We start from the raw sequence: 72,089 nt of genomic DNA, 5'->3' as shown, positions 1-72,089 counted from the left end.
TTCCTCACCAAGTGACACCTTAATTCACGAGTCTCTAACCTCTCTTACAAACTGCCATGTGACTTTAACAACCTTAATGACATCAAGATGTTAACACACCAAACAAATTAAAATTATAGGCTGACTGATAAACTGGCTGGGCATGATTATCGACAGATATTAACTTATCGCAGATATATCGATATCAGCGTATATGTCAGCCCATAAGTAACAAACAAATTGCTGTATAGAAATGGTAAATATATGTTTGTGGTAATTTAGAAACATAGTTTGTCCACCAGGGAGCACTCACAAGTTTATTAGCCATGGCTCTGGGGATGGCAATGTTGGTTGGTTGGTTGGTCAGTTCGCGACTTTGGTCCAAGAAACATCTCATTAGATGGATTTGCCATGACATTTTGTACAGACATTCATGGTCTCCAGAGGATGTATCCTAACAACTCTGGGGATCCCCTGACTTTCCATGTAGCAGCACCAGCAGGTTGACATTTGTGGTTTTGTGTGAAATATCTCAGCAAGCTTTGGACTGATTGCCATTAAATTTTGTACAGACATGTATGTCCCCTTCAGGATAAACTGTTCTAGTGCTATTATTTTTTCCAAAATTTTGGTTTATGAACAAATACCTACAAAATGAATGACATTTGCACCAGTCTCTGTGTTTAGTCCTAATTAGCAAATGTTAGCATGCTAACATGCTAAACTAAGATACTTAAGATGGTAAACATTATACTGAACCTGCTAAACATCAACATGTTAGCAAAGTTATTGTGAGCATGTTAGCAATCTGATGTTAGCATTTAGCTCAAAGCACTGCTGTGGCTAAGAACAGCCTCACAGAACCACTAGCAAGGCTGAAGACTCACAGTCTGGTTTAAATGTAAAATGTCCTGCTCAGTAATGTTACAAAAACTGGTCACAAGTCTTTAATAACCAAAGTTTAGGAATCCTTATCAAAATGTTTATTTCTGTTATGTGTTTATGCTAAAGAAAATAATATCGGCCGCTCTATCATTTTCATAAACAAATATATATATCAGTATCTGCCTCAGAAATCCAAAATTGGTCAGCGTCGACTTTAAATGCCTGGATGCCCACCACCACCACCACCATTAGCTGAACTGATGAGGCTTTTTGGGTGAGTGATAAAATGTCTCAAACTCTACAGCTACACCTCAGTGGATAGTTTCTTTTCAGATTGATATTATGTATCTGGATGAATGAGATTAAGCTACTTACTGTAACAAATAATGCTGACATTCTCCAGTGTTTCTACTGTCAACTTCTATAGATAGACTTTAATTGGATGAGACAGGCATGTCTCAAACTGTAGGCTCTCTTACTTATACAGATATCTAGTGATCTCTATTGCTGAGACAGTGTAGAGTAGGCACACATACAAATATACACTTAACCTTAGTAAAGCTTTTGCCAAAGTTTACTCATGCCTGCAGAAATCATTTTGCCCATCCTTATGAGGAGAAGATCTGGCGTATACCTGATGACACTTTTGCAAATGAACACCCAGAGTCGTTAAAACACAGCGTCACTTCCAGTTCAGAGTTACTGAGCTGACTATGTGCAGGCTTCTGGAACAATAACTGACAGATAGTGACGTTATGCTGCAGTATGCAGCCAGTCCACGTTTTGCAGTGCTCTAATGTTGATGCTTTTTACTGCGTGAACCTGTGTGAAGTGAATAAGCAGACAGGCAGACAATGAGCCCGTAACCTGGTGATGAGAGACCATATAAGGCAGCAGTCTGAAGGAATGCACAGCAGTGAAATCCTGCCAGTTAGCAAGGAGAGGTCACCCAAACACTCACACACATGTGACATGCCATACACACTTTTCCTATAAAGTTGATACCATTAGTTAGATGAATAGGTTTTGTTTTAAAGACCCAGTCCTGCAAACCACACTGTACAGTGCAACAGCATAACCTTACACCAACTAAAAGAGTCCTTGAGAGCCAAATGCCTCCTTAATAAATCAAGCTTACGTAAGTACCTAGGAGTGCTATTAGACAGCCTCATAAAGCATGTCTTACTCTACGATGCAAGAATATCACTGTAGTGTTCCAAAGATATCTGACATTTAAGACACCTAAATTGCCAAACAGCTGCAGAACAAAGATGCAGCAGCAGTGACATTCAGTGTATCATCTGAAGCTGAAATCCCCTCCAACACCGCAGCCATGCTGTCACTGTACTTTAGGAGTCACCAGACTTGGCATTTATTACACCATTAATGTCTGTTTTCAAGTTTCTTGGCAAGGTTTGGTATTACACTAGACAATATTTCTATCAGCCTAAATGACAAAATGGAGCTGAAATGGAAAAGAACACCCTATCCAAGCTAATTGAGACGTCATAGATTTCCCTCATTTGTTCAAATGAAATGCAGCAGGTAGAGAGAATGGTAGGGCATCATCTCAACCAACAGGCAGTGACAATTTAGACGTAAACAGCAGCAAATCTGTGCTTTGTCCAAAGAGAAGTGGACTCTGGGTGACAGGATATTTAACAACCTGGCTCCTAAATAGGCATGCTACGATTATTGTTCTGATATCACAGCACAGGCTTTCCCAATATTGGAATTCAAGCAGTTTTGCCATAATTAATTATTGCAGTTTTAATTTTGCCCCATGCAGCTTTGAAGAGCTACTGGTAATACTGCAGTAGAGATAAAACATATTAACATCAGTCACCACGCATATTGTAAAACTGTCACTGAAATCAAGCTTCTGTATCACTTATGTTGGTGTTATCATTCATTTTACAGAAAGTAAACTGAAACAGAGTACACTGGTGAATATTTACAAAGTTCACTGATGAGCAAAAATGAAATGAAGGGCAAATTCAAGATAAAAAAAGAAAAAAGACAAGGGTCAGTATGAAGCTACAGGGCACCTAGTACAGGCAGTTTAATCACAGGAGACCATAGCAATCATCCAATGACACATTTTCTGCTGGGACGTAACACTGCAGGGTTAATGTTGAAGACTAACTGCCCCTGTCTGCTGAGACTTGTGTGAAAACACTGAAACACATGGAAGTATTTTCCTGAAAAAACAACAGTCAAACCCTGAGAGCCACACAAGATTTACAGCCTGGTCATATGGGTCAATTACAACAAAGGGTCCACGCAGAGCAGCTTCAAAATGATTCTTTTAAATCAATAAATCTATGTCACATAAGTTAAAGCAGAAATATGCAGGTGCCTGCAAGCAGCAGCCACTGCTTTGATGGCTCTCGCATCTCTGTGTGAGACAGTTCTCCTTTCATAGAAATCATATGAGTTGGGCAGGAAGCCACCTTCCCAGGACTTAAATAGGAAGTCAATTTTGCAACCATGCTGTACAGTGACCAAGACATGCATTAAAGGTTGATTTTATTATGTAACTGACTGGATGGCTTGCTGATATTGTTGGAAAATGTGCTCCTGGCCTAACGATAGACAGGTGGATGGATAAAGTTTGGAAACAGTAACTGAAAAAGGTTTTCAAGTCAAAATCTGGCACATTTTCATATAAATAAATATGTTTTACTACTTACTATCACTCAACATAATTGGAAGCTTTTACATTGACTGTTGCAAATGCAAGCCTTCGTGTCTTTCTTTGCATAAAGAAAGTGTTTTGGAATACTGTAGGCTTCTGTTTGGAATAAACAGAGGAGAAACTGGGTAGTTTGCGTGAGCAGTAGTGACAGCTCACAGGGAAAGGCCGCTGCCTACAGAAACACAAATTACAAGCAGCAAAACTCCATCCAAAAAGCAACCCTATCACCAGACAAGAAAGCTGATATTGGACGATTCTGGAAAAACCCAAATTAAATTTAATGACAATATTTTTTAAATTAATTATGTCTACAATATACAGTATGCAACTACAATATGGTTTAGGTTAGCGAAAGATCATGGCTATATCATATGCATAAATACAGCATTGTCTGTGATAAATAGATAGATAAATGAATAAAATAAATTGGGGGGAGGTTAACAACGGAATGCGATAGTTTGTGGTGTGGAATTCTGACGTGGTGCTAAAAAAGTTTGTATTTACCGCTGTATTAGATTATCGGCTAGATAATCTGCAAGAGAACAGCTTTTGTGAATTTTTACCTGAAATTTTGCTGTGCTGTATATATGTATGTATGTATGTATGCGCTCGATAATCCAGTGAGTGGTGAATTAGCAGTGTGAACGGACTGAAGGCTGCTGCTAGCTAACCCATCTTGACACCGTAGTTTCGTCTGGACTGCTTCCGACCTGGAAACGAGAGAGTTCCTCTGGCACCGCTGGATAACCACCAAGCTCCGTGAGGATGCCCACGTGCTGCTCTCCTGCTCATGACTGGTAGCCTTCTCCGTCGGACCACATAACTACAAACAGCCCTGCTTTAGTTGTTTTGCTCCAGTTTGAGTGAAGATTAGGCAACTAAAAACTTGGTTACGGTTAGGAAGATTGTGGTTAAACAAAACAAGAGTCTACCTTGCTAGTGGCTCTGCTGTGCTGTACTTAGGCACAGTGCTTCAAACTAAATGCTAACGTCAGCAAGCTAACATGCTCACAATGACATTGCAAAAAATGCTGAACATTTGCTAATTAGTGCTCAGCACAAAGTACAACTAAGGCTAAACAGAATGCCCTTAGTTTCACAGGTATTTAGTATAATAAATCAAAGTGTTTGACAAAATAAAACTTTGACCTGCTGGTGGCACTAGTTGAAAAGTCATAGGATCACCAAAGTCATTAGGATTTATCCTCTGGCCAGTATGAATTTCTGTACTAAATTTCACAGCAGTCCATCCAACAGCTGTCAAGACATTTCACTAAAAGCCAAAAATGTCAACCTTCTGGTGACACAATAGGAGAGAAGTCAGGAGTTCACCAAATCAGTAGAATTTATCCTCTGGGAACCATTAATAGCTATACTATATCTCATGGCAATCCATTCAATAGTTGTTATTTCAGTCTGGACCAAACTTGTGGACTGACGAACCAACCAACAAACCAGCATTCAGTGTTGCCAACTCCAATTTCCAATGAAACTAGCTAGCACTAGCTCCAGAAGTCACTAAAAGTCGCCAGCATTTGCAAATTGGTTATGTCATTGCGCATTTGTTTGCAGAGAGAGATCACCTAAAGCCATATAAAAGTAGATAGAGAAATCTCACTACATTGTATTTTTGAAGTAAAACAATTTACAAAGGGAGGGAGAAGATCAAATGAACTGTGTACATATTTACAATATTTACATATCAGAGAAGAATCAGAGACTATACTGTGTAGAGAATCAACTATTTATTATCTATCTAAAACTATGTATTTATTTATCTATTTATTTATGCAAAACTATTTATGAATCAGTATCTATTTACAAGAATGTAAAGGTGTCGTGGGTGTTATATATAGAATTCGTCATCATCAAGATCCATAACCTCAATGCTTGTTATATTGTTATATTCATTGTTATATAGCATTTTACAACTTTGCTGAATTAGATTCAATAGAAAAATCCTCAGCAACCACTCCTGCGGTGGGCGGCTTCCTCCTGCCTGCCCCACACCTACTGACTGCCTGAGCACGGCGCAAGAAGAGAGGGAGAGAACCCGCGCTGTTGGCAAGAGCTGTGGACTGCTTTTTACTCTGAGCAGCATGCATGGGCATGTATTACAATATAATATATTTTAATATATTTCTCGCCTTTTCCCTGATGGTCTGAATAAGTCGCTAGTCCCTTTTTAGAAATAAAGTTGCCAAGAGGGTCAGAAAAGTCGCTAAATCTAGCAAGAAAGTCGCCAAGTTGGCAACACTTCACAATTCCTAGGCATACTCAGCTGCGAAAAGGCATCACAGACCTGACACCCTGCTTGATTGATGGGAAGTGCAGTGCAAAAACATCACAGTAATGACCTAATTGCAGACACATTGGACAAAAAAAAACTGCAAAATTATTTAATATGGCAAAGGAAAGTGTCTGGAACATCATGATCAGAACACATTGCACAGACGAAGAGCAATAAGAGGTGTTCTGCGGGGAAAGCGTGACCTTACTTTTAATTAGGCACATGATCCTAGAGGAAAAGTGCAATGAGATAACTTCTGTTACGAATTGGCACTATAGAAATAAAATTGAATTGAACTGAATGATCCTCAGAGCATATATTGTTTGGCGTTTCTGTCAATGTCATTGTGATGTTTGAGGTCCTAGAAATTCAAAAGACAAAGCAATTCACTGATGCAAGGTCCTGTCTAATGAAAATTATATAACACAAGTTTTGGTTTGGCCGGTGTAATGTTAATGTGGGCTAGGGGACAATTTGGACAGATAGCTTTCCTAACAGTGATCACATGGGCCTCCAGTCGCAGCAGAATCACTGGATGTTAAAAACAGCCAAGTGTGTGGTTATCACTCCTTAAAAACCATAAATACATTGTGGAACAGCAGGGAAAGGTACAATATAAGCCGTTGGTTAATTGCTACAGGCCCTCTGGACAGCCCTCTCACATGTTTACCTCCTCTTTCTTCCTCCATCCACGGCACTGCGGAACGTCACGTGATTCGAAGGAATTTACACTGGAATGAAGGCTGGATGTTCCATGTCTGGCTAAAATGAGGCTTTTCCAACACTAGAGAGCAGATTAAATTCTGAGCTGTAGTGGAAAGAATCAAACAGCAAATAAAGATCTGAGAAGCTCATTAGAAATGAATGGAAATTGACATAATACTGTAGGTGGATGAATTGATTTTCTTATTGCATCTATTAGCAGGTATTTGGTACAGTACACCTACTGGTGGACAGACTAGAGCTGAGCTGTGGAAAAGGGAGAAATCAGCGTGGTCAATACTTTTCAGACACCTGTCATCGCTGTCCCTAAATCTTGGAAAATAACCGAACAAATGTATTAAGTTGCATAACTGCGAGACGTCAACCACAAGAATGGCCAGTAACATTACCCAGGTCCTGGGGTCACTGGTTGAAATACAGAGCTTGAATGTCTAACTATTATTTTCTGTGGTTACAAAAGCCTAATGAATCTGGCAAAGATGTGATTTGTGGAATATTCCATTGAATCCAACCCCTCCATTGATTGGGAATGTATGACATGTGTATTAGTCATGCAGTGTGTTTTATTTTTCCTGGCAGCAAGGCTTACCCCAGCATTATCACTCTTCTCACAAACTGCTGTATCCAGTTTGTCTAAAATCCCCCTCCGGCCGTGCACGTCCAACAGATAAGCCCAAAATGTAAACAAGTCATAAATGCATCTGCAAACACATTTTTGGCTCTGCAGTAAAAGTTTACAAGGAACAAAGTAAGAGCCCAGCGTTGCGCAATGGGATTGTAATTGAGGCAATGCATGCAGGTTGAAGGGGAGGTGAATGATGGGTTCCGCCACCCGGTAATTCATATTCATCCACCTGTCTTTTCCCAACAGATAAACTGTACCTTTGTATTGTTCTGTCAACAACATGGGCATGGAAAAGACAACAAGGGCTTTATGAATATTCTATTTCATATTCATTACATATATTTCTATAAAAAAAATCCAATTTTTGTTCTCTAGAATTTAAGCAACTGCCTTCACCTTTGAAAACACAAGTCGGGGTAGAGGGATGAACTTTCTCTGATGGGTCTACAATCTCCCACAGGCTAAAATCAACAAAGACCTACAAATGGAATAGATTAGCTTCATCAACCCCAAAACACAGTGTCTCCATCAATCGCTGTCTTCTTCACCAAAGATTTCCAGGAATATACAAAAAAGTTGATTAAGAAGTACAGATTTATACCAGAGCCTGACATGTTTTCAACTAAAGATTCCTTCATAGTTATTTGTGAGACAAAAGTTGCTTTAAAAAAGCAAAATATTTTGTAATATTGTTTTTTAATGGTTCATGTCTGTAAGTTATTGCAGGAGCCTGTTGAAGCAACATCAATACTTTTTCCTATTTTTTTCCAAGGTTTCACTGGATTAGGAATGCCGACACTTAATCTGTTAATCTAAAGAATTTGAGACCAATTAATACTCTTTGAGAATTTTGTTCAAACCATCCAAAAGCGATGAGAAGCTCCTTTCCAATGTTCAGACGGGACGATCTGGATTGCCCAAGAAACCTTCGTTCATCCACATTCTACACATTCTTGACTTTGCCACTGTCCTGTCCACTAGTGACCCGCACCAAGCAATGGAGGTAGTGTGTTTTCAGAGACGGGAAGAGGGAAACTGAAATCTGGATAAAGTTATAAACAAAGGCTGAGACAGATATGCACTACTGGAAAGAATCTCTTCATACTTCCACTCTGTATTTTTAAGGACGACTACTTCTGCTTTATGGGTCCCCCCTTACTGTGACTACCCAACCATATTGCCAGATAACAAACATTGGACAATTCTGCAAAACCAGGTTACTTTCAGTGACTACTTTTTCTTTACACCCAATGCGAATGTTTTAGAAATTCTCACTTTCTATCTGCACATGGCAACTATGGTATGGTTAAGGTTAGGGAAGTATCGTGGTTAGGGCGAATAAAATATGGTGAAGGTTAAGGTCAGGGAAAGATTATGGTATGGGTAATAAAAACACATTATTAATTAACGTTGATTGAAGGTCTGTGACAAGGGGGGAATTCTGGTCTCCTGCATGAAAGTCAGACATGCTACACACCCATCTGCCCCTTCCTCCACACCCTTACTTTATGCCTTGCTATATATGGAGCACACTGCTTCCTGGCATTGGACATTAAGCGTAAATCATTCAATATGGATGTAATAGAGAGCCAAAGTGAAACCAGAACTTCCAGGTTCTGTTCCAGAAGTATGGAAACCTCAACCATTTGTAACAATGTTAATTACTAAAAATACAGCTTTGGAACAGACCCTTTCTCAGTGGTATGTTGTGTGGCTCACTGCATGTCTAAATAAAGACGGTAGTTTTTTACTTTTTTTACTTACCTTAACGAACACTATTTTCCATAAGCCCTAAACCTTCACAGGCTAAACGTCACAGTTTGACTAAAGAGCTGAGTCAGTGGACGAGTCGAGGGGTTGAGGTTAGCTCAGACATATCTGTAATAAAAGTAGGACAGAGAGGGCTGAACGCTGAAGTTTTTAAACAGCAGAGATTACAGCAAAATAATTGGAAAAATTACTTTTGAAGAGGGCTTTGGTGAATTTATGGATATGGATGAAACGAAATTACCATGACTTAAGTACCTGCATTGTTTAACTTTGTTAAAATCATGAGGGTTTCAACTTCTAATAGCAAGTGCTGTAGTGGATACTGATTTGCCTTAGAATAGGTCAGTAAACTCCAGGAACACACTTTATGTTTTCAGACAGACAGATGAAAGAAATACTGAATGAGCGATTGCATTTAGGTACAGAAGCTAGTGGAACAGGCTAGTCTGGACGTGATGACTTCGGCTCTCTTTTCCTATGGAATACTGAGCCCCTCTTTCGAGGGCAGTCACTAAAAAAGTATGTACCTCTTGGCCTTTCCGATGTAGTGGACAATGCATTGTCCTAACTTGTTCTGAGTATATTTCACCCTTAAAGTTGTCCCATTAATTCTATAAACCCACTTAAAATGCTGTAGTTTCAGCCTTTTAGCCAAATGTTACTTTCGGGTGTAAGAGCAACAGGTACTGACAAACTAAAATTAAAAACTTGAAGTAACAATCTACTTAAATAGCCTACTTTTTATATGTAATTATGTAACATCTATTTTGCTACTCTTTACCACCGAGTTATAAATATTGATCCCATCTACACAGCCATTTCTTGACATCCTTTTCTATTCTAAACATATTCTAAATGGCATGCGTATGTCTTTGTCAGGAAAATCAGCCACACATAGTGATGCCTTCTATGTTTACGGAGATAATAACTGTGGGGGTTTTTTTTGTCATAAATGAAAGAAAAACAGAGTAGTTAGCTCTGGCGGCAGTCGTCATCAAATCAGACAAAGAAAGAACTCAAATTTCATCAACAAAACTGCAGAGGAAGAAGAAACAGATGAATGGCTCAGAGGCTGCTCACTGTGACAGCACATGATTAGCGGTAAAAATATTTTGTGCTGTCTGAGGCTTTGTTTTTCTAGAGAGACAGCGGTGCCATCTAACATAATGGCATCCTTGGGTGCTGTGGACTGCTGAGATTTTTATGCCTTATTGTGCAAAGTTCTAAAGTTTAAACTAATTTAGAATTTTACAGGTAATGCCACATTATAACAATTGATAGGAGCCATGGCTCTGCACACTGAGCAGTCTTGAAACACTGGTGTCCACTGGTGGACAGTGCATGAATGTGGTACTCCTGGCTCCTGAAAATGACCAGCTCTGGACGTAGTGTTCAGCACTGCTAACGTGAATATAAAGACTAACCTGGCAGCAAAACTGCTAGCAGGGCCAACAGAGACCTCAATGTTAACAATTTGAGTACGGAAGTTTGTTCTTGACCTTTTGCAACACTATGTAACAAAAATAATCTCAAAGGTCCACTAGCTTTCAGCCTGAGCTGTAATGCTAACGATGTTGTCTGTCGTGGACCTGCAGATGTCTGAAACACTGTCAACGCAACGCAGATTACTTCGAAGATAAACTGAGAGGACAGTGCCAACAGAAACAACAAGAGAGAAGTTTACTACTGAGTTAGTATTTATGTAACTGAATTTGTTTGTATATCACTGGCAATGTAATATTGTATATGTTATTTTGTCCACTTGTGTAGCTATTTGACAATGTTGCTAGCGTAGCTTAGCTGCTAACCAGTTATCGGGGCTAATAAGTTCTTTTATCGTACTCCTCACTTGGGACAAAATGTAGCTATTGTTGGATTGTTGTGTTAACAGTACAACAGCTCATGTGTTGTACATTTGTCAGACACGCATATTCCACCACAAAGCATGCTAAGCGATGTGGTGGCATCAATGTTCACAATGACTAAAAGGTATTGTAAAAAAGGTTGAAATCAGCTTTATCTTGATTTTTAAAATTGCATTATCTCAGTAAATATTGAATGAATTTGAAAAATATTTTCTTCAATAAATACAAGTAACATTCTAGAGTGTAAAAACGTGAACTTTTAACTAACTTTTTCACTTAACTACCAAAGCTTAGCCTACGCAATGGCTCCGAAATTGGTCATCAGGCTAAAGGTGGCTTCCAATATCGAGGTTCCAGTTATTGTGAGAAAGGTCAATCTTGAGGTTAATATTTTCTTAGCTGATTCTCTGTTATGCCATGTAAAATTGTCAAACAGGTACTAGATTTCCTATAAAGACCTGGATTTCATATAAAGTCTGTTTCAAATGATTGATTTGCAACAGACAAATGACTGAACTGATTAAGATTCGTGAAAACATTCTGTTAACAGATGAAAGGGTGAATGGGAAGCTGCAAATCAGAAGCCAGTTTCATCCTCACAACATGGATGAGAAACTCAGTGTCTGTGACTTTCCAGATTTAGCTAATATTTAAAGTCTAATTACAACTAAACAGCTGTGCATGGTGACATATCACCGATCAGACTGCAGTGTTGTGTTGATAGCTGCAAATCTAACGCAAATAAGCTAGCAACATACCTAACCGAAGCTACTGCAAATATGGTAATTAAGGTTATTTTTTACCAGAAAGTTTCAGCTACGCTATAAAAGTACTAATTGTGTATTCAGTTCAGAGTGTAATAGTTCATACATATAACTGGTGTGTTACATTAAGATGTATCAGTGTTGACCAGAGCTTTTGCCATAACTCTGCATTCAATAGAGCATGAGTGTAGTTCAGACTGCTTATGATGTGGTGGGGGCCTAAAAAGGATGACAACCATCTCTGAGCCAAAGCTAGAGTGAACATTAGTGTTGGCCTTCCAAGATGAGAAATAATGATGAGGGGCAATGCAGATTTCTCCTGTGTACACTGTGTACTCTGAGTGACTTTATTATGTTGGGCTGGTGCCTGCATGGAGAGCAGAACTGTAAAACATTGAATGCTCAGAAGCATAACAATGTTTTGACCACGTTAACTTATAGGAGCCAGTACACATCCTCAGAACATCTATTAGAATGCTGGTTGATCCTAACTACAGCAGAAAATGGTCACATTTAAGGATTATAGGGTGTCCTGGTGGCTTAGGGGTCTAAGATGCTGACCTTTTAATCACAACGTCCCTAGTTTGAATCCAGCTGGGGACCTTTGTTGCAAGACATCACCTCTCTCTCCCCTCATCTCACATCTCTCACTGTGTTCTATGTCATAAAGGCAAAAAGGGCCCTCCAATTAATTTAAAGATTTTAATTATGATACAGAAGATCAGCAACCACCAGGATTGGCCTTGAAATCCATGAAATCAGTCTTAAAGGATAAGTTCACATCTGTCTTAAGGGAACTCCACCAATTTTACACATCAAAGTATAGTTACAGGTGTTGGGGAGTAAAAAGCTGGGTGTGGAGTTAGAAAGAAGTGAGCTTACCAGACCCCTGTAGCCTGCTCCGCATCTCTGCTTGAGGCTAGCGGCTCAAGGCTACATTAGCCGCTACTAGCGTAACACATCCAAGTTTCCAACTGAACTGTCGGTGGTCAAGGTGCATTGTGGGTAATGTAGGCGCCAGGTTTATACAAGGAAGAAGAATGCATGGAGTAAAAGGTTATCTCTGGTTCTGCTGCACTAATCTTGATCCTTTTTTACCGGTCCATTGTCAGTCTGACAATGTTTTTAGAATTTTTTATTTTTCAAATATGAACCAACATGATAAGGCCCCGTCTTGAGGATGGTCCCCATGTCAAAAAATACTTTTAATTAAACCTTAAATTACTGTCTTTATTCAAATTGCTAAATGGCAAATCTGGCTCCTGGTAGTATACCAGCTTAGAAAAACTGTGAACAGAAAGTCCTATTACTAGGGGTCAAAAGGGGCCCAGGAGCTCTTTTTTTCCCTGAAGCCCCTTAGCAGTTTATTTCAGGCCATGCTTACAGTGTAGACATGTTAGGAAGAATTCTTACAGCAGCCAATAACTATTTTAATGTACAAATGGCATGTGAGTATTATATTACGATAGAGTTGACTTCTTTTTTCATGTTTGCTTCTTGTTGACAGTTAAAAACACAGCCTTTGCTTTGTGATGATGTAGTATATATAGTCATATATTACCAATAATGAATGTGTGCTAGACTCAGATATTTTAGTGACAAAAAACAACTTCAGACAATTTTTAGACTTATTCTGACTTAGGTTTTTTTATTTACATTGTATACTTTTACAAAAACGACTCTTTTTAATAACAACAGGACTGCAAAGCCAGAACACTAGCAAAGATTCAGAACAACCATAAACTCTAAAATACGGAGTGGTCTTGTCAGTTTTTAAACAGCCAACTGTGGAACATGATCCAGTTAAAACACTCAACACCACAAACGTCAGTTCTCCCTATACAATGTGCAGGTTGCATTACTATCTGGGATGTTTTTGTACACTTTCTCCAAACTACAGTTTAAATACAGTATCAAAGACACAAAATACAACATCTGTCTCAAAGCAGGTTGTAATCAAGTAGCCTACAGTATAAAGAATATGCAACATAGTATGAGTGTATATACTGTATATTTATATATATATATATATATATACACACACACACACACACACACACTGCAGATAGCCACAAAGTGAAGACTACCAAGGCCCCCCATACTCCCAAACTATGCTGTTCTATTCACATTTAACAAGAATATCCAAAGATGCCATGAAACAGCAACCATAATACAAAAGTCACCAAAAATATATATGCCATTATGAAGCTACCATGTCTTTTTCTTATATTTTCCTACTTTTAAATAAACCATAAGGACTGGAAAACATATACATCAAGATCAAGTGTACATTGAAAAGGCATGTCCTTTATGTAATCAAGATATTTTAAAACATTGCACATAAAAGGGATAACATACAGAAAAGAAGAGGGCATGCTTAACAACAGATCAAAACTACGCTGGATGAAGAGTCATCGACAAATAAGGCCTTGACAGAAAGCAACTCCAACTGAAGACATGCTCTCCACTTCACAGAACGATATGAACATGCAACTTTAGAAACAAACAGAAAGGAGCTGAATAGAACCGGTCGTTTGATTTCAAAGCTTTGTTCCTTGTTTCACAGATCAAATGGGGTCCTTGCCTATTTGATTCACCTTCAGAATCACATTTATAATGATATATAAAATTATATATATATATATATATATATATATATATATATATATATATATATATATATATATAATTCACCATTCCAAAGACAAAATTAAAAACTTTTAAAACAACACCTGTCCATTATTGCACACCATTGGTTCACAAAAATATTGGGCACTTTTGCATTTCAACAAACAGCAGCATTTCATTATAAAAAAGTTGTTTGAATACAGACACCGAACACGATAGATGAAAAGCATGACATACAAATGGAGAATAGAAAACATTTTTAAATTTTTGATATTGTGCAACTAGAGTTAATAGGTCCATTTACTAAGGCTAGCCTCTTAAATGCACAACATCATACAGTGTTTTAAGGGGCGAAACAGTAGGACCCCTTTGCTAAATAGCATGGACCACTTAGAATGATTATCTCTTTCTTTTATTATGTGCAATTACTGATTGCCATGGCAAATCCCCAATGAGATAGAGAACATTTGGTCCTGGAGGAAAAAGCATGATTTGTATCCAGATAGAAAGGGCAAATGGCACAACTTTGAAAAAGTGACTGATAGGATGGTGCAGGCTGACGCAAACTCTTATTAAGACGGCTCTCAGTGAATTTCTATGATCAGGACAGAGTAATATTGATGCCCTCATTACAGCAATATTCATCTTTACATTTACAATCAACCCTGTATGTATGAGGTTTTACATCCTGCTGTGATAATCCTTAATATCGTTTTTTTGTACTACCTTTAGGGGGCAACAGAAAATAAAAGAAAATTTCACTGAACAAGTTACCCAGTCACAGACAGTAGCATTCAACTCATGGAATATTACCATGGGCATCATTATCTTCTCAAAATACAGGCACAACAATGTCCAAGTACACAACTGCAACCATGTTGGCACACAGACAGATAACAGGAGTTGAAGGATTGACCCAAAATCAACATTGAAAAATGAAATTAAAAACGTCAACAGTCAAACTGTGTTATCAGTTTAAGGTGAAGGATAAGCTCTTGCCTAACACAATATATTTAAGTTATCATTTATAATGATTCAAATCACAGTATTTGCATTCAAACATTAGCATGTTCCTATTGCTTCTAAAGCAATATTATCACCCAACAAACAAAGTCTTGTAATGTGTTCGGACTGAAAACTGGCCATCACAGATCACCATCATAACCTGTTTGCTTCACTTCCTGCTTCCCTGGCTGCAGATGTACAGCAATCTTTTTAAATTTTAGTCAGGGAATTTTTCATAATGTAGTTTTTACCTTTGTGACAACAACAGAATGCTGGTGGTTAATCCACATGTTTTGGGATAAAATAATATTCTTGGTTTATCACCCACAAAATCACACGAGGATAAAACTTTAAAAAAGACAATCATGTTGTACCGAAGTGAAACATCACTTCAACAGTCATGCAATATCCTAGAACATCAGCAGTGTACCTGTTGGTAAATCAGGATGACCAAAACTTGAAAGCCATGTCAGATATCAATATTTATAACACAAAATGACTTTAAAACTGAAAAAGAACACTGCCATTTGACAAGCAGGCCTAAGTTCAACTGGGATGAAATGCTACATTATCATATCTTAGATCCCATTTGGGAATATAACACTCACAGTTGTGAGAAAACCTTGCAACTCCAAATTTGAAATTTTTTGTTTGACATACATTTCAGTCTTATTTTGTGATTTGTTTGGTTGGATTTTGAAAGAAAAAGATACTTCAGTGCTGATCCAAGCTTTCCTAAACTCCTAGAGTTTAGTTTTTTGGAGATGTGAGGTTTGATTTAACAAGAGTGTTAATTTAAAATGAATAATAGCTTTTAATAGGTCAGAAAAATTATATACTGCACAAACGTCTTAAGGGAATACTCTGTCAATATAATTTCAAGTTTTAAACATTTAAAAATGAAATGTACTGTGTTCATATAGATAAAAAGATATGCACATACACACACCTGACATATCATAGTTCACAACATCCGACATACACAGCATTCAAATAGTAAACTACAGTACAAGCTATTGCAGTATAGATAATATTGACATTTACCAGTTTGCCTATAAAGACGGCACTGAAGGAATAACACAGTCTCTGCCGACACAAACTAGCATTATCACTACAAATGAAATACAATGTTTTTATCTTTAGCTCAGTTTGCAAAGACTTGATCTGTCACTGTTGGCAAAGTCAAGACCTCTTCTTCCTCTACATGTTGCTTTGTTACAATGGGAACTCTCAGGCACTTTCCAAAAGTAGGGCAAGGCTTGTACTTAACAGACCTCAAATTGGCTAAGACAGAAATGACTTTAGTGCTGCATTCACGTCATATGGGAAAAAACAACCTTCCCACAAATTACTCTTAAAAATACTGTTCACTTGCTTCACTTGATAAATACTAAATTTGAAACTCAGGTTTGGTGGTGGACAAAGAAAATGATCATTTACTTTGCTGGATTTGGTTTGGTGTAAAACATGAACTCAAATAAGTACATCTGTGTTGCGTGTGGAAGAACATCATCAAGGCAACTGAAGTCTTCAGAAAACTTCAATCGCGGTGTCTTGATGGCTTCACATGATGAGGTCTCAACATGTGCCCATGTCCACATTGTCCATTTCAGCCATCAAGGTGTTTCAACAGATATTCCCATATGACATGACTGCAAAATAAGACATGATGGGCAAGTAGAAGGCTTGAATCACTCTATGGTAATGGAAGCCAGCTCCTTGGCCTGGGCATGCTGCTGCTGCTGCTCTTCTTCAAACACCTCTGGGGAACTGCCTCCTACACTGTTGTCCATCTTGGTCTCCTCTGTCATCGTTGCCGTCTCATCGGCGTCCATCTTGAGGGAGGCTGGGGCTTCCAGGGGATCCAGGGGCTCGGGTGAAAGGAAGCCGGAGGAACTCTCGCAATTCTGGGTAGAGGAGGAGACCTGGGAGATGACGGGCATCTGGACTGAGGAGGAGGACGAGGCCGCAGTGGTGGTGGAGGTGGAGGTGCTGCCTGGGTAGACGGGGTGATGTTGGGACTCCTCTAGCTCATACTGGACTCCCAGCGCCTCCTCCTCCTCCTGTACCTGGCTCAGGTAGTCGGGCACGAGGAAATCACTGCAAAGATGAAGAGAATGAGAGGAGTTCAATGTCCTCTCATTTGCTACCTTGACACATTTTTGATTTAAAACTGTGAAAATTGACAATTTAAAACTTGTTATATAAGCCAAATTTCACTATTTTTTACAAATATACATGCCTTAGAACAATGTGCTTAGTGATGTCTTGAGCAAAAAAATAGACAGATTTATATGTTGTTTGAGAAATAAGCTTTCATACACATGGAGCACTGATGACTAGAACCTAATCAGTAGACAATACAAAAAATACTGTCAAATTGTAATGTTCCATGTCTTCCAGGAATAATTGCCTCCACCAAAGAGGTGAGTTTGCCTGTCTTTAGCAGGATACCTCAAAAATATATGAACATTTGGTAGACTTTAGACCAAGGAACAAGTCGAGTTAGAACTGGGTTTGGACATTTATCATTTTTACCCAGAGGAGGATTGAAAAATTTATTTCAACACAAATGTTAACTAATGATTGCCTAGTTGAATGGTCGTCAGACTTGATGTTGCAGTCAGAGGTTAAAGTTGAAACGATTACCTGATTTATCGATTAGTTTTTCAACAGAATATGAATCAGCAAATTAATGCAATTATTTTTAACTGATTGTTTGTTAAAGCAAAAATGCCACTCATCATCTAGCTTCTTAAATGTGATAATTTGCTGCTTTTCTTTGTCTTAAGTACTGCATATCTTTAGGTTTTGGACTATTGGTCAGACAAAACAAGAAATTGAATTGGGCTTTAAGAATTAGTCTCTCATTTTACAGTATTTTCTGACATTTTATAGACCAAATGATTGGAAAGAAAATAATCGGCAGATTAATTTATAATGAAAATAATCATTAATTACTGTTCTTGTTGCACTTCTAGTAATTTGGCAGTTTAGTGAAAAAGTATTGTTTTCGCCTTTCCTCCATGGAGTCTCATCTACTCCTCTATCAGTAAATTATTTCCTACATTTCCCAGAATGCCTTTCAAACAGCCACAAGAAATAGGTTGTAATTTGTTCACTCAAAATGTAGGTATGTGGGCACAGAAACTGCTTGAATGTTTGGTTCCTCAGATGTGAGTTACACATGACAATGATTTAAACTGAAAAACACTAAATATATTGCGGCTGCATTGTATTCGGGTCTATGGAGGCTACTGCTGTAACCAATATTGGTAACTATATATTGTCTTTGGTGGACTGTTCCCCGTATCACTGGTTCATTTTAGTGCAAAAACATGCAGTGCTATACAGCTTTTGCCCATCTAAAAGCTCTTGCTCCACTGCTGCTAGGATTTTAGATCGCAGATTTACTTTGGCTATGAAAATCATAATGGCACATCTGTGGAAGGCCAGAGAGCACATGGCTTATGTTTTGTTTTTTTCTGTGATCTCAAAAATAATCACATGGTAATGATTTCAGCACATCTAATTTTGTGAGACAAAATAGACAAAGAAATACTCCATGATCTTAAAATGTATGTTTCCATGTGATTACAGAATATGTTTTGTCAACTTAAAACCATTTCCACAGAATTTTGTGAATACAGGAGAACAAAGCTAATTTTAAGTTCACAAACTAATTCATCTTGAATCACACTATACCCAGAAAAATAATTGCATGCATGTTCTTTCCAACCTTCCATACATATTATTTACATTTGACGCATACCTGTGGGCACAGATTAATTAGTGAAACAACAGAATTAACTCAGCAATCTAAGGTGCATTGGCAGCAACTTTTTGGATGGCTTAAGTGTAATTAGTGTGTAAGGATGGATAATTATTTCATATGTTGCCAAAATATTTAGTGGACCAGAGGATGGTGGACCAAGATGAGTGTTGCCTCAACTCTTGATGAAATTAGATCTATACACTAACATATTCCCATTCTAGCTTGGTCCCACTTGGTCTTCGTGTGATAATACCCTACACAATTACATTTGAATTCCTATGACAGAGGCCCTTTAAAATGTGTGACCAGAGTTCCCAGTCCTGCAGCTTAACATGTGCAGACTATCAAACAGTGGGAATTAGAGCCCAGTATCCAGAATAAATAGTTAAGGTCAAGTGTAATTGTCCAAAGTGACACAGATAACAGCTGAATCTGACAAACTGGTCTGCAAATCAGCAACTTAGAAAGAAAAATACAGTGTAGTTAACATATCTTTTTATGTGAAGATTGAGAATGGGAGTTAAGAGTCTGACTGGATTGCCAGAGAATTTTCCACACTGTTATGATCTCAGGCATAGACCTTCTACTATAAAACTTTGGAGGAGTCAATGGCCCGTTTGAGTCCTGCCGACCTGTGAGGGCTTGAGTTGATTAAGAAGTGGAAAAGTCTGGGAAATAAAAACACTCCTCGACTTTATAAAGACACTGTGTTCTGACTTTCACGAGGCTTTGTGGGCTGAGCTGCTGATAAAAACAAACAACCCACTCTATCTGGTTAAGGAAAATCCATTCATACTGAAACAAATAGAGACGACACAATGATTAAAGTTGTGTTTGGCAGCTATTGTATGACCAAAAGTTTGAGCACACTTTTTCAAAGTTTTCAAGGTGTAATTGTTTATCTCATGACCAAAGAGTAGGACTATAAAATGAGGGATTTAAACAACACTGAAGTTATCTAAGGTGTTTTAGAACACTGTACAGTTGGGTTCTAATAATGGCAGTTGGTCATGGAATTTTGTCAGTAAACAGAGCCGAGACGGACTTGAGGTATTTGCCATCTCCTCTTAATGATGAATGTTAAAGGAATAGTTCAACCTTTTGGGAAATATGCTTATTTCGCTTTCTTTCCTGAGAGTTAGATGAGAAGATTGATACCACTCTCATGTCTGTATGGTAAATATGAAGCTACAGTAAGCAGCCGATTATCTTAGGACAGCATAAAGACTGGAAACAGGGGGACACAGCTAGCCTGGCTCTGTCCAAAAGTTAACAAAATCCACCTACCAGCACCTCTAAAGCTCACAAATTAACATGTTATATGTTGTTTGTTTAATCCATACAGAAACGGCAGTGTAAAAACCACAATTCACTGTTTGCGTATTTTGTTACCTTTGGACAGAGCCAGGCTAGCTGTTTCCGCCCTGTTTCCAGTATTTATGCTAAGCTGCACTAACCGGCTGCTGGCTCCAGCTACACATTTATAGAACACATATGTGAGTAGAATCAATCATCTCATCTAATTCATGGGAAGAAAATGAATAAGCATATTTCCCAAAATGTCAAACTATTTTAAATAACTGAAAATTAAAACTCCCCAATAAATACAGTCAAATACTTCAGGTACACTTGATCTGAGCATTCAAATAAATTGCAATCATCTCAAAAACAATTCTACACAACCAAAGTCATAAAAGGAAAAACGATCAAATGAACCTCAGGTATTAGAATCTAAACTGAAGTTATTTTCTGATCCAGGTGAGATCTGAGTAAATGATGGGGGTCAGTGCCCCCGGACTCCTCACCTGCTCTGGAAGTAGTTTGCTAGTTCGGATGCCTCATGGTTCAGACTCCTCAGGTGTACAATTAAATTGCCAGAGTTGGTGAACATGGCGCCGCACGTTTTGCACTCGTAAATCCGCGGCTTGCGGATTATGTGTCGGGAGACCCTCATGTGGTGCTTATATTCACCGAAGGACGTGAATGTGGCGCTACAAATCTGGCACCGGAAACAGCGTTTACCTTCGTGCTTCAGCCGATGCATCTTTAGGGAGTAGGCCCGTGTGAACTTTTTCCCACAGCGGTCACACTGGAAAGGCTTAATGCCTGGAGGGAAAAAAACAAACAAAAAAGTTCAGCTGATCTGTATATTAGCATCACACGAGTGTTAGTCTCTGTGTGTGGGTGAGGTGAGGTAAGGACCCCCTCCTTACCTTAATGACTACATCTTACCACATAGTCAGCCTTAACTGTTTTCCAAATCACTGTTTCCCAGAATGCCAGGAACAAAAAGCCTCATCCATTCATCACTAAGCTATATACAAGTTGGAGGAAAAGTACAGCAACCCACTATCATTCAACCTTTATTTAGATTTCCATTAGCAACTCTGCGGCTGAAAATAACAACTCTCTATATAGACTTTGATAGATTCAAGTTTACTTTTAAATCCAGTCCCAAAATGTAAACATACAGATATTTGATAAACTCAAAGTCTAATGAATCTCTTCTTTTATCTCAAATTACATTTTCCACTTACTAAAACAAGGAACAAAACATATAGATGGTCATTTAGCTAAATAGCGAATATGTAATCCATCTGGTAAAATTTGAGTTTTAGTTCTTTGAATATCAAGCTTCGAATTTGAGATCCTAGAATTTGTTTCTCCCACAAACTACCTACCAAAATAGATTAAATGAGGGATTCAAAAAGGATTCACCTGAGCTTTTTCAAACATTTGTAAAGACAAAATACACATTTTGTAGGCTTTCCATAGTGTTGCATCTTCTAATCCCAGTCATGTTGTGTGAATCACACACTGACTCATGGTTTATCCATCTAAATCTGCTAAGGTTAAAGAACCTACTCTGAACTCTGCCATCATTTTTACACAGCAGAGTAAAGCCCTTTTCACACTGGGGACGAAACGAAAATGCGGAATATCCGTTGACGATTTTTCGCGTTCAAACCTTTCACGCCAAGTCCGACACAAAAATTCACATTCCGTGGATTCCACAGAGAAATTAAAGCTTCGCACCAGCACACAATCATCGATTCATCATTGTCATGGACTCTTCAAGCAGCAGTAGCGACTTGGAGTTTATAATGTATCTTTGGCTCAAAAAGTCATGAATTGTAGTGGTATGTAAAAAAACATTTTCACTATAATAAACCCACACTTAACTCTACACACTGGAGACGGGCTTGTTATTCCAAGTGTCCAATACTATGTAGAAAACTTACAATGTATACAATCGCATTTCCTATGGGTGGCGCCAATGTTATTGTAACGAGTATAAATGCTGAGCTTCATTCATTCATTCATGACTGAACAGAGTCTAAATGTGTTGATCATATGTATGTATTTATAATATGTGATTCACGGCATTTAATACAAGACTGAATGGTCAGTTTATAACAGTCAGCTTATAATACCTCCGGGGCTTGGTGGATATCTCAAGGAAAGCCAGTGAGCTCATATGCTTCCACTGCTTTTTTGGCTTGATCTTATTCGTTGGCTCGTTTTTAATCGACATCCGAAATTAGCTGAAATCGAAACAGCTGCGGAAAAAACACCAACCGCACAGCGAAATCCGAAAGTTTCGGACTCTGTGTGGATACACTCAGAGATAGATGGGCTCGAACTTTGAAATTGATGTGCGATTTATTCGCACCAGTTATTCGCGTTTGGTCTGAAAAGGCCTTAAAGACGTTAAAAATGTTCCGTTCTCTTTTGTAAAACAAACTGCTCAGTAACTTTGACTTTTATCATGAATGAGATGTACTACTTGGATGGTACTCCACCTATAGCAATTTCACTGCCAGTTAAAGAAAACATCCACATTAAAACACTACCCATACACACGTTTCCCACATTTGTTGTGTTGTAGGCTTAGTTCATTATCTATCTACCTATCCATCTTGCCTATCTCTCTGACCTTTCTTGTCTAGTTACTGAGTTTGTCCAAGAAAAATGGTGGTTCCACAATCCATACCAGAGTTACTGCAATATTTTATTCCCCAACCGTAAGTCTACGCTCCTACACTATCTTGAAGGGTTAGCTAAGAGTTATGTAGACTGCGTGGCTTATGTTTTGCTCTGATGTGCACTTTAAAACTGCCTAGCCTTGTACAAACAGGTTTGTCTCATACTAAATCATATCAAATCCAGTCAATTAAATTTTAAACTACTCGCGAATCCGCATGAGTAGGGCTGAAGACTACAAGTTTGAAAATGAAAGATGACTACATTAGCCGCCACATAGCATTTCACATACCGGAGTGTATGAGCATATGCTGCTTCAGGTTTTGAATGCGCGTGAATCTGACTCCGCAGGTTGGACATTGGAAGGGCCTGTCGGGGCCATTGGTGCCGGGTCTGGCTGACGGGCTGATATAGAGGTGGTATGGATACTGAATACCTTCTAACCTGAAACACAAAGAGAGGAAACATCAAAGTGATATTCAAGCTTGTATGTGCCCTTACTTCTATTGAAAAATGAAGCTGTCCCTGTATGAATACTTAAAAACATCTACTGTCAATAAAGTTACTCTGCCAGAGTAATCTGCTTGGCTCCTTGCATATAAAAAAAATGGCTTGTAAGTTTTGAGGGGAAAAAAGCACCCAGTATGAATTAGGTAAAGTGACTGAGATATTAAAAAATATTGTTGGAAGATGTTTTGAGAACGTTTGTTCAACACTGAGATGTTGAGTGATGGTAGTGATGGCGTTACATTGTTTAGTGTTTGACATTTAGAGATTTCCAGTTAGATGCCCCGTTAGCTTTCACATAAAATGTATCACACGTGTTTGTGGCTCAAGGCTTTAAAAATTTACAACCAGCATTCTTCATATTATAGTGCATCATGTCTTCAACATGACGTCTAAATTTATTATCTAAACAGGTGTGGCTCAGACACCCAGTTATGAGGTTTATGTCTATTTATTCTTTACTGCTTATGACTTGCCTCGCTGCAAGTTGTAACAAATCATGATACCTTTCATCATCTTCTGCATGTCCTCCAGTGTTAGAGGTGCTCTGCATTGACGGCAAGCCCTCAGACACTCCCTCATCCATCGACCCTGAAAAGAGGAAGAAAAAGTATGGTGATACTCATATGGAGGCTGTCTACTCAATTTCTGACTACAGAATGAAGTCTAGAGCATGTCATCTTGGATGGGGTTAGACTAATATACTGTAGGTCTTTGAGGGCTAATCCCATATTTAAGGATTGATGCTGCTGGATTCCAATTCACTGTGCTATTCAGCTGTTTAGGAAAAAATGACTAGTGTTTCCATTTTCTTTTTATTTATGGCAGGGCAGAAAAGCCTTTCAAACAGCATTTGGGCCACCGGACAATAAAACTTTCCACTGAGACCAATACAAATGAAAAATCTTGTAGGTGGGTAGGCAGCTCTGATCGCTGAGTGACGCAGGTTTGATTGCATGTTTTACAAAACGACACTGTTAACTGGGTCAGGACACAGCCTTTAACATAACAGTGATAGAAACAGTAACACACTCATATGTGATTTAACGTTATTTTAAAGCTAATATATCCATTGACTAACGGTGAAGTATTTAAACTTTAAGACAACAAATCACACATGCAGGATTAACTGACTGTTTGCTAAGTCCTGGCACCCCTCTATTACTGTTGCTACGCTTTACGGCCTCGTACGACACATATGCAGTTTACAATAGAGGTAGAAGCTATACCATCGTAATTCTTAGTAAAGTTTGGCAAACAATTGACGCAAGCATGTAAATCATGAACAGGTATTTTTCTAACGAAACCTGTAACCCCATAAAATTAGGTAGTTGGCTAATAACATGCCGCTTGTCTTTGGAGGGTTGCTATAGGTTACTACTATAGGTAGTAAGCTAGTTAGCCGGACATGCTAACGTTTAAAGTTTACAAACAGTGTTTAATCCATTCCTTACACTATTGCTCTTGTATTTTTGGTTAAAAAAAAAAAAAAGACATGACCCTACAAACTCTATATATAGGAGTATTTAACTACAGTCGCATGCACACTGCTTCAGCATATGGAGAAATACAAAGTGTGACAGACTTGCTATGCCTTGTTACTGTTGCTAAGCTATGATTGGACAATCGATGTTCGGGAGAGAGGTTTAGCAAGCAGTCAGTTCTAAAGGCTGTGGATAAGTTAGATAAAGAGAATAGCCCCACCTATAGAGGAGGACTGCGGACTGATGAGGAGCTCCTCCTGGACCTGTTCACTCCCTGGCACTGTCTGCTGGTCACTCAGCGAGCTCTGGGAGGCACTGACTGGCTGCGAGGATGCCTCTTGGACCTCCTCGTCACTGAGACGCTCCACCTTCACTCTCACATCTTCCTCCTCTGCCGGCATTGGTGATGACACCGCCTTGGAGCTTTCACACGTTAGGAAGTCACTCAGCCGCCGGCCGACTACCACCTCTGAGGTCCCTGGGGTGCCTTGCTCTAAACAACGAGGGCTTTCTGGGAGCTTTGATTTGTCTGAATGGAACCTTCGGTCGATACCGAACGGGAAAGTCCATGGGAAGGCCAGGGAGGACTCCACAGGCTGGGCTGTGCTGTCTGAGAATGAAGGGGATGGGTTGGGGATCTGAGGGGAGGTGGTGACCATCTGTGTAGTGCATTTGAGCGGACTCTCAGGCGATGCCATTGTTACAAAGCTTTTGCGTTTCCGTCGCGATTCGCGGCATATAGGAACGTTTCTCTCCATCACGCTGCAGTCAGACGAAACAGGTGACACGCTGCCGTCCAATGGTGTCAGGGCACAGTTTGATGAGGCGCTCTCTGGTGCTGATTCATGAGGTTTATCCGCTGTCATGTTGTTGTTGTTGTTGTTGTTGCCACCCGGGCTCCACAAAATGCTGGACTTCATGAACTCTGAACATGTGCTAGCCACAGCAAACATCTGCATGTAACTTGCAGCTGCCAGAACGTCGATGATATTCTCTGTGCTAATGGAGAGGGTAGATGTGTAGGCATATTCCAACAGAGGAGCGAAGCCACTAACAGTCACGTGATGAAGGTCCAACACAAACTTGTCCTCCTCCTCTGGCCGGCCTACCAGTTTGGAGCGGAAGAATTCACTGCAGCAGGCCAGGACCACTTTGTGGGCCAGGAAGAGCTTGTCTTGGACCCGGATGGTAACATCACATAAGTGACCCTCATTGCGTAAAGCGTTGAGCTTCTCCAGCATCTCCTGGCTGTGGGAGGTCGAGCTGTGGGTGAAGGTTTTGACCCCCATGTTGGAGTCAGTTTCTGACTGTGTACAGGAAATGCGCCCTGCACAGAGATGGGAAAAAAACAACAACAACAAAACACTTCACTTCAGTTAGCAAAAGCTAAACCATATCAACTGTGTCTCAGAGTCAAATATCCATTTCTGGAAAGAAAAGAAAGAAAATGGATCAATGTTAATAAAAATGTTTTTGCTAAGCATTGTTATTCTTTTTGGTCAAGTACTTTATATCATTATTGTTTATGTCAATGTGTCTAATGATTACCTAACTAAACAAAATCTAGCCGTAGCAGTTAAAGAATCAGGTGATAAATAACAGATGTCACAGTGGACTCTCACTGAACCAATCCTTTACAAATCAAGCACAAAGACAACATGATATGTAAAATTTCACTCTGCAATACACCAGTCCCATGGTAAAGACAGGATGAAAAAAGGCAAGCACATTGTGGAAGGCAATGGGTGTAAGTAGAGAAATACTAAGGTGCTCTCTGAGGGGGGGGGTAAGGAGGGTAAGGAGCACGGAGGACAAAATGCCAAGTTATGTAACAACAATCAAAGCAGATGCGCAGCGATGCGAGCCAGACCCATGTGGAGGCCAGTGCACTACAGGATGCTCAGCAGCTGTCTGCGAGACATGTGGATTCTCTGAGGCATGAGATTTTCCATCAAACAAAAGCTCAAGTGAAGGGGCTCTCGCAGGGAGAGCGCACTCCCCTTTACACACACACACACACACACACACACAGACCAAAGGAAAATACTCTTGGGCTATGTTGGCCCAGTAAAGGCAAAGTGAATTATAGACCTGGGCTGTGGAGTTGCAACAGGAGAGTGTCTTGCCTGCACCAGCAAACAGGGCGACGAGAAAACAGCTTTAATTCCAACATTGGGTTATCTCAAGGCTAAAATGTCTCCTGTAGGAGAATTATCTAGCTACATGATCTCTATTAAGTTCTTCCTGACAAAAAACAAATGTTCATGAAGAGTGCATGAACTTGAGAGAGCAATGATGCATACAAATCAAATACGGCCTTATTTAAAAAAAAAAAAAAAAAACAAATACTTACACTCTCTGGCATATTTTACGTCTTTAAGAGAGAATATATAATATTATTCTACAAAAATTACAAACTTTGTTGTGATAAAGTAAAAATAAATACTTTGCTTTATCTTTTCCTCCAAATTAGTGTCTAATAACGTGATTAATCCTTGGTCTAATGCTTAAGTTAAAGAGAAATTTAAATCTTAAAGACCACGTGGCTCAAATATACATAACTTGTGCATATAAGTTACATTTCTCTCCTATTTACCTCCCTAAAACTACAACAGTACATTTGATAGCCAGAAAAATCATACAATAACTATTTTTATGATAAATTCATCAAGAAAAATAATAACGTTTTCCTGGTTATAGCTTCTCAGATGTGAGGATTTATTGATTGTTTGTTTCACTTCATTATACATTGAACACCTTTGCTTTCTTTAGTTTTCTTCATTGGGTCAAAAATAAGCTATCTGAAGACATTGCTGGGCCATTTATTAGTTATAAACATTGTATATACTTATAGATCAAGTGATGAATCTATAATTACGTAACTAAGAGTCAGCAACAACCATTACAAACTGCTCAAATTCATAAAAAATATATATTTATGATGGCGATAGGACAGAGGAGGCGTAGCCTTCCACCCTATGCCTTTAACCTGGTACTTTTACTGTGTTTACACCACGTACTAGCAAGTAACCACAAGCGCTGGGTTGAAAGTGCACACAAAAAGCAGAAAGGCCGTGCCGTATGTATGTAAGGCATGGGGGCTAAGTATCTAGTGTACAAGGTGCTGAACAAACATGTTTGCAACAACAATCACAGTTTAGCAAACACTAGCTAACAGTGTCAAGCTGATACGTCATGTCAGCCAGGAGATGAAAAGTACATCCGATTTCAACTGTCAAAATAAAAGAACAAAGTGAACATTGCAATGCTTTTTAGCTTGTTTTTTATTTGAAACGAATAGGTTCGTGCTCAAATTAGAATGATCGCTTTCATTGACATACATGTTAAGATGTTATAATTTTACGTACAATTTGTGTGATATGCAAAATTAAAATAAGAACATTTAACCCATCATTTGCTCACCACCGGCCCGTATTGTTCTGTTCAAAAATAGTTCTGTTCATGTACTATATTATATTAAATATTTTTACATTGCAATGTATTGATACATACATTCAGCCATTACAATTCACAAAACATACATATTTTAATGAGCAAGTAGAAAAGTAAGTCATTCAATTTACCCAATTATTTTGAAGCCGAATTAGCCAAATTTCCGGTTTGATTGTTGATAACCCTGGATACGTCGACGCAGCTGCTGCACATTAGCTTACTACCGTTCGCTATCAAGCTAGCGCTAGCCGACACAGCACAGTACTATTACTTGAGACCTTTGCCCTTATCAATGCTTAGACAGCAAAGTAGCCGTATAAAAGTGTACACAGCGGGGTTACCGTTATCAGACAGACTGTACGACGGGAATTTACCTTCTGGAATGAGGCCCGTGATAACGGCTGGGCCTCGGGATGCAAACAGCTCAGCTGGCAAAAAGCAGCGATAGTCGGAGACAGCGGTGCGCCCTGCCGCTTCACTCCGATCACTCACATTCCCTGCGCGTCTCAGGCAGTTGTCAGCCTGCCAGCCGCCAAAACTCAGAGTTTAATTAACACTCTCATGTATTCACATCACAAGAAGCTTAAGCTAAAAGTTTTCGAGGTGCTGTTTTCATTCCTTTGTGCTCCCCGCTGTCCTTTCTGCGCTGTATTTGTATCCCCACAATGCAACGCGAATCTCTCACGTACAGTACTGTGAGAAACAGGAAGTCTCACAATTAGCAAACATCCATGTTAGCAACATGTACAACGCAACTCAACACTGCACAGGAATTCCCACTGTTAATTTAATCATAACATGCACAAATCTGTGATGTGCTGTAAATACATTTCCTTTCTTCATTTTATCATATACTTGTTTTTTTTAATGTATTCAGTATTTTGGAAAATATTATTTACACCTACCTCAATTCTTTGGTACACTAGAACATGCAATGTTATAATAACTATAATAACATATAATAACTTTATTTTCTAACTTCCTGTATATTCTGTTGTTTTGTAACTTGTGTCATATTTTCTGTTGCTGTAGAAATACTAATTTAAATTGTTATGTTTCAATAATTTTTTCTCATTTCTTCTTATTACTCATTTACATATTTCATTAATTGTTTCTTACCTTTAAGGCAAAACTATACAATGGCTGCTAGATAGGCTACAGTCACTAATATAATGTGGATATCTTGATGGTTTTAACTTTTACTTTATAATTGTTTGAAATTCGCATCTTGACCTACGTCAGTCAACCACTGTCTTTAATGAGGTGACTTTGATTTTGGAGTATCTATGATACTTTTTTTTTTAACCTTGCCTCTTCCTGAAACAAAAAAATTGTCTATTGTCTATGTCTATATGATTTTGTTTTCTATTTTTTTAGTTCCTATTTTATAATAGTTCTTAATGTCAGACATCAAACGCCTTTCTCCATCTTGATAAAGCTTCATAGACTGTGAAAACACCAGAGACAGCAATGGAAATAGATTGCTATCCCTTCTATCTAAGTCTGATATGTTATATTTTATAAATATATCATTATGTTTTCAATAACCCAAACCAAACCAAATTCTGTATATGATATTATTGGCCTATTGCTATATGTTACCCACTACCATCTAACAAGTTCAATCAGCTGTGAATAGAATAACACTGACATTAAAAATAGGATATTGTTAAGTCACTGTTGTTGTCTGTTAAATGGAGGTTCCTCCCTAACCACATCTACTGATTATGTTTTTACATGGCTGTCTTTATTCCAGACATCTGAGCAGAGAAGTTATTCCAATGTGGGAGGATTTTACTGAATATCTTAAGGGGTTTCAGTTTGTAAAACCAGCAATGAAATCTGCCTCACCCTGCTTTTAAAAGCTGCCGACCCACCTAAAAGAATTCCATTAGTCTGGCCTTCGTCGGCGGGTTTCAGTGGCCCACAATGGTCTAAAAGAGTGCTCTGGAAAACATGAAAAACTTGAACATTTGTTTGGAATTTATGGGTCATTTTGAACTATGGCTCCTCCTGAAATTGGCACGATTGTTGATATGTATCCACCAGTCTGGACACAAGAATCCTCGAGTAATGAAGCTTTTGTGCACAATAGAGAAAAGGAAAGGGTTCTTTCTCCTTTAGATGCAGACATTTGGAGAAATATTGCACAAAGTTTCCATTTGGTTGTCAAGTCGCAGTAAAAGAATCATGTTTTGACATAAATGTGTTTATTTGACCATTTTCATAGACAAAAATCTTAAAGACAGCAGCATCTGTCATGTTAATTACATGTCCAAGGTAAAAACTTTACAAAAATAAATAGCTTAAAAAGGAAGCTGTAATAATAAAATAATATGGTCCTTCACTGAAGGGATATAGGCCTAATGCTCCATCTCTTGTTTTATAACATACTGTAAATTAACAACAGGAATGAAGAAATCAAATATACATACAAGAGTCTGAAAACAACTGTGAGTGTTTGCATATGATGCATTAACAAGTCTGGAAATTAATAAAATTAATGTTGTTTTTCATATACACGATAGATAGTAGTATGCTTATCACTTAACTTAGTAATAACACCGCCAAAGAAACATTTGTTGCATTGTAGATTGTTTGTACCAATGTTCCTCTCAACTGCATTATAATGTACCTGGGAAAAAGCTAAAATTAAACTACAGGGCAGAGGGAAATTATCTGTCATGGGTTGTTCTGGTCATGCATGACCAGTCATTATCTAGGCTAATTCATTTTACACACTGTGTAGACTCAAACTATCAATTTCCATAAATTCTACACATCTAGTTCGGCATTGAAACAATCAGTTCTGATGTAGGTTCTAACTAACACTTTAAAGTCTAAAATATTGTCAGATTTAGTGTCATTGAATGGTTTTCCATTCAATGACAGTTAGTTCAACAATGCTAATTTTCAGGATAAAAACATGACATGTTCATCACAATCATTTAACACAAATCACATTTTGGTATGTGTGTAGAAAAGAGAAGCAATCAAACAGGAGCACATTTCCCAGAGGCTTAAAATCCCAATGCATCAATCGTATGTACCTACCTCAATAGTAGGTTAATGGCTCGATCAAAGGGGTTTGAGTTCTGTGGAGGACAATTGGAGGTATATTTACACTGTGCTGGTGTTTGACAGCAGGTTTTATGCCGTTGTTCTAGCCCCACTTTAAGTGACAGTTAACTTAAAAAGACATATTGCAGATTATACCAGACTTCATCCAAAAAGTTAGTTTCTGTTTAAAATGGGACTAGAAAACTTCTCTTTCTGGAGAAAACACACACACACAGCACCTTCATCTAGCATCTATACATAGCATCACATGTACATCCTGAGGTAGATTTCCATTGTTTCAAATCTCAATAGTGGTTGTCAAATGTCAATAAACGATGACAAAACAATATTCCGACAAATGCCCTTGATGTGACTTGACGCAACCAGTTGGTAATATTGACGGATTATGAGGCAATGGGCCCCTGGGCACAGACATGTAAAAGGCCCCCCACCCCATCCTACATAGAAGCAAGACCCCCAGTCTGAAAGAGACACAAAAGGAATACAAACGATGTGATGCAGTTGAACCACATTTTGCAGCGGAACCAGAACTCTCCAAATCTCAGTGTCTCTTTGTGGTTGTTTTGTGTCTCTCTGTTGTTGCTTTGTGGTTGTTTTGTGTGTCTTTGTTGTCGCTTTGTGTCTGTGGTTAATTTGTGTCTGTGGTCATTTTGTTTCTCTTTGTGTCTCTTTGTTGTTGCTTTGTGTCTCTTTATGGTTGTTTTGTGTCTCTTTGTTGTTGCTTTGTGTCTGTTTGTGGTTGATTTGTGGTTGTTTTGTGTCTCATTGATGTCGCTTTGTGTCTGTTTGTGGTCGATTTGTGGTCGTTTTGTGTCTCTTTGTGGTCATTTTGTGTCTCTTTGTGGTTGTTTTGTGTCTCTTTGTTGTCGCTTTGTGTCTCTTTGTGGTTGTTTTGTATCTCTTTGTTGTCGAATGTGTCTGTTTTTGGTCGATTTGTGTCTGTGGTCATTTTGCGTCTCTTTGTGGTTGTTTTGTGTCTTTTTATTGTCGCTTTGTGTCTCTTTGTGGTCGTTTTGTGTCTCTTTGTTGTCGCTTTGTGTCTCTTTGTGGTTGTTTTGTGTCTCTTTGTTGTCGCTTTGTTTTTGTTTGTGGTCGATTTGTGGTCGTTTTGTGTCTCTTTGTAGTTGTTCTGTGGTTGTTTCGTGTCTCTGCCCCCTGACCCCTTGGACCCCTGGGCCTGTGCCTGGTGTGCCCATTCAGTAATCCATCCATGGTTGGTAAGTGCAGTCAGACCAAAAAGGGAATGTTCACTGTACTCATGTTTCTCATAAGCACGCCTGATCGAGACATTCTCCTGAGAGTGGCTCTGGGATTTTGTTCGGATCGCACTTCTCCGGTTCAACAGTCTTCCCAGTGTAGTCTATGCAGAAGACGCTGCGACGGCGCTCCCCCTGGCCACAAGTTCGTGAGCAGGCAGACCAAGGTCCCATCTGCCATATGGGGCATGGCAGATCTCCACAAGGCCTGATGTCTACAGGCTTCAGGTCTTTGTCGCACTGGGTGGAGAGGAAGCCCGCGCTGTCTCGGCATTCAACGTTCCTCCTGGACCATCCGGAGCCGCAGCTCTTGGAGCACTCAGACCACTCCTCCAGCACCCAGTCAGGCATGCCGAATGGATGGATCATATGGAAAGACGGCAACGAGCCCTTCTTCTCCTTGGATTTGTTGAAGGTCACATCTCTAGGGATGAAAAAGGTATATTTGACTTTGGGAGGGTTGGCGTCCCCCGCAGTGGCCAAGAGTTGGATGGTGATGGCCTCCTTCAGCTGCCTGAAGCTCTGGATCCTCTCCAGTGTGGTGGAGGAGCCGCTGTACTTTAGCACAGCACCTAGCACGGGAATGTCCTGCTCCACTGTGGATACAGAGAAGTTACCGTTGAGGATGTAACCGCCACTATCTCTCTTTATAGCTAGGTAGTTCCCATCATGTTTGATTCCTCTGTGGCTCCGCTGTTTGATGTCAATGTTTGTAGCGCCAACAGGAATTGTGACAATGTCACTGTATCCATAGCTGGTAGAGAAAACAAAGAACTCGATTTAGATAATGCACACACAATGTTTTCTTACTTTAAAGAAATGGTTCAACAATTTGAGTAATATGCTTATTTGCTTTCTTCCCGAGAGTTAAGTACAGAACTAGAGCTGAGAGGCAATTAGCTTAACTTAGCATTCAAAATTCTCTCTCAAAAGTTCAAAAATCCACCTACCAACACCTGTAAAGCTCACTAACTAATGTAATAGTTTGACATTTTGGTTAATATGCTTACAAACAGAGCCAGGCTAGCTTTGCCAGCTAGCATTTTCAGTCTTTCAGCTAACTAGCTGCTGACTGTAGGCTTTTATCTAACAGACAGCTATGAAGGTGGTATCAATCTTCTCATCTCAGGGCAAGAAAGAAAATACATGTGTTTTTTATTGCATATTTAATCTGTACACAAACTGAAATGTAAAACAGACCATTTTTGGCAGGGACAGTTACGTGATGTAACTATTTCTTGGTGAACAACAGATGGTCACAGTGATTTTGCAGTGAGGTTAGCCGGCAACCAGCTCTGTAGCCGTAAATGCTCTGCACAGAGGTACTGGGCGGATAAATATACTGTTGTTCATCAAGATATTGTTACAACTTGTAACTCCTCTTAAAACCACAAATTGTTATTTTTATATTTCTGTTTGTGTATAGATTAAACAAATGAGATAAAATGTGTTAATTAGTGAGTTTAGGTAGAAAAGTGTCAGGCTAGCTACTGTATATGCTAAGCTAGGGTAATCATCTCTAACTTGCAAATAAAGCAAATACATATATTTTGAAAATGCTGAACTATTTCTTTGAGGTTTATGTGATCATTCCTTTGGTTTTTTTTCTCACTGGCTCTTTTTTATAGCTCTGTTTCTTTTTAATTCTATCTTACTTGTCTATCAATAGAGAAATATTTGTCTTATAAGCCACTGGCTGTTGGCAGTGTAGTAGGACTTGTTCCTGGAAACCCTTAGATAAAACCATTAACCATTTTTTGGTCACTCCTGTGTTTAGCTTAACTAATAATAAACAGTGAAAGTAAATTACAATACCACATTCAGGTTCACTAAAAGTTTGTGCAGAGAAGAGCACACTGTCAAAATGATAAAGGCACCACAAACTGCACAATAGAAATTAAACTGATTGAATGGAACCTCTTTGGCCATGCATTTCTGAATGATACAGAAATAGCATTACAGTATTTTGCCTGATTTTCCATGGCTTTCAAAATAACTGCTCTCATTGCTGCAAAACTTTGCCATCAAGATAAGCAAGCAAGAGGAAACGAGGGTTTTCCATGCTACATTCTCTTATCAGATTAGAGAATGTTCAAATTGTAAAGAGGCTCAAATATGTCCCTGGACTAGTCTTACAACTGAATTAAATTGTGCTTGCAGATGGTGATGGTTGCTAGCAGCTGGTGTAGTGCTCTATATTTCCACCTCAGCTTGATTAACAAAACAATCTATAGTCTTTTTTCACTGTGCAAGTATAGTGCAAGGAAATGCATAAATACATTTCAGTGAATCTGAACTTAATTTCATATGTTAGGGATGTTTTCAGAGCACATACGTTGCTTTGTTGTAGGAGCCTGTGATCTTTCTACAGGTGAGCCCACTTCCGCCACACACACCACACTTATCCACTCTCTTGTTGGATCCAATCACCTGGTCGCAGCCTGCCTTCACGCACTGGCCTTGCACACACACAGATGTGGTGTCAGGGCCACAGGTCGTCCCGTCAATCACCTGCAGGGACACAACAAGTATGTGTTGTTGATTTTTTTTTATCACAAGTGTTAAGCAACAGTCAGATTCACCTGCATCTTGCAGATTTGTTCATGATTGCTACGTCCCTATCTAGGATGTAGCTCATATTCTATATTAAGATGCAGGACAATGACTTTTGACAAAGAATCTTTACTGAAGGTCTGCTTATTAGCTTTTTCTGGAGCTTTCAACCACATCTCACAGTTTTCATCAGCGGTCACGCCAGGTCACGCCTTACGTTTGTCCTATTCATTCCCTCCATCTTCTGATGAAGACAGTGAAATGCAGCTGAAAGATCCGGAAAAAGCTAGCAAGTGGACCTTGAGTTACGATTTTTTTGTCAAACTACTGTTTCCAGGGTCAAAAAGAACTGAAGTGACAGTTATGTTTAAAAGAGTAACACATGTTTTTCACTGACTTGAGGCATCTTTACAAATGCTCCATACTTGGCATTTCTTCCAGTGCAGTGACCTGTTATTCTCCAAGCTGACATTAATTCAGCAAACTGTCAGATTTCCGATGTGTCTTATAAGATTACTTACCATTGCAAAACTCTGATACTCAAATTATTATTATGTGCTATGAGGTTTCACAATTTCACAATTGTGTCCTGAATATCCACATATAATACAAAAGGAAAGCATCAGATCTATATTGGGACATGTTAGCTGTAGTGTGAACATCACAAGTTGACAAAATGGCATGTATGAGCTGTGATGCTGAGTGCATATACTGTACCTTGGATTCAAACACCTTAAATTCACTACTGCCCCTGGCCCTGCAGAACAACTTGCATCTGTCTCTGGGAGAAACACCAGCATACTTTGGTATCCACTGTTTCATATTCCCATTGTAGTCCAGGTAGTTGGGGCTGTTGTACTTCTCACACTGCTCCTCTCTGAAACTCTTTCCTAATGGTAAAAGATGCAGTAAAGCTTACTGTTCAACTTGCTGACAAGAAGCTCTTGAAAATCCCTAAAAAATCAAAGTAAATTCACTAAATTAAGTTGCCCTACCAAAATATATTTATGTAAAATAGCCCTGCAGTCAAATATTTTGAATACTTCAATATTTCTATTTTTTTATAATAAAAAATAGGATTACATGGATTATCTGCAGTTCAGTGCAAATCAAGCTGATATTGGCCTTAAAAATTACATATGGTCAAGTCTAGAGCTGTAACGATTAGCGATCAGTTGATTAGTCAATTGACATTCATTTCCTTATTTTACGTGTTCATACAATATGTGCAGTAAAATGCAAAGTGGCACACTCTTGAGGCTGAGAAGAAGAAATATAAAGGATAAACATTCAAAGATAAAAAATATAAATATATGCAATATAAGTATTAAAATGCTAAAGTGTAAGTTTAGTTTGGTGAGTTTATTGTATTTGTCTACCTTATCAAAAATATAAAATAAAGGTCTGGTTACACCATTGAATATGTGTATTTAGTTAAAAAAATGGCATTAAAATGGTCAAGTGTAAGAAAATATTGAATTTATTATTTTATATCAAAACACTGGCTATCAGCAGCTTCAAGTATTGGTTTTTGAAACCTGCTTAGTGCTGATTCTCACCCTCGTTGTTGTCACAGGGCTGTGTGTTGCAGGACTGGTACTGAACCCTCTGTCCCTCACAGTAGTTCCCGCCATTCTGAGGCACAGGGTCAGTGCACTCCCTATAGGAGAACTCCACCCCACCTCCACATGTTCTGGAGCACTGCTGCCACGGTCCCCATAAGCTCCAGCCGCCGTCCACAACCACCTGTGGTAAAACACAGCAAGAAAAGAGGGAAAAAAGAGCAGTCAGAGTAGTTGGTTAGAGCTCAGTGCCAAAGGCAATCTCAGCTGTGTAGCCTAAACCACAGTCTGGGCTTCTGGGTTTGAGGCTGCACAGTGTGTTGGCGTGCCGCGACTCCAGGCTAAATCTGTGTTGAAGTTCGGCACGCGCCTGCAGTCTGCCTCTACCCACATTCCTGCCACATGTGTCACTCACCACTAGTGGAACCTGCCATGCTGCAGCTTCGTAAGGCAATATTGAAAGTGTGTGTATGTGTGTGTATGTGTGTGTGTGTGTATGTGCTTGCTAGCGTGGGTGTCCTTTCCAGAGGTTTTATGAGTTTGGACTAGCTAACATCCCAATTGCCAGCACGTCTGGGTTCATAAACAGATGTGTTCTCATAACACAAGGAGAAGATATCAAGGCAACCATCCTAAAATGAAACACTGAGATGTATAAATGTTCTTTAAGGAAATATAAAAAGGCATCATGAAGCAGCTGGATTTAAACTCACTAAATTCTAACAATGTTGTAATCAGTACTTTTAGCCTGTACTTTTCATTCATGTATTCCTACTTAAAGCTGCACACAGCTGTGTGTCATATGTCCAAGAGCTGAGACACTGTATTTATTCTATAGAGTTTGCCCACTTGTCATAGAATTTTAGATGTTTTTTTTCTGATCACTTTAAAGACTTCTTGTTTATGTTGGCTTAAAAGTTGAATGTCAAAGGATATTCTGAGTCCATGGTCCATGTAGGAGCAGTTCTGAAACTTTTGATCAAATCACACGATCATCTTCAACTACTGTTTCAAGAATGAGCTGTGACGCTCAAAACCTTATGATGATCTGGTCATGAAGAAAATGTTTCAAATCAGGCAAATCAGCACATATGCAATGGAGATTTTCTCCACATATCAAAAACCCAGTGTGAAATCAAAAAACTAAGGAAATCTGCTGAGAGAGATTGTCTCAAAGTTGCTGACTTGTGCATTTCAAAGGAAGTAACTAATCGAAACCTACGGGCAGTTCTCAGCAGCAAGCAATTGCAAGCAAATAAACATTGTCAGCATGCAATGAGAAGTAAATGAATTAACTGATGTCATATTACATCCTTTCGAGGTTGATGAGGTCAAAACTTCCCAAAAATGGCCGACAGCCGACAGCCACTCAATGACGCCAAAGTGTGAAATGCCCAAGTGCAGCTTTAATATTTTCTTGTGTATATATCGTTGGTCTTAAAGCTGGATTAATTACATTTTTTGTTTTTTTTGGCAACTTGGGGGCAGAACCACAACCAGCGTATCATCACATTATAGCCCCATAAGGTTGGTATGGCTAATGCATTAGCTAAAACTTGCCTATGCACACATCCAGCAGATAAGCAACATTAGCATTATTTTTGGAATCATGTTTCTGGCCACCTAAGTCCAAAAATAAGTCCTTCTAGTTCTGTTTTGTTTTTCACTAACTCCTAAGAAAATGTACTTTTTAATATCTAATTAGCTACTAAATGTCCATTATGTTCACCAGTTAGTCGTTTACTTTGTCTGTCTGCTGTTTGGTGCTGGGCAGGTAGTGTACAGTGGGCTTATCAGTGCGTTTTCACTAGAAACACCTCCATGCTGCTGCTGGAAATAAGGCTGATGAGAGGAGTAAGAGTGAATCAAAACACAAAGTTGTGGGCGATAAAACCAAAACAATAAGCTGAAAGAAGCTAAAATGCTGAGTAGTGCTGTGGGGAGCTGCAAAATCGTAATATAATTGGTCATTACAAGCAACAACTTTCACACATAGTGATTCAACCCACTGTTCATATAAAAATATTGATTAGTGCAGTATTAAAGCAAGACTATGTAACTTTTACTTAATGGTGGCCACAGTTGACAATTACAGGATAATGATAAATGCCAATACATAGCGTAACGGTAGCACATGAGGAGAAGAGTTACAAAGTCAGAAAACTCAGTACTCTCAGTTACACAACTGAGTTAACTAACATTAGCTAACATTAGCCACCATAAGCTACCGTTCATACCAGACTAACTAAGGCTGTAGTGGCAAAACCCCTGAGTGTATTGAAATGAGCAAGAGTGTGTTTTATTGCTAATGAATTCAACTTTTGTAAGAAGAGCATGGTATTGTTTCTTTAAACGTTATATAGTCTCGCTTTGATGATGTAACCACTACTTTTCAAAAAAGGAAGCAGTCTTACCAGCGGCTGCATCACCTCCTGGGTCGACAGGCACACTCCGTGGAGGCAGGTCTCATTGAGGCTACAGGGGGTTCCGTCAGCCCAGGGCAAGCTGCCATTCTTAGTGGAGCACTGCGGCGTCCCGTCCTCCTGACACCACAGCTGGCTGCAAATATCACTGTCTGAGGTGTTGGGGCAGTGGACAAACTCCTCTCCAAAAATCTGCTGGCACTGCTGGTCCAGACTGTACTTGGTGCCTGGCAGCTCTCTTGGCAACGGCATGGTACTCTCTGGGACATCCAGCAGGCAGTCCCCTGTGGTTACAATACAAAGCAACACTGTATGAGACTGATTATATTGTGGTTTATTGAGATTATGGACTTTGCGGCACTGTGACAATTGTAAATGTGTTGCTCTTTGTGTGTGGCATGACAACAGTGGAAAAATATTCAGGGCAAGTTGTGTCCTGACCATAAAAATGAATAATTTAAATTTAACTAATGCAGTGCACTTTTATAGGCAGCATAGTGCTCTGAATCTGGACATTTGACAGCTACTCTCAATCTGAATTTATTCATTGTTCCTCTAATGATTCTTTATTTCATTCAATAAGCTTGGAGTGGAGTTGTCAATGATGTCCGCAGTTCGGAATGAACATTCTCAGCCACATGAGTTTTCATTGGAGGCATTTTCCAACTGATAAAGAACATATTTTGCTGACACCAGCTGTTGCTTTTGGCTGAGGAGGTGACGAGCAGGAAGAAGTCCATTGTATGACTCAGTGGAAAAGAAGGTTCACTGAGAGGTCTAGCAAGGATACAAACAATACATGATACACAACATGAGATGGGCGAGGGAGCAATGGAGGCGAGGCAAAGAGAAAGAAAGAGAAAGGGAGAGAGGATGTGGAAAGAGAAGATGTGGAAATCTAGGGCAAGATAAACTATCCCTACAACCCATAATTTGAGGGGAGCGACATGTTTAAGCAGGAAAGCCATAGTTATAGCGCGAGAGGAATAACAGTATGTTTTACTCATCTCTGAATCAGCCCTAATAACAGAGCCACAGTGTTGTGGCAGACGTCCACATTGGCAGATGGTCTCTACAGGGCTGCTCAGTTTCTGGTTTACTCTGTGTGTAATTTTTACCACGTTAGGGCGACAACCTGAAATATTTCCTACCATGTCCGTTGTCAAAGAACTCTGTAATGTAGAGAGCGCTGCAGGGAGACCAAGGTGCAGTCCTGTTGAGGCTGACAAACAGAGGAGCCATCAGGTAATGTCCTCCCAGATCTCCAAACAGCCTCTCACAGGTCTTGGAGTCGTCATGAGGCATACTCAGCACATGACCTGCAGTGGGAAAGAATGCAATGATAACGATGTGATGTGACACACAGGTGCACAGATGCACAAAATCTGGTTATGAATGACTGAAAAAAACTTTAAAGCTTCACATAACAGAACTTGCCTATTACACTACAATTCAAAAGTTTATTCATAACGCCCACACCAGCCCACCCATATGACATCAAATGTGAGCTAACCGAGCTCATGTGCAGCTGTGAAGGCAGCTTGCAGGCCGTTGTCCTCGATAACTGAGCAGCTTCTCTTGGGATCGCACATTGTCCCGACATCAGCCACACCCAACGTGTCGCAGCTCTTCTGTCCACAGATATCCTGCAGCACAAACAAACACAGAAAACACTTAACCTGGAGCACCAAGGTCACGATGATGATGTGGAATCTGAAAAGCTGATACCAACGCTGAGATTTTTTTAATTAAAGCTTCCAAAAGCAGATATTGAAAATCTTAAATGTGACCATTTTCATCCCAGAAAACTCCTAAAAATTAAGAACATTTGTGTTTACATAAACAATATTATGTATTATATCTTATTAAGGTTAACAAGCCTCTAATACAGAGTGACGTGGTGATCAAAAAGTGGCGAATTGTATGCCACTCATGTTTTTCTGGCATATGCCAATTTTGGTATGTTTATGGTGTGATTATGATATGCCAATGCTGTGGGCGACTTTTAAACTGCTTGTCATTCTTCACAATTTTTACAATAATGTAGGCCTACTGGTGGTGTGCCGCTCTTGTTTTAGTGTCATTTGTCAATTATTAGCGGTATGCCACTTTCACTTGTGGTAGTATTGCATTTGCTGCTGTTTGACCGGCATATGGCACGTGAAAAAGGTATGTCACTGTCGTTTGGCTAACAGATAGCACTCCCCACGGGCTTATGATGATTATTATTGGTATTTAACTGCTGACTATTGGTATGTTGCTGCTGTGTGCCACATAAAAACATCATGCAATTTATGTTCCACTGACAGGTGCCAGTTTTCATCTACAGGTACTGCATAAAACAGGTAGCTAATGCCATAATGATATACTGTAGGCAGCTGTCACTGATGTGATGAATGCTATACTTTTCTGGTAGCTACACTACCGGGGCTATCTGTAGCTATATACATATTAGCCCTGTACGCCTAGCGCAGTGAGTGTAGCCTAGAACAAAGTTTGACCAATAACGCTAGCTATAAGCTAGTGGGCTTATAGCTCAAAATGTAATTTTTCTTTTTTATCTATTTAATGTTGTACATACTGTATATGTATTAGGCATACCGTTACCACAGCAGCAACCTACTACTAGTAAAAAGTGACATACTTACTACTGAGAATCTAAGTATAACCCTTAACAGTAGCTTACAGTGGCATACAGTATGTCAATAAGAATTGGTATATACCAGTGGAGAGTGGAACATGAGTGGCATGCCATTTATAAGTGCCATAGGCCAGTAGAACCACAGCGGCATACCAAAAACCAACAGTGTCATGCCACTCAGAATTGACATAAGCCAATACAAAAAGAGCTGCATTCCATGAGCCACTTTTGATGTTGTTGCTGCTGCCAAACAGCTTCAGTGTCATGGAACACTAAAACTCTCCACTGAAACCAAGAAAATGCACACTTGTATTGGATCCAATTCAACAATTTCATTCAAATCAGTTCAGGTTAAGGTCTTGTAGTGGACGATAAGTGTAGTATTGAGCAATTCCTCAATGAACCTGTAATCAAACAATTTGTAACAACAACACAGTGGACAACAGACTTTGTAATCCTCTGTGTTTAATACATGGCCAGTATTGGCTTAATACATTGTTATAAACCTAGATACGGCCTATTTCCCTTGAAAAGTACTGACCATTTGCTTAGAAACAGCCAGCAGAGTGGATTATCAAATAGTTCTATCTAATAGATCAAACATTATTCTGTCAAGTAGTAAATATAGTAAGTGTATGGGCAGCCCTGAGTTACTGTTAAATCAATCATGCAGGATGGCGAACCTTCAGTGTCTATTTATGTCCAGTTGTTTTTCTGCTATTTTTAAGGAAACAAATCAGAAACATGTTGCTCAGTGTTTCCATCATAAAACAAAGCAAATAAATATCCTCAGCATGCAGCTATCCAGAGCTGTGATGGGGGAAAATGAATAGTGAGGTGTATCAGAGATCTTTCCCTGCTCGAGAAGACGCCTGGCTGTGTAGGATGTAGACGGACACGTCCATGGCCTCGCCTCAGCCCCAAAAAATCACAAAGCAGAACCCTCTGTGATTCAAAACACATCTGGACTTGGAGCTGCTGTTTGAACACAGCTTAGCATGTGTTTGTACACCTTGTTCCACAATGGCATCCGTCACACAAGATGTATGGGTCAAAGCACAACCCACAGTATTGCATTTGCAGATAATGCAGACAGATGTGCAAGCACACACATACAAACCACAAAAATGCATAAGTAAAATGTTTCCACTACATGCAACAGAATGTGAGTCTTGAGTTTCACAACAGCCAGTAGTAGAGCAGCCTTCTCTTATGACTGCGGGATACATGGTATACATTTTCAACCCCGACCGGGCCGCACACTAAAGCCCTGACCATTTAAAGTGTCTTAATCATATCAGGGCTGATTTGTGGCCCATATGTTCTATTCATCATTTCCCTCATCCAGGGTCAGATTTACACACTGACTCCATTCAGTAGTCGGCTAAATGCTAAGCCTGTCATCAAATCAAACTGCAACCAGGGCACTTAGCTATAAAAATTTAATAATAGAGAGGTTACTCGCCTAATGTATTGTCTGCTAACACCTTGTCAACATGCACATACCAGATGGAAGAAGGCAGCCAAATACAGCAGAACAAGCCAATCACAACTCAAACCCTGAGGACTTGTGAACTTATTTCCTGTTGAAGCATTCATAAAGCAGTTTGTTTGCTCTCTGTTGGCATTCCCCCTGCTTGGAAAAGATTACAACTATTCCATTTCAAAAATCACTTTTCAGCATTCTTAATTTACCCAAAGGTCTAGAAAGGCTTTCCTTAACCTCAGATTGTTTCATCTTTTTTCTAATCTCACACATGTCCTTCTGGGTTACTTAACGAGCAAGATAACACACATATATATATATATATATATATATATATATATATATATATATATATATATATATATATATATATATATATATATATATATATATATATATATATATATATATATATATATATATATATATATATATATATATATATATATATATATATATATATATATATATATATATATATATATACATATATATATATATATATAAAATAACGGTCACAAAGCAAGGGGTTGTTTTTCAGCTGGGACGCCCCACTTTAAACACAACTTGCCCTAAAATGCACCTGTGTTACTGTAAGACACTTTGGTTTCAAGTAATTGTTGTGTGGTTGAGTCTGCTGCCTCTGAAACCACAATATGTACCGCAGTTGGCCTGGGACTGAATTCCACCAGGGCTTAATTCGTGACTCATCCTTTCTGGGTTATTGCCTTCTGAATGGAGAATGAAATATACCAAACTATCATGGGTGAGTGGACCATTCTAATAAAACACTGTAAAGTACTCACAACATTATTTGAGTTGTTTTGTGCACCAAACAGTCCCAACCATGCTCTGAGAAGGGCACGACTATTATAATCTATCATGATCTGTGTGTATTTTGAAACCACTGTGAGTCGTGAAGCCTGATGCCAGTGTTAAGATATTTTGTGCTAATACTGAATAGATTTAAAGCAGCATTAATCTTGGATTGTGTTTTTGGCCAGAACTCCACAACAAGCTGAAATCACACCACACATGGTTGGTATATTGTGTGCCTTATAAAGTTGTTATGGCTAATGTGTTAGCCAAATTAAATAAACGATTTACACATTCAGCAGACACGGAGAAACATTTATTTGGAGTCATGTTTCTGGCCACCTGAAGAATGTAAGTCCAATATTCACTCTCCTTTTAGTTTTATTTTAGTCTCAATCAACTCCCAAGAGAAATATCTGGCTCTTTAGCTGCTAAATGCTCCAGTCTGTTCACCATCAAGTAGATACCTATGTCTGCCTGCCTATGTCATTTTATCATATTTTTTGCTGAAAACTGCTTCCTGCTGCTGCTGGAAATTAAGTTGATTAGAATGGTGAGACTGCACCAAAATAGAAGTAATGCAGGTCAGAAAACCAAAACAATGAGCTGAAGGTGGTAAAACACCTTGTAGTGCTGAGGGGAACTGCAGAGTTGGGTGATAATTCTCAATGGGTTCATCACTATGACTGTTACCTTTCACATTACACACATGCATTTGACCCATTGGTTATATAAAAATATTCATTAGTGCCGCTTTAAATTATAGTTTCCTGACCAAATATATTGTAAACATTCAGTTTTTCCTGTAGCAAAAACTTTCCAGTGAAAGTCATGATACTACTCCTCCTTTTAATACAAAATTTGGTGTTCCACAAGGATCAATTCTTGGGCCACTGCTGTTTGCAATTAACATAATGTTCTTGCAAATTTGATGAAAAAAATCTTGATTCAAGGTCCACTTATTAACTTTTTCTGGTAAGCTGGTAAGTGTCTCTCATCAAATGTTTAAAACATTATATGCAGATGATGGTTTGTTTTATTGCAGAGAGCCATTCTGCAGCTGTGTAAAGAAGCTAAACCAGATATGAACTTGGCCCTCACCTCTCTGGTGAAGAGCATGGCAGTGTCATAGTGCTCTGGATGCCTCTGGCTTGGTGGGTTGAAGATCTGCTGCCAGGAGCAGAAGTTCCTAAGAGCCACACCTCCGTTGCTGGAGACCTCCGGGCCAACCTCCTCGTCCTCCACCACCAACATCTTAACCAAGACCATGTTTACTGAGTTCTTTATGCTGGGGTGCTTGTAAAGCTGGGCGGCTATCGACATCAGGGTCAGAATGTAGTGCTGTGGAGAAGGAGAGACAGGACACGGCATGTATAAACTTAAACTTCCATGAACATGAACTTCCTTGTTTGAGACATTTAAAAAGCTTGGACAGCACAAAGACACAGTGGAGGTGGATAAAAGAGAGCAGGGTTAAAGCCAAATGGGTGAAGGTCACACAGCGCAGGTACCCATTTTTGCATGACATTATGCTTGTGTTTCTGCCTGCACAGACTAGAGCCCAAAGGATATTGGATTTTTGTGGCCGATAGGGATATCTGAGATCTACAAAACCTTAGAACACTTTATCAGGCCATATTAGTTTTTTTTAACAAACCCACGTCACATAAACAAACATTTTATATTTTAAAGACCCCATTAAAATTGGTTATCAAAGAATTGTGCCCAAGATATGTAATGAGCTGGACATTCTTTGGTTTTAAAATAAACTTGTCAGCACTCTCTGCTGGACAAACTTTGTAATGGCAACATTCGTAACAATGTTTCTAAATTATTGCAAACACATCTTTTGTCTTTTTGGTACTGCAATTTATGATTACTTATTGGCCGATACGATATATCTGCAATAAACTAAAATCAGTTGATATGCTTCATTTATCAGTCAGGCACACACCACCTCTTATCACAAATGCAAAGAGCAAGTTTTTCATGACTTTAGTTGGCTGAAGCGCACAAAGACCTCTTCAGAATCACACAAAAAACCTATAAGTGAAGTTTTTTTTTCACTTTGCTAATTGTCACTATGTGACTGCAAAAAATGTAAAATAATTAAATAAACAAAATTAAAGGCAACCAAGTTTAATATAAACACATTTTACTGTATTCTACTATAGTTGTAGCCAAAGAGCACAGATACAATTGACTCCCAAAATAACATTGTGTGCATTGTTACTCATGCTGAGAAATTTCTGGGTCTCCTAAAATGGTAATTTAACTCAAAAAATTACGTCATTCGCCCTTAAAAGCATTGTATGCTGTATAATAATATTTGGAGTGCTGAAAATTACAGTATCTACAGTATCTGCACCTTGCTGGAGAGGAACAGTTGAAGTTGGTTTGGAGTCTCCTCCCGGCCCATTAAACTGTCCGCTTGCCTTTAAAGGGGATGAGGGGAGCAGATGTGTGATTGGTCATTATGGAAGTCTGACACTGCCTGTATTTCTCCCACTAATAATGTACAGTATTGATACACTTCACCAGGATAAGCTTTAAAATTGCAAACATCTGTTGGACATACTCACATGTATTTACACCTTAAGTTTTCAACCAGTTTCAGGAAAACAGAAGCATTATTTTACACCCCACTGTCTTCTTCTTCTTCTAAGTGAAGAATTTAGTAAAAATTCCCATTTTGCTTTATTATTCACTGTAAAGATCTGCTTCCAAATAGCTTTTGTTCACTCTCCATCATTGTGTCATAGTAGGTAGGGATGGGCAGGGTTTTCCACCGCGCTGTCATGGTGTTGTGTTTTAGTGGAGAGCTGGTAAATCACTATGAATGTGGGGGATTGTGCCAGGATGTGTATTGTAAAGTCTTCCATCAGCCTTGCTGAAATCACTTTTTCTAGGGTGGGATGAGGTTTTTCCACATGTGCTGTACACACACCCACAGAGCCACATGTTGAATTTTGCCTGGGACCTCCAAATCACTAAAACTGCCCCTGCTTAGAGAAGACCAGGGTAATATAGATGCAATTTGAAATAAGCTGATTTGTAATGAAAAGCCAATATAAGCTCAGTTTATCAGTTTAACCTTCATCCACTAGACCCTGGTGCCTTACTGTGGGATAAGGCAGAGGGTTTGGCAGCTGAGGAGCTTGTTAAATACAAACAGACTAGAATTTGGCTGGTCCCAATTGTGGCAGGATCATGGATTGTCCTACTTTTGTTTAAATAAGTCCATGGTTTAACTCCGGATTGAAACAGGACTGATATTAGGTTTCGGGGGTTTTTTCATATAAAATCACCATCCATTAAATTTAAATATTGGATGTTTTATATGATGTACGGCAGGAAAGGGTCAATTTAATGAATTTATAATACTGAGTAAAGACAGAATAGAATAGATATTGTAAGCGTTGTGAATCTTCCCTGGATGATGCTGAGGCTCTGCTGCCAAATCGTGACCAAGTCCTGAGGAATGTGGTTCAGCATTGCTTGCATTTCTGTTGCCTGACCTTATTCTCAGCCTGTGGAAAACAGGGAGCCCACCGATTTCTTCCCAAGCTCCCCCATTGCCAAAACATGTTTTATGAAGCAGCACAGAAAAACAAACCACTACACTTCGAGGCCATGAATTCTTGCAAACAAGATGGGGAAATAAAGGGAAAAAGGTGACGTCTTCAGTGTCTGCCTTTGTTTATGGGACAGTCTAATCGGCTAAATTAAACTAAGGTTTGTTTAGGTTCCAATCAACAGTGTGTGCAGGAAAGAATGAGTTCGTGTCTGACCTTTATTTCATCTCCATAGAAGTGGGTCATGGTTGCGTCTGCTACCACCAGGGTCTCTATGAACCGTGGCGCGGAAACAAAGCGTCTCCGGCGAGGTTCCCTCTGTGCGTCACTGTCGCCGTGCGTAAAACTTTCCCCATTGTGCTTCTCCGCTCGGCTTTCCGCCGCCGCGTAATCAAACAGTAGGGGAACACCGTGGCTTTTGGTGAATGTCCTCCTCTTGATGACATGCAGCTGCTCTGCAGAGTCTGGCCCCAGTCCGCCGCGAAGTTTGGGCTCAATTAAGTACTCTTTCCCCTCTGTTATGAAGGAGCCAAAGATACCGGAGCACAAACTGACAGACACAACCGAGTTTTGGTCGTGATCTACGTTCCCCGAGTAAAAGCAGCTCCTAAGCCGTCCTTCACTTTCCTCTGTCTGGTTCATAAAATTCTGGAGATCCGCGACAGGTTGGGCACCTGAAGCACTGCGTAAAGCGCCAACATCTCTGGCTTTAATGCGCTGTATGGTGAAGGAAGGCGCGATAAAGCTGGTATCTGGAATAAGATTTAGAGTCAAGTCCTTGCCAAATGCACTGAGGATAAATCTAGGCTGTTCCTCGCTTCTTTTCCAAAAGCGACCGCTGATTCTTCCATTTATCCGAACAGGTACAATATCCTCTGATTCAAATGGAGTGGAAAGTGCAGCGTTCATTACGCACAGGAGTGAAAAGATCGAACACACAGTGAAACACATCTTCTGCAATGGAAACTGCACTCGAGTGGTAAAAAAAGAATTTATTACAATGTATGTCCTTTATCTCTGGTTAAGTGGCGCGTCTTCTCCAGTCGAAGGAGTATCTCCTCAAATCAGAGATCTTTTCAAATTAAAAGTGATTTCCCAGTGCTGTAAAGCCAGTCTTGGTCAAAGTATGTCTGGTATTTAATTTGAATCTGTCTCAGTTGTCGTTTCTAATTCCCTAACCAAGCTAAGTCTTGTTGTACCACTCACCAGCACCGCTGCAGTCTGGACATATCGCGGGTATTTATACTTTCTGCTCTTCCCTGGACATGAGGGGGTTTATTTTTGATATCCTCAGTTGCTGGAAATTCTCCTCCCACTCGCACTTCATGAGATACTCGCGGATAAAACGGATCCAATGAGAATAGGCCGACACTCCCCCCTTCTGAAATAGCTTGACAACCGCGCTCCTATTATTAACCCAGCGTGCTATATGGCAGCGGCAGGACATCTATACTACGCATAGCTGGAAGTCCGCTACTCGAGTTATTTCGGAGCCGTGTGTGAGTGGCAGGCTCCCCCCAAGGCCGACCTGCTTTATCCCTGCACAAAAGACCTCCGCTGGACAGAGAAAGGCCCTGTGTGTGTGCTTGGAACTGACCGCCACCTTGAACACTGAGAAATGTATAATCACATTAGTAGAGCTATAGGAAGACTATAATCATTTAATAATGTGTTTTTGCACAATATATTATTCTGCAGAGAAACCTTTTTTGAATGTTAAGAGTATACAAACAGTCTTTATCAGGAAAAAGTGTTCTTTACCCAAACGACAGTTTTAATAATATGAAGTGTATTTAATGAAGCCATGTTAAAACAAATAACCCAGTATGCCCACTTTCAATGACTTGTAGTACTGCAGATTGTAAAAATTTTTTGTATTTCTGAATATTTCTTTCCAGCACCATAAAGGCTGCTTATAGAAGCATTTCATTCATGATGCCATAGAGAGCTTTTCTAAAAGGCGTCTGCTGTATTACAAGACTAAACACATGTTCTGCCAGACACCATGTAAATCACTTTATTAAGACTGCGTGCCAGGAGAATGCCAGCACGTTGAGCAATAAACTAAAATGACCCTGGAGTTGCAGTTTAACACTTTTGCCGCTAAATGGCGCCAGAGTACAACACACTTGTTCAGGCGCTTGGACGCACTGAAGCTCCAGTGGACTTCAGGTGCAAACAGGTGTCGCCATTAGACTGTATTTCACTTTGCATTTGTCTTTAAACTTTTTCTTATGCATGAGAATATGCAGAGAAAAATAAATGGTGGGATTTGTTGGGTCTCTGTAAATAATATTATAAAGAGTTCGGTCTGGACCTGCTCTATAGGAAAAGTGCAATGAGATAACTTCTGTTATGAACTGGCGCTATATAAATAAAATTTAATTGAATTGAACGCCAATGTTTCATTATTCATTATTTAATGTGTTTTTAAAAAAGAAAAGAAATACGCAGAAAAGGGAAATGACATGATTTTGGAGAAATATGTTACCTCGTTTAGAGTGTGAAGGTTATGGTGCAGGTGCATTAGTTTGTTTGCATTAATGTCAAAATGTCAGAATCCTCCAAACTAAACCAGCCTCTGTGCGTTGCCTTTTGTTTTTGCTCCCTGCCTGTTCGCATGGCAGTGGGCGGTGGGAGGGGGATGATGCTCCAGCTCCTGACACACATGCTGTACAGCAACAATAATATTTCAAGAGTTACAAGTGGCTGCGGTCTGCAGCACAAACCGAGACGCATGACCAGTGAGCTGGCACTTGCTCACATAACCTGATTTAAGTTGACAGTGATCATCGGTGTTTATGCTTTAAAGCTCAACAGCTCAGAGAAGATAGTGACCAGAGTGGAAACGGTGCAAGATGGGAATGAAGCTGAAAAGCAGTGCGGGTGCTTAGTTTTCTGAGGACGCACAAGCGGCGCTCCGTGCCATTGCGCACAACTTCTTTACTGCTTGCAAACGCACCGCAGCCGAATTACAGAGTGGACTTTCCTGAGCAGGAGCAGAGATGGCTATACTCATTAGTTCTTTGGTTATTTTTACAAAATTCCTACTTTATTTGAAACTAACGTATTGCATGGAAGTAGATTTCTGCATACCTGTTCGTGTGGATCATCAAAAGCATGAAAAACATCTGCACCGGCGCGCGGAGCAGATTCATGAAAGACAGATTGTTTTTAGACTAAGTGCATTTAAACAGGAGTTTTACCTCCACCTCACGCCGGATTCTAGTTTCCTTGCAACGGGCAGCTTGCCGCCTGAGAGCGGCTCCTCAGCATCCAACGTCTCTGCAACCGCTGACCTCAGGGAATGCTTCTACTCCGGTGATGTCAACGCAGACCCGGACTCCTTCGCCGCGCTCAGCCTGTGTAAAGGTCTCCATGGGGGGTTCTCCTATAACGGCATGGAGTATTTCATCAGCCAGACCAGGACTGAAGACGCAGCAGCCGCGTCTGGATACGGAACCTCTTTCGACAGGACCCATGTAATCCGCCGCCGGAGACGCGCTGCGCACTCAAGCGGCAACTTCACCAGCAGGTGTGGAGTTACACCTGACACCAACTTCAACATTTCCCTAGAGAAGTACAAGCACATGGGCGAACTGGAGATTGATGGCTTAACTGAAACTGTGTTGAAAACCTTGGGGAGGTCCAAGAGGTTTGCCTCCATCCCCAGGTTTGTGGAGGTGCTGGTTGTGGCAGATGAATCTATGGCTAAATTTCACGGGGATGACCTGAAGCATTACCTCCTGACCCTGATGTCAGTAGCAGCCAGGCTTTACAAGCACCCCAGCATTCTCAACTCCATTAACATAATGGTGGTGGGCTTCATGGTGATAAATGAAGCTGACAAGGGACCTAAGGTTTCCAGTAATGCAGCCCTGACTCTGCGCAACTTCTGCTCCTGGCAGAAGAAGTTGAATAAACACAGCGACAAGCACCCAGATTACTGGGACACTGCCATACTGTTCACCAAACAGGTAAGCAGGGGCTGTACCACATGTAATGTGTAATGCATCACATTGGTGGTGCAAAGAATAGAATAGAAGTACTGCACTTATACACAACTTGTGCATGGGTGGATTATGAATCATTGGGCCCCTAGGCATAGACATGTAAAAGGCCCCTCACCCCTTCTACATAGGAGAAAGACATCCATACTGAAAGAGGCACAAAACAACTACTCTCTCTAATATTTTGCAGGTGAACCAGAACTCTCAGACTCTCAGAGACACAAAAACGACCTCAGTGATGTCATTTGTAGTCATTTTGTGTCTCTTTGTGTCTCATTTTGTGTCTCTTTGTGGTGGTTTTGCGTGTCTCTGTAGTAGTTTGGTTGACTTTCCAACAAGAAATATTAACTGTCACTTCCTACAGAGGCCTGCGCCCTGCTCTGCAAGTCCCCTTCATTTAGTTCAGTGAGTCACTGGAAAAGAGCAACTGAGCCAGCTCTTTCCATGAAAGACCTCACCTCTGTCTACTTCTACAGAATAAGAACTGGGTCACTATCTGCCTATGTAAGGCAACTTTATAATGATCAGAAAATTGTTACCAGAATACAAAGTACTTCATTCATTCAAATTGATGGAAATTGACACTATCTAAAGCATTCAGCCTGGTCACAGCTGTCAGATAATCCTATGTGGCCACCAGAGCCATACCCACTGACTAGTAAATCTTTCTCCACAGTCACTAACTTCTCTCTGCCTGTCCCTCTCTGATGCCTGGTCATTGGTGCCTGGGTTCCATTAAGTCCAGTTTGGCTCTGGCTGGCCATCTGATACATGGCCTTTCTCCTTCACTGCATAGCAACATACAAAAACACTTCAAGGTCAAAACGAATGAAGAATCATCCCAGCCCCGGGAAAGATTCCTTATTTACACTGAGGGCAATTATATGTAGGAAAGTCCAGATCCGGTGTTGTTGTCCTTGTAGGGCACAATGAGTGCAGCTGCTGCGATGGAAAAAATCTTGTAATAGGTTAAGGAGAGCAAGTGGTGTGGAATACACATGGCTGGCAGAGGGTGCTTCTGGCATATCTGGGCCTCACTGTAACACTGGGTTAACAAGTTCATCGTCCACTATGTGTTCATATTTACTCTTAACACAAACACAAAAGCACAGGAAAGTCATTTTGAAAGAACAGAATATAATTCCTGACCAGAAATATTGAAACAGAGACAAAATAAGTTTTAGACACAGAAAAACCTCACCGGTAAGCCTTGAGACAGAACACGGCAACTGTCTTCCTGATGACCAATGAGTCACGGCCATTTCCAATAATAATGAATTGTTCCAGTGGGAAAAGGCTCATAATGTTTCCTGTAATTTTAAATAACAAGACTAAGAGTCTACAGCCAAGCTAGCAGCTTGTGAGGCTGTACATGAACTTAAGCTGATGTTAAACAATTATAATGTTTACCATCTTATTTTAGCACGTTAGCAAGATAACATTTGCTAATTAGCATTAAACACAAAATACAGCTGAGGCTGATGGGAATGTCGTTAGTTTTGCAGGTATTTGGTTGTGAACCAAATGGTGGAACACCAAAGTTTTTACAGATTTGCCCTGTGGGGAACATGAATGGCAATCCATCCAACAGTTATGGAGACATTTCACTAAGAAACAAAAATATCAACCTCATGGTGGCGCTAGAGGAAAAGTCAGGGGATCAACAAAGTCAGTAGCCTTAATCCTCTGGGGACCATGAATGTCTATAAAATTTCAGAGCAATCTATCTCATAGTCGTTGAACTATTTCAGTCTGGACCAAAGTGGTGGACTGACCGACCAACACTGCCATCCACTGCTAGCATGGCTAAAAAGATATTCCCAGGGCCATGACACAAAAACTGGCAGAGATGTTTATTGGGGGCAAAGATGGTTGTGGACTGTATGTCTGACCCAGTTAGATATAGCCAACTAGCAAAAAATTGAGGTACTACACAGAGAAAAGAGGTGATAGTAAGAGAGTTAGTGGTAAACACGTAAAATAAAAAAGAGACAGTAGTGGAGTTGACATGGTTTTACTTTACCCCGGGGTGTGGGCTGCAGGTGGGGCTCATCTAGTCCTCTCTTCTTACCTCTTTAACCAAACACCAAGAGGAAGTCTGTGGTGGGCTATCTCCCCTGACCCTCTGCTTCAATATATTTTAACGACAGAGTATCAATAAGCAAACCAGAGTCCCATGTGTTTGCTTTGTGCTTTGCAGCTTCATGGTCTGTTTATTCTGTAGCTCACGGCACAGCCACACAAAACATGTTTGGAACATGGCTCGAGTCCTATCTGATTTTTCAGGCTTCCTATAAGAATAAAGAGAAAGGCTTTTCACAATTAACACTTACGTCTCTGTGTCACCAGGATCTTTGCGGGGCCACAACCTGTGATACACTGGGGATGGCTGATGTTGGGACCATGTGTGACCCGAAGAGGAGCTGCTCTGTCATTGAAGATGATGGCTTGCCCTCAGCTTTCACAACTGCCCACGAACTTGGTAAGAAAGTTGGCCCGTTATTTGTAAAATGCGAGGAACAAGTTGTCCATTTGCAGGCACTGAACACTCACATTATGCATTTTAGATTTGGCCTTAGAGTGAGATATGCTCAGGGCAAGAGCTGCATACAGTATAACCTTACCTTAAAACATCAAAGGAATTCTACAGTCAGGTTTGACAGACGTATAATCAGTGTGGAAACTGGCCTGGCCCGAGGGCTTTGCAACTTTCATGATGATCTATATGGCTGTGGTTCTCAGTCCTGGTCCCAAAGCACTGCTGGGTTTCAATCCTACCAGCTATTTAAGTGCATTCACATGATGTTCTGTTTGTAAATCAGCCCCTCATTAGATGGGCACAATCAAAACCAGCAGGTCTCTGGGTCAAGGTTGAGATCTATGCATGTTCGACATTACAGCTGCTCAACGTAACTTTGCACACCGGCAGCTGCAAATGGCAAGTGAGAGATAACAGTTTGAAAATACGGAACTTCAGGCCCTATGAATTATTTCATGACAACAGTATACAAACAAATGCACACTTATCTTTAATAATCCTGCTAGTCTGTGATGTTTTTCTGAAAAGGAAAATGTAAGCAAAGAAAAGGGATGCTACTAATAAATTGTCATTTTACAATTCTTGCATGAAGTGGTAAAAAAAAGATACATTGTGAACTTTAGAGGTGTTGGTAGGTTAAGCATTTTTCCTAAAATGCTTAACTATTCTTTTAAATTCCAAATCACAGCTGTAGCTAGCTAAAATGACCAAATATTGATTGACATTACATTAGCTGTTTCATGATATGCTGTTGTTGCCCAGCTAGACCACAGAGAAGGTCGTTTTTGAACCAGAATGTCTGAATTCTGAATTTAAACTGAATGTATAAGTTTTGATTTGATCACCTCCTGTGGGTGACCAGTGTAGTTTGGACAAATATGGTAAATCTACAGAAAAATCCAAATCTTTTTTTTTTGTTTGTTTTTACATTTTCAGCAATTAGTACATGTAACCCCTGAGGCATCAAGAGAGGCACTGGTTTACACCGTCCTCATATATGTTAAGTAACTGCACAATTACCCCTCATAATGGTCCGGCCTCATCATTGAATACACTGAAACACAGTTTGTTTGTTTTTTATCTTTTGAAAAGTACTGCATGTTTATATTTAGGGAATTAAACGATTTCCTTGGGAACTAAATTCCCTTGTCGGGCCTGGTTTAGAACATGGACGTATGCCACGCTGAATATTCCCATACATAACTGCATTTCTGTCTGCTATGACATCAGCTTCAAATCAGTCCAAGTTGAGTTTGCTTCGCCTTATACATACGTGTGTGTTATGTCTGCTAAAAAGTTCCTTCTTATTGTGTTTTAAATCATGGGACGACTGAAAATAGAACTACTTGACTGGAACAAAGACGTAACCTTCTGTCTCTCTTCCCACCCCACCCTCTTCCCTCAGGCCACGTCTTCAACATGCCCCACGACAATGTGAAGGCATGTGAGGAGGTATTTGGGAAACTAAAGGACAACCACATGATGTCTCCCACACTGATTCAGATTGACAGGAGCAGGCCCTGGTCTGTGTGCAGCGCAGCCATCATTACTGAGTTCCTGGACAGAGGTCATGGTTAGTAAACACTTCCTGTATATGTTTCAGGACTCAGATGGACCACCAATTCTGTCCAGGCTTCATGCTCTCAGCTGGTTGTAATCTAATTGTACCCACAGAAAAACAGACCATGGCTATATTTTGTCACGGTTAAATTTGTCATTTCAATTTCAGTTCCAACTTGGAATAAATTGTGTTTGTTTTGTATTTTACTCTGACTGATATAAGCCCAAGGAAATATTCATTTTTTTTTTTTTGTGATTTTTCTTAACATGTCTATTTGGATGAAGTAACTTTTTTTGTTTTAAATAATGGCTAAGGCAAGTGTTTATTCTTAAGTATCTTTTTTCACAATGTGTGCCTAATACTCACAAAATGAGGTTTTAGAATAGAAAGGTCAAAGTAGTTATATCTAAAATCAACACACTTCAACACTTTTAAGAAAACACTTAGAGTGAAATTCAATAGCAAAAGGATAAAACCTTACACCAGCATAATATCAACAAAACTAACATCATGTCTAAGTTGACAAGGGAATCAATCGACTTTAAAGACTTTATTACCTCCTGTCGACCAGCCCACTTACTGTAACAAGCAAATGAGCATTTACTAAGTTTAGCACTCCAAAGCTAACACTACTGTCCTTTCTACATGAGTCATTTGCTTAATCTAAGCATTATCCGGTGCCTGCACTGTCTCATAAATGTAGAGCTACATCTGCTGTGTTTTGATCTCCACCAACTCCTGAGGAAAGTATTTGGCTCTTTAGCCCCTAAATGTTCACTAGCTAGTTGCTAACTTTGTCTGTCTGCTGTTTGTTGCTGGGCAGGTAGCGTAGGCTATTATTAGCTTTTGAACTGAAAACAGCTGCCTGCTGCTGCTCGAAACAAGGTCGTTGAGAGCGCTGAGACTGATCTGACAACAGTAAAGTTGCGGGCCATGAAAACAAAACAATGAGCTGAAAGATGCTGAAACGCTCCATACAGCTCAGGTAAACTGCACAGTTGGTGACAATTCTCTGTGGGTTTGTCAAGCAACACCTTTCATATTACAATTAGTCATTTCCCACATTGTAAATACAAAATATTAATTAGTGCAGCTTTACGTTACAGTGTTTAAAAAGGCTGATCAGCAGCCGCCAAAGACCACAGAAAACATGGTGGCTTAAAATAAAATAATAGTTATATATATATTTTTTAATATGAGCAAATGCAGCTGCCGTGTGACTGTTTGCAATGTTGTTGGTTTTTGTTTCTGTAGGAGACTGTTTGCTGGACCAGCCTCAAAGGCAGCTGTCTCTCTCAGACAACCTGCCTGGTTCCAGCTACAGCCTGCACCGCCAGTGTGAGCTTGCCTTCGGCCCCGGCTCCAAGCCCTGCCCGTACATGCAGCCCTGCTCCAAGCTGTGGTGCACCGGGAAGGCCCGTGGCCAGCTGGTCTGCCAAACCCGCCACTTCCCCTGGGCAGACGGCACCAGCTGTGGCAATGGCAAGGTCTGCTACCGAGGAGCCTGCACTGATAAGAACAGCACCATGCACATCAAGGTGAGAGAGTGTGAAAAAAAAGCACTGTCCTGTCCTGCTTGGTCATTTCTATAACAGATTGATGTACTATTGTGCCTGTTTTTCATTTGTCCCAGCTGGATGGCCGGTGGGGGAAGTGGGGTGCATTTGGAGACTGTTCCCGAAGTTGTGGTGGAGGAGTTCAGCTGGCCAAGAGAGAGTGTGACAACCCCGTTCCTGAGAATGGAGGCAAATACTGCTACGGCCTACGCATCAAATATCGCTCCTGTAACCTCAACCCTTGTCCTGAAACAGGTACACTAGTCTCTGTTTGAGTACATTCACACAGGAAGACACATTAAGGGGTGTGATTGACCATTCACTAAACCTTTCCCCCAATCAATGGTTGTCCAGTTATACTTTGGCTTTCTCCAAAATTTGTAGCAGTGTGCATGGGATTGTAGTACAGCGATATAGCGATATTGATATAGAACTTTTTTTTAGCCTTTTCAAAACCAAAAACAAGTGAGCAAAATTGTAAGGAATGGATTAAATAGTGTGGTTATCTGCCCTAATGTAAGCTGCAATTACTAGCAGGTCCGCCAAACTAGCTTCCTACCTAGGGTTGCCACGCTAAGGGGGCTTAGTGAACGGTCAGTTGCAAAACTGTAATCACATTCTGTAAGATCAACAGTGTTGGAGTACGTAGTTGTCAGTCTAATCTGAAAATCTTGTTTTTACATCTCCAGGTAAGAGTTTCCGTGAGGAGCAGTGTGAGGGATTCAATGGCTTAAACCTGAACACCAACAGACTGGGTTCCTCTGTGGTTTGGGTTCCCAAATATTCAGGCATCTCTCCCAAGGACAAATGCAAGCTCATCTGCCGTGCCAACGGGACTGGGTACTTCTACGTCCTCGCTCCAAAAGTATGTAGCTGATGTTAACCCTAACCCTAACACACCGTCTGATTCTGTTTTAATCAACTGCTCACTTTTTCTAATCACTGAACTTCTAAACTTCTATTTATTAGACAACCCTCTGGGTACGCTGTATTAATAAAGTAGAGAAACTCCAGTGAGTTCTGAAAAGTTCTAGGCAAATGACATATTGACTGCTTTCAAATGACCAGCAAAACCTAATTACCCAACCATCTGGAGGCTGATTTGAGCCTGATAATTGCTAGCTGTAGTACAAATGTGGTTGCAGCCCGTAGACGTACATAGAGCAATGCTGTCAGCTTTCATTATGCTGCTATGAATAAAAAAACCAAAGTCCTGCCACATTTAGATTTGTCTAAAAAGCTAAAACATGACATTGGGGAATTGTGTTAACATTCTGAGCTAAATGGGTATCAACTATTGTACTTGCTAATGCAATCTGAACATATTGTCATTGAACACCTCATCATGAGTCAAAACCTTGTGGGAGGACTAGTTGAAATATTTAGGTAGAAATATTGAGCAGCTCTCTGTTCACAAAGGTTTTCGGGTTTGGCGTGTAACTGCCCATTATGATTTGGCCCTTAACCACATTGCAAGAAGTAATGGCTAGTTCCATCAACAGCAAAGCAATGAGAGGTGATGTGTTAGTGGCAGCAGAGAGAGCGGCTGCAGCTGCAGGATGGATGGACTGGTGAGAAAGGGAAACATGCAGGGACAGTGTTACTTCACAGCTGTGGCTTGTGAACTATTTATGCAACCAGCAAAGAAACAAGCTTGTAGCAGCAATACACGCCAACACTGCAGGACACTGTACACTCCCTCTGGTGCTACCTTTGACTTTCTATATATGTAGCTCTTTGGTTCATTATGTTTTAGTCCGAAGAATGAAGTATGTACTTTCTCTCTGTTGTTCCTGCTTACATATTATCCACCTAAAGATCAGCATGATGTAATGTCTCAAACCCTGCAGGTTGTGGATGGGACACCCTGCTCTCCTGACACCTCAGCTGTATGTGTTCAAGGAAAATGCATGAAGGCAGGCTGCGATGGCAAGCTGGACTCTAACAGGAAGTTTGACAAGTGCGGTGTGTGCGGCGGGGACAACCATGGCTGCAAGAAGGTCTCAGGAATGTTCACCAAACCTATGTAAGTAGTATGTCAGCACATACTGTACATTGTACATAGTGTTACATCTAAGATGTCTTTGCTAGATGTGTGTTACTGAAAGGACATAACTGAGCTTCTTCAACCTGCTTCATGTTGTCTTCAATCTCAACAATCTCTACTGACATCATAAACTTGTAGGCGAAAACACAAGCAGCCCATGCTGATCAATCACAGTTATCCCAACATGGTATCTCTGTAGCTGCCGTACCTACGGAGCCTGCGCACAGAGCCACTGTAGGTACAGCGTAGCCCCTTAATGCGCCACTATAAATGAAGCTTAGGAATAAGGACAGTCCTCTACCGTCGTGGCATACACACACTACCACACACAGACAGGGTCCGAAATGAACACCCACCAAGAGACAAATGCGGGTAGATTTTCTGTTTGGCGAGTAAAATCTCGTTACTGAAAGTGCAATAAAAATTTTGCAATTAAATAGCCATTCATGTTAATGTATTAAAACTTTTAGCACCTTAGAAGTGATGAATGTGTATTTTAAGGAGTGTCAGCCAGAGAGCGCAAAAATGAAGGATAGGTTTATTCTAATTATTATAATAACTCGTTGCACCTGATTTACTATTTACTAAAGAAAAACAGCATTTAATCACACTACTTACTCTTGCTAATTTATTGTCACATCCTGGCACACACACACACTAACAACAATATCATCATCCATCGCAATGTTTCACTGCGGACATAGGCCAATTCGGTAGACATTGCCCAACCCTATTAGGAATAGGCTAGATGTAGGCATCAATGGACACTTGTCCTATAAGTATGCAGTGATTCCCAATATATTCATGGAAATAAATGATCTTGTATAGTTATTCAAAACAATAATGAGAAATGGTTTAAAGCAATTTTAGGTAGACTGTATCTATCTCTGGAAACTGGATGATATTATAATCAAAGCCATACTTAGCCTGGCTTCGCTCAAAAACTGGAAGCAGAGGTAAACAGCTAGCCTAGCAAATTTAAAGAGGCCTTCAAGCTCCTCCAAAATGGTTTTATATCCACAATATATCTTCTGTATTTAAAACATGTACAAATGCAAAGCATTGTGGTTGAACGAGCTACCTTCCGCATTGGAGTGTCACTTTTAAACGTATTGGTGGCTGGCTTATAAGTTAACAAGATAAAACATGTAAATAAGACCATTTTAGAGTTATTGGAGGGTGTGTTTTTTACTTTGGATGGAGGCTGTTTCTCCCACTTCCAGTCTTTGTGCTAAGCTAGGATAACCATGTCCTGAACCAATCTCTATACTACAAGTACGGAAATTAAACTATTCTTCTCAGCTGATGATGTTTAAAAATGCTACATGTGGCACCTTGAAGTTTTTCAAGTCACAGTTACACCCATCGTCCTGAAAGCTTTTGGAATAACCATTGGCTATTCAGAATCATAACGCTCTACATCTCCACACTGTCTTTTCAGTCATGGCTACAACTTTGTGGTGATGCTGCCTGTTGGAGCTTCCAATATTGACATCCGTCAGCGCGGCTATCGAGGAATGGTCAGTGATGAAAACTACTTAGCAGTGAAGAATCAGCACGGCAAGTACCTGCTGAACGGCAACTACGTGGTGTCAGCCGTAGAGCGCGACCTGCTAGTGAAGGGCAGCTTAATGCGCTACAGCGGCACCTCCACATCTGTAGAGATTCTTCAGGCCATCAGACCCCTGAAGGAGCCTCTGACTGTGGAGGTGCTCTCTGTAGGGAAGATGACTCCTCCAAGGGTGCGGTACTCCTTCTACATCGCCAAGGAGAGCAAAGAGGAGAAGACTCTGCGGAAAGAGGAGAGAAGCCATGCAGCGCAGAATAGCATCTTGGTGGACAGTAATAGGGTAGAAGCTAAGAAGCAGATGATGGGTAAGAGGCCGGCCAGTCATTGGGTGACAGGAAGTTGGGATTCGTGCACGGTGACTTGTGGGAATGGTCTGCAGAAGAGGCTGGTGCAGTGCCACAGTATGGAAGGGCGCCCTGCAGTGGACTGTGACGGTGCTGACAGGCCTGTAGCAGTGAGAGCATGTGGGGATCCATGTCCCATGTGGGATGTAGGGGCCTGGTCCCACTGCTCCAAGTCCTGTGGAAGGGGCTTTAAAAGGCGGCCAGTGCGCTGCATGACTGAGAATGGTCTGAATCTACCCAGAGACCACTGCTCTGGAAGGAGGAAGCCTCAGGAACTGGACCTCTGCAACCTGAATCCATGTTAGAGCATTTTTATCATTCAACATGACGATTTGACATGAACCTAATCAATCAAATCGGCATGATAATGATTCCATGGCTGTGTTGGGTGGAAATACAGCCTCACTGTGTCTGAAGGTGCGTCTGCTACACCGAAGAAAGGCAATGGAGACAGAGAGGGTCTCCCTCCATTGTTTGAAAAGACAGACATCTGAAAAGACAGACATCTGTTTTAAGAGAAAAGATGGAAAGTTGTCTTCTGGTAAACTGTCAGGTCTAAGGCAGGTTTGACTCGTGGTTAGTCTACCTCTACCTGGAAAGATGACACAATGCCTGAGTATATACAGAGAGTAACAGAGGAGAAAGATGCATATATAGTTAGGTGCACGGGATGAGATTGCAAAAGCAGACAGAAATGAAAGTCCAGGACAAACAGAAAACGCATTGTGATGTACAACCTCAACACTCACACTGTGCAGATATCTCACCATTTTCTCATCATTTTTCTCATTTCACTGAAGAACTAATCAAAATGTGAAATACAGTACTGTATTATTCTTGCAACATTTAAGACCTGATTGGTCCATGCAGTTTCTACATCTTTTTATTTCATCTTTTTATTTTTACACCTATTGGCTGTTGTCTGATGTAGAAAAATCAAAAACAGCAGCCAATCACGCTGCTAGTCAGAGTCAGATCATCTTAACAAATAGCTTTACAAGCTTTATATCCTTACAAAATGAAAAACAATCAACAATATATCCTACGCACTTGATTCAATCTTTATGAATTCAATCAATGTCAAAGAATTCCTGAATTTTACTAGTGACCAAAAATCGAAAAATATTTTTTATAAGAGGAAAATTAGCTTAGTTACAGCTAAGATGTTAGTATATTCTATACAGTGAATGTAGGCTGTATGTATGGTGCAATCATAATGAATGTGTGTAAGTTCTGTGTAAACCAAACCGATCAATGCTCAGCTGTTTGTTCGATGTTGCCAAAGAGTTATGACCTTGAAAAATCCCTTAGTACTGTGAGAGACACCTCTCTGCTTGAACTGGACAGAAGTGTGGCTTGCTCAAAGTCCCCTCGCTGTACAATCCTGTCATCACCTTAAAGTCCAACTGAAATTAAACTGCATTTGTTTGGTCTGCTACAGCATACTTTTCTGCTCTGTAAGTCACTTGTCCTGTGTTCTTCTGTGAGAAAATACTCAGAAACCAAAAGGGAGAAATTTACATTTAATATTTTTTGGTTCCATTATGGCATCCCCTAGTTTTGCATTAATTCAACACCATACCATCAGGTATCCATCTACGTAGATGAAGACCTTATTTCTACACTGCCAATCAAATCTTGCATAAAATAGTAACACCAGCGTTCTATCATAGGCAGAGCAGATGGTTATACTGAGCCAGACGGCAGCCTGCTACACAACACAAACACAGTTGTGTCCTTCTCCTTCTTATCTAACTTACCAACATGAACACACGTCTTGTCTTGCATAAAACATTCCTAAATACAGAAATTAGCTATGAAATTTGTTGATACTGTATACTCCCATTCCTATGTAATAAATACTACTTCAAAATCAATCTAAAATATATTGGCAATCAGTGTAATGAAGCCAAGATTAAGGTGATATATGAGAAACGCTTTGCACTTTGGTCGGTAGTCTGGCTGCTGAATTTTGTAAAATTTGGCAAACAAACAAGGCATTACAATAATCTAGGCAATAATATTTCTGAATGAATACACTGCTTTCAGGTCATGCTGTTACCCTCCTCAAAGCTCCATGAATACAAGGGATGAGTGTTTTGTGCTCAAAAGATGCTTTTTATTGTTTTTATTTTATTTAGGTTAGAGTATCACTTAAATAGTCTGCAAAAAAGTGAATGTTTGCTATGTTGCTCTGGGTGAAATGCTTGTTGGCTAATGGCATTTCCTCAGCCTTCACAGGCTTCTGTCCTTCTGCGGCATGGCTGCTTCTTCTCCTCTGGCCCTTAATGAGAAGACATAATGCAAATGTTGTGGCTTTTTTGCCAAGATCATGCATGATGTCAGCCTACCATTATATCCAAGCATCAAAATGTAAATGGTTTGATCATTTGCTCTGGTGTTACACTTATTCTCTTTAGTGAACAGTTGAGTAAGGCCTGCTGTATACACAAGCAGAAAAAGGCTTATCTTCTCTACCGAACACATTCATGGTGAAATTAAAGGGAAAATCCACCCTAAAACACAATCAGTCACCAAACACCTTTTGGTCTCCTTTCCATCATGCCATTCCATTTTGTTGTTTTGAAGGGATTGTTTTCATTCCATTGGATTATTGTTACTGCATTACCAGCACAGCTGGAAATATGTGTCTTAAATAGAAAATGGATCAGCAGCCTTAAAAATATTTGATACAAGTCCAGTTTTGGTGTCACACCCTAAGATTTGAAGTGCAAAGGCGTCCATCTGGACTCATCATTTTACATGTTTACAGTGTTCAACAATGAAACAGACAGAAATCCACTGAAAGAGAAGAATTTGAACACCTCTGAGATTAAAACGCTCTTGTCTTGGTTCAGAGGGACCAATAGCACCATCTGATAGGTGGTAATGTACAGTTTTAGTTTTTTTTCCTTTCACATCATGTACAGATAATGTTATTTTTTATCAGCTGTCTTTTGTATTGTATACTATGTATACATTCATCTAGCTGTATAAAATAAAGTATATATATACATATATATATAAGAATTGAACCATATGCTGAATCATAATTGGTGATCTGAAGCTTCAGATTGTCAGGTATTATTCAGATATTTTAAATTAAAACAATAGGGAAATATTACTTCCCTACTGTAAATCTACCCCATCTCATTGGATGACAGACTGGTTGGGTATCTGTTGTCTGTTGAACGTCTCCCTTTGCTCTAGCAGTATCTGTTACAGCAGAGTTCTGCTGTGCCACGCAGTCTTCCATCACATGAGATGAGACAGTCTTGATACCTCAGCTCTTCTCCAACTGAAGCATGATCGCAGATGAAAACACATTCATTCATCCCCTTTGGTATTCTGCTGATTCAAGCTCCGTTGTCCTGGCTGTACTGTAATAACACACCCAGCTTGGCCAGTGCCTGTCCAGTAAGCCCGATGCGTTGGACAGATGTCTCTCAGACTTGGATACCCTCACCCCAAGGATTTGACCCATATGAGGGTTTAAAGGTCCATACTTAAATCAATATTTTTGGATAGATGTGGATGGTTAATATTAAATATGTTCATATTTGACTTTTTAAAGAGGAACTCCACATTTTGCACTGTACATAATCACATGATTCCTGTTGGCATATTATGTTAAAAGAGGTGTAAAACTAGCTTGTATATGTCTCCTTGGATTTGTAGGGTCAGTTAAAAACCCTAAACTCCTGTGGGGCCTTGACACCATGCTAATGGTTAAGAACCATGGGATTTGTTGCTGGATGCTAAGTGGAGAGGGTGGGGGGCAAGCTAGGAAAGGGGGTGGGACTTACTGTAGGATAAATGATTGATGGTTCTCTCCTTCACTCAAGATATCAACATTAAGATTCCTCATTGGACACACCTGTCAAGTCATGTTCTCAGACTTGACAAAGCTCCTCAACATTGTACAACTGTTTTCAGAGGGTGAGCCTGAGTACTAACCATGACTAATAAAATAGGTGGAGTGCCCCTTTAACTTTATTATCCCCAAGGGGAAAGTGATTTTGAATGAAATATAGGCCAAGTATTTGCAAAATACATTTTGTATATCATCATTTAAATACTCCTTGTAATTTGCTGATTTACGGTCTGGTGGACAGGTCAGGCCTGAAAGTCAAGAGGGATGAAAACAGTGACAGCTCCATAACCAAAGCCCTGTGGCAGGGTCCAAGGGCATCTCCCCCTGGAAGAAAAGTTTCACAGTTTTAACACGTAAATCAAGGGGGTCCAAACTTTTCACGCCAGGGGCCACATGGAGAAAAAAGTATATAGTCCTGGGCCGCGAGCCTTTTAATTTAAGAGACCATCTTAATAAGTGAGTTTTAAGCACTTTGTGCTGTACACTAGAATCTGCAGTAAGATGATTTTATCACTATTAAATTTCACTCATCAGTAAATATCACTCCTAATGGGAACTGTGATGCAGGGAAGAATTGCTGTCAGGTCAGGTGTAAGTGTTGTAGTGGAGATGTGGAGATTTGAGGTACATCAGGGAGGTGACTGTCAGTAATCTTGGACCTCAGTCTTTTCTTGTTCAGTACCATCAGAGAAAATGTTTGCTCACATATAGAGCCAAATAAACTGAGCATCCTTTTAACATGGAGCCTCATCTGGGGAAATCAGACTTTTCCAAACCCCTGTAGAACTCTGACAGTGGGAGCTGCTGGAGGAGACTTCAGAGAGTATCATCACATTACATTTCAATAAGCTCCAGCTGCACATCCTCCTGTTCTCCTTCCACATCAACAGAGGAAGGCTCTGACAATGGGTTCATGTCCTTCTTAATGGCAGCGAAAACTTGAAAGTGCTGGTTAAATTCTATGATCAGTGATGTGAGCGCAGTCACATTTCTCCATTTTCACAGAAATCTTGGAACAACACAATAAATTATTTCATGTGTGCATACATTTGTGACACAAGCCCATCTTTTCCTTACAATGTTTTGTACAACGTGTTCAGATATAAGATGAAATCACACACACCTGCTCCCAATCACACTCCTGCTCCACATCAGTCCCAATCACAACGTGCATAAAAGCACACCACTCACCTCGTTCATATCTAGGACTCCTCATACCAGTTAAGGAAAGACCTCATTTCTATAGTTTCCAGTGTTTCTCCAGTCCTCCGTGGTTTCTCCAGTCCTCCGTGGTTTCTCCAGTCCTCTGTGGTTTCTCCAGTCCTCCGTGGTTTCTCCAGTCCTCCGTGGTTTCTCCAGTGGTTCGCCGGTCCGTGCTTACCTCCAGTGACCTCCCTACATCCACTTCCCCTATCTCCACACTCTCCACTCCAGGCTATCATCCAATAAAGAACATTCCTGTCCACCTCTGTGTCCCCTGCCTGTCTGTAACCGTAACACAACCACTCAGGGTGGCCGGAGCACACACCGGATGAACCATACACACAGAAGAAGTAGTCGAGGTGCAGTAGCCTGATGTGAGTCAAGAAAAGTAAACAAACCAAATGACGACGAGTTTGCATGTCCGTCACATGTCTGGAAGATTTGGTCGATTCTCAGAGGATGTTTTCAAGACTTGACCCTTAGCAAACACTGAGTTTGCAAAATACTGTCTGGCCTTTACAGAAGATTCATGTCCCATGAACAACAGTATGCTCTTTGTAGTTTTGATGCCATTTATTTCCATTCTGGCAGGTAGCTTTAAGGATAAGATTGGTGATATTCTATATTTTTCTTATTGCCATCAAATCCCATGAAAAGACCAAAACCAACAATGAATTACTACTAACATGTATATTGTGTAGCCAAAGCCTGGGTAAGTCAGAAAGTATTGAGAGACAGACTTACATACTGTTAGTTTTGGTCTTAGGATTTGTTGACAATAACAAAACTAGTATCACCAGCCAATTAGGATGCAGGGTCACCAACTGTTTGTAAATATTTATCAGCATGTGAATTTGTAGAAGATTAAAGTGGGCATGGAGGATTGTGAGACTGAGGCCTGGACTCATTGTTTTCTTGGTAAAGAGGATCTTCATGTTCAGCCAGGTGTCCAGCCCTTTAAATCTTCAACTAAAGCAAATATCCACATGCTCTGAATTCCACGAGATCTCACCTGAAAAGCCTGAACCACTGAGCCAGTAAACCAGATGTGCTTTGTGTTTAGCTTTTATAGATGATATCTGATGGAGGAAGTTTAGTCTGTCTCAGTGCAGCCTGTAAGGGCAGTTTGCTAAAAACACAAACGCAATTTCCTAGTCATCCAAAGGCCTTCTTTTAAAGCTGCACTACGCTGGATAATTATCCAAAACACACTTGTCAGCCTGAATCACAAAGTAACAGAGAAGGGAAACCAATCTCTACTAATTGAAATGGTGTAGATGTGGATAAATTAAATTGTGTCAGTATGTCTGCTTCTCCACCCACCGAGAGTGAAGTTTTTAAGTAAAACACACACTCTCTTAAACAGCAGTGACTCATCAATGTTAGATCTTTTTCTTTCGGCGTCTCTTTGGTGTCTTCTGGTATAAAGCAGTGCAGACAGGCTGGGCTGGTAAATATGAGCATGCTGTGTGCAATTTAATGAAGTCACATCTTATAACTCCTGGTTGTCCAGTAAAAGAACAGACCTCGGGTGATGGCGTAAATGATTTGTTGGAGCATCTCTGAAAGAGTTGGTGAGATTAAGTTACATAATGGCATGCTGGGTGGACTGGTTGAACCAGCAGGGAGGGGGATGCATGGAGAGCAGTGAACTCAAGCTGGAAAGGACCTCGATGGGTGTGTAGTGTCTCTTAACAATTCTTCATACCTAAATGACAAAATACATTGCTTGTCAGTGTCCTCCCAAACAACTCATATGACTTTCTGATCTGTCACCTTTATGGTTGAGGTTTTATTATATTTAGGCAACTAAATCTATTTAAGGTTAGATAAAAGATGAAGTACCAGGTTACGGTTAGGAAAACATTGCTGTCATGGTTAAAAGAAACCAATGTGAACTTTTGGCACAAGATGGGATGTGAACCATGGTCTCCTGTCATCCATAGTCATATGCTTTGCTGACCCAGCTTCCACCCTAAGATATTTTGCAGTGCTATATTCCTCCAACAGTAGTTGCTCTCACAACCAGAAAATGTTGCTTGACAGGACAATGTAAACATATGTCATTTTAAGACTGAACAAACAACCAAAGCTCTATTTTTTTCTGGTGAGTGTGGTCTCTCTTTACATTGGGTTCATAGAAAAGAGAGAGTGTATTTATATGGTTTTGTCTAATCATTTATTCTCCACTCTGGGCAGCAAAACAAGTTGTAAATACATAGTAACATATATATATATATATATATATATATATATATATATATATATATATATATATATTATGGCAACAAACAGTTGCATATTTATGCATCCAGAAGACACAGAGGAACATAAAGATTCATTCGGGAATCATGTTTGTGTCCTTTTGATGAATATAAGTTCTATATTCACTCTCCTTTTAGCTCTGTTTTTGGTCTCCACCAACTCCTGGGGGGAATATCTGGCTCTTTAGATGCTAAATGCTCCACTATGTTCACCAACTAGTCTCTAACTGTGTCTGTCTGCCATTGTGTGGGGGACATGTAGTGTACAGTGGGTTTATTTTTAAAAACAGCTGCCTGCAGCATCTAGAAACAAGGCTGAAGAGGGTGGAGAGACTGAACCAAAACATTAAAGTTGTGGGCAGTAAAACCAAAACAATCAGCTGAAAGACGCTAAAACAGTCTGTGAAACGGAGGGGGACTACAGAGTAGGATTATAATTTTCTGTGGGTTCAAAACTACGAGCAACCCCTTTCACATTATCAACATTTGATCCAAAAATAATTTGTTGCCTTCGTTTTAATAATCCCATTCGGTTACTAAATTGCAAATTTTCACTTCCTAATTTGTTTAATCAGTCAGTACACACTAGAGATGGAATGCAGCCATACTAATATTTCTGTAAACTCTGCAATAGACTTTAAAGAAAGTTCCAAGTCATTTGACAAAGGTTGGCAAAGTAACATGTGTATATAATGACGGGTGGGGCAGGGTGGAATGGGTTCATGGAGCCATGATTCACACAGTGACCAAGTAGGTTGAAGTACTAATAATAAAAACAATTAGAATCTGAGACTTACTGTGTGACATGAGGACTGATTTCTTGTATGACACATTAATAAAATGGTTTGATTTGAATGTGTCTGGAAATTAGATCAACTCGCTTAAGTCAGCCATTACTATTCTGTTCCACTGGCCTACACAGCTCTTCCACCCATTTCATCTCCTCACACCATTTTTAGAAACGTAAAGAAGCATAGACATGCAGTGTCTTCCTGTGTCATCACTGCTCGAGTCTTTAGCCACTTTAATGGACCTAGACTTTGCCTGTAGCATCCTGAATGGATCAGGGCTCTATTGAATGTGAGCTTTGAGTGTATTTAGAAAATCACCCTCTTGGAGTTCATCTTAAGGAGTTTTACCTCACAGTAGGCCGCTGCTGCAGAGAGGTGTGAAGAGAACTCTTCCGGAAATCACATTATCTGCTTTACACAACAACGCAGCAGTTGACACTGGCCTCTGCCAAGAGCTGAGTGGATTTTGATTTACTTTTCCCCCCTCTTCTCCAACCAGGGGCCTGTCCACCTATTCAGACCCCACTCACATGGCTAATGAGCATGAACGGTTAATGTTTCCCAGTCCATGGGAACTGCTGAGGCTTTAAGTTGGCCTTTCTTTACATTGACTGAACCGCAAAGTCAAAATGACCAGCGTTGCAGAATTAAATGCATGTGGAGGGCTGTAAACAACTGGCTGTGAAGTTCATTTGCTGAGCCAAGGCTTCAGGAAATACATCAAGATAACCACGTGCTTAACAGAGGCTCTTTCTGGGGGAAATGCACTGATTTCAAGCAATAGCTGAAATTAACTGCCATTCACTAAAGTATGCAGTGTAAGATACAATAGAATCTGAGCTAGTTCACTTGTGATTCTGATTCTACTTAGTACCCAAATTCCATGCAACACATTTTTTCCAGAGCACAACAAGAAAACTGCTATCATATTCATCGCCTTGTGCTGTTTGCACCATGTTGCTTATGAAGTAAAGCAAAAGTTGAAGAGATACTTTGCCAGCATGTTAAAGTAAATGTGATGTGGTCAGGGATGCTCCCTGTATTAATCCCCTGACACGACAGAAAAAAAATATTTTGATCCTTCAGAGGAAACAATGTTTGGACTTTTGTGAAATTAAAAATGTCCCAACAGCTGTGATGTGGCCCAGGAATCATTCAGCGGACAGCTGCTTTATTCCAGATGATTTCACTATTAAACTTGCAGTCTTTGTGTAAGGGTCACCTGTCTGATGTGTAGAAAAACACTGAACAGGAATTACCTGACTGATCCTGTAGCTGTTTTGGGAGATTTAAATAATTAATGAAGTTAAAGATGCTGTCACACATGCGTCAAATGTGCACAGCACCGCTCTCAATGTGGAGCTGCACATATTGATCCTGCTGTTGTGCGGGTATCTTGCACCAAATGTGTGAGAGCTGGCAACCCTGGATATGATAAAGGAGACGGAGCAATTTGGTCAGTAACTCCTGGACAGAAACAGAACAGAAAGATTACAAATTACTTGTTTGCAGCTTCAACTTCTCATTAATAAAATCCACAACAAACTGTCTGGTCGTAGAATAAGCTAATGAGGGAAGGAGTTTAGCTAACAATTCATACAGAAGAGCAGTGCATAATAAAAGAAAGGATACAATACTTGGTGTGCAAGTGATTCTTGATTTCTCAGAATAATGACATATCAGTTGACCTGATGTCATAAGGCGTCGGCTTCTGAATTACTCACAAAATAAAAATGCTCTGCTTTTTGAGGCCGTTATGACCAAGTATGGCCGCAGCACTAATGTCTTGTCTTTTCCAAATACTTTCCTGATTTCCTAGTCTTCTTGTGCCTACTTGCACTTTGACTTTATGTTGTCTTTATCTTGGATGCTGACTTTACTTTTTCTTTCCTACCTAAAAAGTTTCAAAGATACATTTTTCTCCATCTCCACTCAAAAGTATGCAGTTACTTAAATCAAGATGTGCAAACTGTAATCTTCAAAGGTCTCTTCGTCACATCCTTTCCACGAACACTTGGTTAAGGTCTACACTTAGGATGCCTGCGACTGCCGCAGCCGATTGATGGCAAAGCTTTTAGGCCAAACAGTCGCTGCTGAGGTCTTTGAGAGGATCCCTAGGGTGACAATCTTCACTTTTTCACCTATAGCTCCTGTTAGCAACTCCCCTTGCCTTGAAGTTATTCCATTACAGGCAGTGGGAGAAAGATTTTTCCATGCTGGGAATGGGAATTGTTTGACGCTTGGTGCTTTTAGCGGGTCGGTCCTTTCATGATAATGTGTTATTCTGACAAATGGAAGTATGTTGGGCAGTGTACATGTGACGTTACAGAGACTGTACCTGCTAAGGCTCAGTTTCAGCCCCAGCAACATATGTCCTATTGATGTGTTTAGTAAAGTAAAGTATGTCAGTGTAAATGCTATGTGAGTTTAGCTGTGGAATGAACCGCACATTAGGGATAGAAGAAAAGGTAACAGAGAGACAGAAAAGCATGCAGTGAAAAG

At 40.0% G+C, this 72,089-nt stretch overlaps 3 protein-coding genes across 4 annotated transcripts; 1 reads left to right on the top strand and 2 right to left on the bottom strand.

Annotated features, from left to right (window-relative positions):
• Window positions 1-13,218: 13,218 nt before the first annotated feature.
• zbtb44 (zinc finger and BTB domain containing 44) lies at window positions 13,219-29,145 on the bottom strand. Of its 2 annotated transcripts, none has more exons than XM_044202602.1 (6): window positions 28,810-29,145; window positions 25,203-26,309; window positions 24,005-24,089; window positions 23,284-23,435; window positions 20,813-21,113; window positions 13,219-17,332 (listed from the first exon to the last, which is right to left on the bottom strand). In XM_044202602.1, exons 2-6 carry the CDS (start codon window positions 26,269-26,271, stop codon window positions 16,924-16,926), a joined length of 2,016 nt encoding a protein of 671 aa, XP_044058537.1. In that variant the 5' UTR covers window positions 26,272-26,309; window positions 28,810-29,145; the 3' UTR covers window positions 13,219-16,923. The 2 variants fall into 2 exon arrangements, with proteins under 2 accessions (XP_044058537.1, XP_044058539.1); XM_044202604.1 differs by having other exon boundaries at window positions 21,030-21,113.
• Window positions 29,146-30,955: 1,810 nt separating this feature from the next.
• LOC122879138 (A disintegrin and metalloproteinase with thrombospondin motifs 8-like) lies at window positions 30,956-49,225 on the bottom strand. Its single transcript, XM_044202888.1, has 9 exons — window positions 48,045-49,225; window positions 45,355-45,594; window positions 40,824-40,956; window positions 40,462-40,629; window positions 39,302-39,594; window positions 36,885-37,071; window positions 36,043-36,215; window positions 35,108-35,283; window positions 30,956-33,526 (listed from the first exon to the last, which is right to left on the bottom strand). The coding sequence occupies exons 1-9, from the start codon at window positions 48,777-48,779 to the stop codon at window positions 32,782-32,784; spliced, it is 2,850 nt and encodes a 949-aa protein (XP_044058823.1). The 5' UTR covers window positions 48,780-49,225; the 3' UTR covers window positions 30,956-32,781.
• A 1,225-nt stretch (window positions 49,226-50,450) lies between these two features.
• LOC122879137 (A disintegrin and metalloproteinase with thrombospondin motifs 15-like) lies at window positions 50,451-62,916 on the top strand. Its single transcript, XM_044202887.1, has 8 exons — window positions 50,451-51,805; window positions 54,188-54,320; window positions 55,783-55,950; window positions 57,193-57,476; window positions 57,572-57,749; window positions 58,184-58,359; window positions 59,345-59,520; window positions 60,983-62,916. Exons 1-8 carry the CDS (start codon window positions 50,834-50,836, stop codon window positions 61,758-61,760), a joined length of 2,865 nt encoding a protein of 954 aa, XP_044058822.1. The 5' UTR covers window positions 50,451-50,833; the 3' UTR covers window positions 61,761-62,916.
• The last annotated feature ends 9,173 nt before the right edge of the window (window positions 62,917-72,089 follow it).

This window comes from Siniperca chuatsi, linkage group LG7 (genome assembly GCF_020085105.1).
Source record: "Siniperca chuatsi isolate FFG_IHB_CAS linkage group LG7, ASM2008510v1, whole genome shotgun sequence".
Classification (NCBI taxonomy): domain Eukaryota; kingdom Metazoa; phylum Chordata; class Actinopteri; order Centrarchiformes; family Sinipercidae; genus Siniperca; species Siniperca chuatsi.
The sequence above is the reverse complement of the archived record's forward strand: the minus strand, read 5'-3'. Positions and strand labels throughout refer to the sequence as shown.

Bases quoted from the DNA above. Each gene is read 5' to 3' on its own strand.
- LOC122879137 (XM_044202887.1), top strand. From the start codon at position 50,834: ATGGCTATACTCATTAGTTCTTTGGTTATTTTTACAAAATTCCTACTT. The intron at 54,321-55,782 runs GTAAGAAAGTTG...CTCTTCCCTCAG, and splicing joins CACAACTGCCCACGAACTTG to GCCACGTCTTCAACATGCCC. The intron at 57,750-58,183 runs GTACACTAGTCT...TTACATCTCCAG, and splicing joins CAACCCTTGTCCTGAAACAG to GTAAGAGTTTCCGTGAGGAG.
- zbtb44 (XM_044202602.1), bottom strand. From the start codon at position 26,271: ATGGGGGTCAAAACCTTCACCCACAGCTCGACCTCCCACAGCCAGGAG. The intron at 21,114-23,283 runs GTATGTGAAATG...TTTTCCCTCCAG, and splicing joins GCATATGCTCATACACTCCG to GCATTAAGCCTTTCCAGTGT. The intron at 17,333-20,812 runs GTGAGGAGTCCG...TCATCTTTGCAG, and splicing joins GCAAACTACTTCCAGAGCAG to TGATTTCCTCGTGCCCGACT.
- LOC122879138 (XM_044202888.1), bottom strand. From the start codon at position 48,779: ATGTGTTTCACTGTGTGTTCGATCTTTTCACTCCTGTGCGTAATGAAC. The intron at 36,216-36,884 runs GTGAGAATCAGC...TTTTACCATTAG, and splicing joins GCCCTGTGACAACAACGAGG to GAAAGAGTTTCAGAGAGGAG. The intron at 33,527-35,107 runs GTATGTGCTCTG...TTTCTCTACCAG, and splicing joins GGCTCCTACAACAAAGCAAC to CTATGGATACAGTGACATTG.